The sequence below is a fragment of the Podarcis erhardii genome (genome assembly GCF_964252035.2).
Source record: "Podarcis erhardii genome assembly, chromosome: 12".
Classification (NCBI taxonomy): Eukaryota; Metazoa; Chordata; class Lepidosauria; order Squamata; family Lacertidae; genus Podarcis; species Podarcis erhardii.
Genome location: NC_138513.1, coordinates 5483760 through 5544707, shown reverse-complemented (window position 1 = coordinate 5544707; position 60948 = coordinate 5483760). Strand labels below are relative to the sequence as shown.

General features: G+C 45.8%; 3 protein-coding genes across 10 annotated transcripts; 2 read left to right on the top strand and 1 right to left on the bottom strand.

The window, feature by feature from the left end:
- Positions 1-1283: 1283 nt before the first annotated feature.
- Positions 1284-17787, bottom strand: GUK1 (guanylate kinase 1). Of its 2 annotated transcripts, none has more exons than XM_081834573.1 (8): positions 17645-17787; positions 7572-7689; positions 6642-6683; positions 5834-5930; positions 5361-5499; positions 4056-4140; positions 2896-2981; positions 1284-1466 (listed from the first exon to the last, which is right to left on the bottom strand). In XM_081834573.1, exons 2-8 carry the CDS (start codon positions 7603-7605, stop codon positions 1431-1433), a joined length of 519 nt encoding a protein of 172 aa, XP_081690699.1. In that variant the 5' UTR covers positions 7606-7689; positions 17645-17787; the 3' UTR covers positions 1284-1430. The 2 variants fall into 2 exon arrangements, with proteins under 2 accessions (XP_081690699.1, XP_081690698.1); XM_081834572.1 differs by having other exon boundaries at positions 7576-7689; positions 17645-17781.
- On the top strand, positions 15901-26024 carry MRPL55 (mitochondrial ribosomal protein L55). Of its 7 annotated transcripts, none has more exons than XM_081834602.1 (4): positions 15901-15923; positions 21150-21314; positions 24828-25029; positions 25778-26024. In XM_081834602.1, the coding sequence occupies exons 2-4, from the start codon at positions 21289-21291 to the stop codon at positions 25925-25927; spliced, it is 378 nt and encodes a 125-aa protein (XP_081690728.1). In that variant the 5' UTR covers positions 15901-15923; positions 21150-21288; the 3' UTR covers positions 25928-26024. The 7 variants fall into 7 exon arrangements, with proteins under 7 accessions (XP_081690728.1, XP_081690723.1, XP_081690729.1 ...); XM_081834597.1 differs by lacking the exon at positions 15901-15923 and adding an exon at positions 17780-17905; XM_081834603.1 differs by lacking the exon at positions 15901-15923 and adding an exon at positions 17821-17905 and having other exon boundaries at positions 21155-21314.
- Positions 26025-31160: 5136 nt separating this feature from the next.
- On the top strand, positions 31161-46133 carry LOC309326018 (multiple myeloma tumor-associated protein 2). Its single transcript, XM_081834528.1, has 9 exons — positions 31161-31255; positions 34770-34967; positions 35604-35754; positions 36178-36223; positions 37378-37460; positions 40536-40608; positions 41791-41870; positions 42984-43130; positions 45626-46133. Exons 2-9 carry the CDS (start codon positions 34874-34876, stop codon positions 45966-45968), a joined length of 1017 nt encoding a protein of 338 aa, XP_081690654.1. The 5' UTR covers positions 31161-31255; positions 34770-34873; the 3' UTR covers positions 45969-46133.
- The last annotated feature ends 14815 nt before the right edge of the window (positions 46134-60948 follow it).

The window sequence follows — 60948 nt, the reverse complement described above, 5'->3', positions numbered from 1 at the left end:
TCTTCCTTTGTGCTGCATCACCCTGGTGCTGAAACTGTCGTTTTCAATTAGCGCAAGACACTGAAAGCGTCCAAAGTTTGCTAAAAATAACTTACTTAGCTGGGGCGACTTCAAGGAGATCTTGGCACAAGAGGCGGCGTTTGATGGTGCCTGCTGATAGATCAATTAGCAGAATTTCCCTTTTAGCTCTTGTCCTGCGATGTGGAACAGCCTTCTTATGACTGACTTGTTAGACAACTCAGCGTTGTCTAAGCACAAAATTGCCTGCCCGCCCCATTAGTGACTTCCTGGATCATGCAAGGCAAAGCTTTTCTACTCTATAGTCTGTTAAGGACAAACGTAAGAACATAAACCCAGCCTGATGCACCAGGTGGCCAGTATTCTTTTTTATTATTATTATTATTATTATTATTATTATTATTATTATTATTATTATTATTATTAAAGATTTTCTTGTTTTACAGAAGTGTAATGTCTCTCGTATTTTTTCCATGTAACATTTTTACAAATCCGTTTCATTTGTTGAGACATTAGGGGGAGGAGAAAAAAAAAGGGGGGTGGAGGGAGGGAAGATGGGTGGGGGTGGGGGTGGGGCCGGGTGGCGATGTTTCTATTATGCTTAATGTATGTAGGGTTTGGTGTCAGCGTTGCTTGTGATGTTCACTTGTGTTCCTTTGGTGGTGAGAGAGGTTGGGGTTGGCCTAGGGTGTGGTTGTTTGTTTGTGACTGGCTGTGGTGATCTTTGTTTTCGTGTGTGAGTGGGGTGGGTGGGTGTTTTGGATCAGGTTAGCCATACCGATTTGTTGGTGGATTGTTGTCGTTGTCTTGTTGGGCTGTGCATGTGATAAAGGGGAGCCATACCGGGGTGAAGGAGTCTTCTACTATTTGTCCCCGTGTCCGTTTCAGTTTATTGGTTAATTTTATTAGTAGGGCTGTTTCCCATACTATTTAGTACCATTGGTCCGTGCCTACTCCTGGCAGGTCTCTCCAGTGTCTGGTTATGGTGTTTCTGGCTGCTGAAAGTCCAGTATTCTGATCTCACAGCGGCCAAACAGATGCCTCGGGGAAGCCTGCAAGCTGGACCTGAGTGAAAGAACATTCTGCTCCCTTGTGATTCCTGGCAACGGGAATTCAGGAAGCATTGATGCCTCTGACAGTGGAGGCAGAACACAGTCATTGTGGGGCACCAATCTTTGCTACTATTTTCAGAGTAGTGGTTCATGCTGCAGACTTGGAAGCTTGTCTAGATCACACACGGGAAGTATGAAAACGCACAAAGATCAGGTTTCATATTTTCTTCTTTAATAGAAAGTGCCCTAAAAGAATTCCATTATCAGGCTAAAAGGGAATGTGTGCGTGTCTGTTTCTAACACAGAAGAACAAGCAGCAAAAAGACATCGGGAATGGTCTGCAAAGGTTCCGGCGGCTATTCATGATTTCTTGGATCCCTGCGCCTTCTGGATTTCCTATGAGGAGAACGAGGAGAAATGGTTACACAGTGATTTGTATAGTTACAGATAGGTAGCCGTCTTGGTCTGCCATAGTCAAAACAAAATAAAAAAATTCCTTCCAGTAGCACCTTAAAGACCAACTAAGTTAGTTCTAGGTATGAGCTTTCGTGTGCATGCACACGAAAGCTCATACCTAGAACTAACTTAGTTGGTCTTTAAGGTGCTACTGGAAGGAATTTTTTTATAGTGATATGTATGAAACTGCCCTGGCCCTGTGATCATCTTCTGAGGCCTTTCTTCATGTGCCTCCTCCATGAGAGGTCCGGAGGGTGGCAACATGAGAACAGGGCCTTTTCTGCAGTGGCTCCTCATCTGTGGAATGCTCTCCCCAGGGAAGTTCGCATGGCACCTTCATTATACACCTTTAGGTGTCAGGTGAAAACGAAAATGTTCCTCTTCAACTAGGCCTTGGGCTGATTGACATCCAATGCCTTTTAAAAATTGTTTGGGGAGGAGCGGGACAATTGGGCTGTTCTTGTTCTTACTTTTATTGTGTATTTTGTGTTTTTCTATTGTGATTTTATGCTGCAAATTGCATACTGCCCTGAGACTTGCAGGCATAGGCAGTATGATTTATTTTAATAATAATAATAATAATAATAATAATAATAATAATAATAATAATAATACAGTGGTGCCCCGCAAGACGAATGCCTCGCAAGACGGAAAACACGCTAGACGAAAGAGTTTTCCGTTTTGGAGGTGCTTCGCAAAACAAATTTCCTATGGGCTTGCTTCGCAAGACGAAAATGTCTTGCGAGTTCCTGCGGGTTTTTCCCCCTCCCCCCCCCTTTTTCTAAGCCGATAAGCCGCTTATCCGCTAAAAGCCACTAAACTGCTAGTAGCGCTAATCCGCTAAGCCGTCAATGGGCTTGCTTCGCAAGACGAAAAAGCCGCTAGACGAAGAGAATCACGGAACGGATTCTTTTCATCTTGCGAGGCACCACTGTATTCAAATGCCTTTATCACTTTGGTCAAGGGACATAAAATAGGGAGAAGCATAAAGTACTGCAGCCATCACATGCTTCAAGCTAAAAGCAGCTGACCCTGCAGAGAAAATAGCCACTGTGAAGGAGGAGGGATGTTGGTTTGGCTGGTGAAGGGGTGGAGAACCTCACACAGGCCTTTAAAGCACGTGAGCCAGGAGCTGCAACAAGGAAACCCTTTCCAAAGGAGTAGGCAATGTTTTGTCTCTGGCAGCTAAAACAGAAGAGAATCTTGCGGCACCTTAAATACCTAAAAAACGTACAAAAGGTTTAGTGGACTATAGCTGATTTCATCAGTTGCGTGGACAACAAACAAGGAAACGGATCGTTCCATGACCCAGGATATATCTGTGCAATTCAGACAGGGAACTGTGTTTCCAGGAAGTGAAATAGCTTACCTCTGCAAGAATATTTTTCAGCTCGGTATAGGCTTCCTCCAAATCATTGTTAATGATGATCAAGTCGAAAAGCCCAGGCTCCTTACCTGGCAAATCGAAACAGATGCACAGACACACACCGTTAAACCAGAAGTTCGAAGATCAGAGACGTGCGAACCACACTCTTCTGTCTTTGCTCCCTTCCAGATGCAATAACAAGAGTGACTAAGAAAGGCCAGAATCTCAGAAGTGCCCTTTTCCCAGACACTGGGCAGTATAGATTCTGCCTCTTTGAGAATCAGAGACTGACTTCTTGCAGGCAACTCCCATGGACTGTGTCATGGAACTGACATCGGAGCCAGAAGTGGAGGCAGGGCTCCCAAGCGATGCCGGAGAAGGGCCAAGCAGGGAGAGAGGGAACTCATCGGCTGGGGAAGGAAATCAGCGTAACACCAGGGATAAAGGGGGGCGGTTGGGGGAATCAGAGAGGGGTCTCCAGGACTCTTCGCTGGAGACCAGCGGGCAGAGCACAGGTCCTCCTCTGCCCACACCCACCCTGCGCAGAAGACTTCCGCGCAGGGAAAGTAGGCGTAGACTTGGCGTCAAAGAGCTTCTGTGCTGGAAGAAGTTTAAGAAACGCCCACTGACGGATTCTGCTAGCGACTGAACAGCCACGAAGTGAAGGGCTGTCCAGTCAGGAAAGGTTTAACCAGGCTACCTAGCCAGGTGTGGTGGCAACTTACGCACGAGCAACCCCATACATTCATTACAGACTGCTTTCACCATTTGGCATTTTCCTGAGGAAAGGCACTGCTGTTGCCTAGCGAGACAATTCCAAATCACTTCTGGTGGACCTGTGTTAAGATGTTAAGTCCTTGCAAGGCATCCCCCGTTCCCCTCCAGCAGATCCCGTAAAAATGTACAGGGGAGGGAGGGATCTGGGGCACAAAAGCAGCAACTGGTGAGGTAGGCCCTATCCACCAAACACAGCTCAGCTCCACCCTTATGCCTTCATTAATCTCCCTCTTGCAATCTCTCTCTGTCGTATATGAGCGCCGCTGGTTCAGACTAAAGGCCCAATTTCCCACATTGGTCAACCACAGACGCTGATGGGAAGCACACAAACAGGACACCAGACTAGGACAACAACGCACACGCACACAAAACTCTAGTGTACTCACTAAGCTCCATGTCGATGCGAGCTGCGTTCAGCCGCTTCTGTAAACTATCCTCCGTTTCTGTCTGTCTGTCCCGTAACCGTTTTTCCTAAAGGTTTCCAGAGGGGGAGAAATGAGAAAGAAATTTATACCCTCAACATGAACAGGGTGGGTCCCATCCTTCTCGCCTCTCAGTGCTCCGTGTTGGCACAAACCCCTCTAGGTCTTAGACAGGGAAGAAACAGTGTCACGGACCCCCTGTTTAAATGCCCTACGGTGCATTTCACTGCCCCGTACAGAGCACTTTGGTCCTGCCTTCTGTTTACAGCAGCCGCCTGCCCAGTGCTTCCAGGAATCTTGCAAGCAGAGTACGGAGGCAGCAGACTACCCCATTGTTGGCTTCCAGTGTCCAGTGATCTTTAGAAGCCCACAGACAAGGAAGTCACTGTCTTAAATCAGTGACCAGTGATGGATCAGCCTGCTGTGGATTAATTTAACAGCCTAAGAAAGCTACCCAGGACAGCAGTCCTCACCACATTTTGTCTTTCTTACAGAATTCATAATAAGGTAAAGGGACCCCTGACCGTTAGGTCCAGTCGCGGACGACTCTGGGCTTGCGGTGCTCATCTCACTTTACTGGCCGAGGGAGCCAGCGTACAGCTTCTGGGTCATGTGGCCAGCATCACTAAGCCGCTTCTGGTGAACCAGAGCAGCGCACGGAAACACCGTTTACCTTCCTGCCAGAGCGGTACCTATTTATCTACATGCAGTTTGGCGTGCTTTCGAACTGCTAGCTTGTCAGGAGCTGGGACCAAGAAACGGGAGCTCACCCCGTCCCGGGGATTCGAACCACAACCTTCTGATCGGCAAGTCCTAGGCTCTGTGGTTTAGACAACAGCGCCACCCGCGTCCCTACTACAGAATTCATATTAGGATATAAAACCAGAATTCAGAGCCGGCCCTACTATTAGACTGACTGCTCTGCTTCACTTAACGTTCAATCTCATGCAGAGTTCTATGGAGTGGGTGGCAATTTAGTGACGTTTCGCCTGGCCCTAATAAAGGTACTGGCCAAAGGTGAATTTTGGAATTGTTTTGTTGTTGCTTATTTTACTATATAAAACTCTGTGCACGCAGACATTACATCACATCAGGGGTCACTACTGCAGTGCCTGCCAAATGCTGCTGGACTCCAGCTCCCATAAGCCCCAGCCAGCATTGGCAACACTAAAAGATGGTGGGAGTTGCAGTTTGGAGGGCATCCTGTTGCCAACTCCCTACCATGTATCAGTTGCACAGAACTATAGCTCACCCCCAAGCCACACTCACCAAGACTTCTATGGACGGGGCTTGGACAGAGATGTAGATGGGATTAAGGTCAGTTTTCTTGATGTTCTTCACGCCCTGCATGTCTATGTCCAAAATGCAGATCTGGTTCTGCGCTTGCACAGCCTGAATAGCGGCTTTGCTGAGAGGGAGGGAGGGAGGGAGGGAGAGAAGGTGGTTAATGCTCACAAAGTGGAGGTGCTTTTTTTATCCAAGAACAGTCTTGCAACAAAAGAGGCGGCTTTGAGGACCAGCACCTTGAGCTCGTCGGTATGTTTCAACCATCTCTAAGAGTCTCAAGGACATCTTGCTGCAACGACCAGCCTCACTTGGATCCTTTTTTGTTGTTGCAATTCATAGTTTCATGTTTTGTTTCTAGCAATTGTGGTTGCAGAAATGCAATTGAAAATAGGATAGCAAAGAAGAACGAAAGAGCGAAATCTGACAACAGCTCCTGCCCAACCCAAATCACATACCTTGTTCCGTACATGTTCCCAGAAAATTCTGCATTTTCAACGAATCCCCCAGCGTCAATTTGCTTCTGCATCTCTTCCCTGGTCACAAAATGGTAATCTGCGGGCGAGGAGGGGAGAGGAAAATGAGCTTTCTACATGCATTTGTGTTAGTGCATGCATGCCTGCCCCCAGAGACGCCACACCCCAAGCAGTGTTAGAAATTAGCCAGGCGCCTTTTGCGACTGGCATGGGTCCAATTGCGACCACATGGAGATCTCTGCGTGGCAGGTTGGCAACTGGAGAAAGCAAAACGTCACTTAGAGAAGGATCTAACATATTTGTTTTCTTCCGAATTGTTTTATTTGAGGTTTCAATGTGTTGCAAACCGTTTTGAGATTTGTTCTCTGAAATATAAAGTGGTATAGACATGAAAATCATCATCATCATCCCACGGTGAGGGGGGGGGGCAGCACTTAGACCTTCCATTGTGGCACCTGCAACCTAGGTTTAAGGTGCCATTTAGTGATTAAACTATATATCTGAGTTTCTAATACTGACCCCCCAAGTGTTCCAAAGATACACTACAAACACCTAACCGTGCATCCATAATAACCACCCCTAACTAAGCAGATTTTGCTGGACTACAACTCCCATCATCCTTTGCCATGCTGGCTGGTGCTGATGGGAGCTGGAGTCCAACAACCTCTGGTAGGCCTAAACCCATCCAGTCCCACCCCTAACTAGCCTAGAACCAGTTCTTTCGTTAGAGAAACGCTTTTGCTAATCTCCCATTTCCTGTGATGATGGTAGCTAGAACCTGGACACTGACCTTTTCCGTTCACTTCTCCGGGTCTTGGTTGCCTTGTAGTATCTGCAAGCAACAAATATTTTTAAAACGCACCATTAACACACGTTGCATGTTTTGACAAGTGGTTGGGAAACCCAAAAAGAAAGGAACGTGCTTCTCCCTCTCTGGCCCCTGCAATGATTGAAAGAGCCTTCTCTGTTTAACTGAAGGCTCTGACTTCTTTTCAAAATACAAACAGCCAGGCCAAGGGACTGATGTTGCTAGTTCCACTGCCCTACTTTGAAAAGCAGATAAACAGGCAAGAGAGCTTCAAAGGAGAAGGCAGTGGGCTCTTTTCATCGGAGATTTTTAAACAGAGGTTGGATGGCCATCTGTCAGGGATTCCTTAGCTGCAATTCCTGCTTTGGAGGGGTTAGAGAAGCTTCCGCTGAAGCACAAAGCAGTATATAAATTAGCTTTATATTAATCATAATAAGCTCTGTCTTAATTTAGGGGGCAGAGACGCGGGTGGCACTGTGGGTTAAACCACAGAGCCTAGGACTTGCCGATCAGAAGGTCGGTGGTTCGAATCTCCGCGACGGAGTGAGCTCCCATTGTTTGGTCCCAGCTCCTGCCAACCTAGCATTTCGAAAGCACGTAAAAGTGCAAGTAGATAAATAGGTACCGCTCCGGTGGGAAGGGAAACGGCGTTTCCGTGCGTTGCTCTGGTTCGCCAGACATGACTTAGTCATGCTGGCCACATGACCCGGAAGCTGTACGCCAGCTCCCTCGGTCAATAAAGCGAGATGAGCGCTGCAACCCCAGAGTCTGTCACGACTGGACCTAATGGTCAGGGGTCCCTTTACCTTTACCTAATTTAGGGGGCAAAGCTCAAGGACCTGCCAGCCTTCCTTATGACAACCCTGATGCGAACACACTGCTTCACCACCAGCCCAGCAGAAATGAACTCACTCACGGGAGACGCTGAAGCCGAAGACGTTCTCATAATCCTTCAGGAGTTTCTTCAGCAGAGTGCTTTTCCCCGCACCGGACGGCCCGCTCAGGACAACTGGCCTTGGTCCCGTCATAACTGGGGGAAAGTCGTTTCATGGTTAGAAATGCATGCTGTCTTGGGAGATTGCTTACAGATGCATAAGGAACTCCTTCTTCACACAGCCAATGAACTAGGGAACTAGGCAATGGCCACCATCTTGGATGGATTTGAAAGAGGACTGGACAAATTCCTGCTGGACAGGGCTATCAGGGGCTATCAGCCTTGATGGCTAAGCTGTCTCCATGATCGGAGGCAGCAATGCTTCTGAACATCAGCTGCTGGAAACCACAGGAGAGGACAGCGCTCATGTGCTTGTGGTTTCCTACAGGCATCTTGGTTGGCCATTGTGAGAAAAGGATGCTGAATTGGGGGGGGGGCATGGCCTGATCCTGCAGGCTCTTCTTACCTTCTTATGTATTCCTGCAGCCTCCCGAATGATTACGTAGAAACGTGGGATTATAATGCGCTCTGCGTGGGTCTACTTTTGAAGGTGACTCGGAAGCTACAACTAATCCAGAACGCAGCTGCCAGACTGGTAATTGGGAGCGGCTGCCGGGGCCATGTAACACTGAATCTACTTGGGTGTTTCCAAGCACAATTCAAAGTGTTAGTGTTGACCTTTAAAGCCCTAAATGGCCTCGGGCCTATATACCTGAAGGAGCGTCCCTACCCAGTTATTAAGCCTGGACACTGAAGTCCAGCTCTGAGGGCCTTCTGGTAGTTCCCTCACTGTGAGAAGTGAAGCTACAGGGAACCAGGCAGAGGGCCTTCTCGGTGGTGGCACCCGCCCTGTGGAATGTCCTCCCCTCAGAGATATCAAAGAGTTAAGCAACTATATACTTTTCCACGGACATCTGAAGGGAGCTCTGTTTTGAGAAGCTTTCAATGTTTGAAGCTGTATTTTTTTGGAAGCTGCTGGGGAAACCCAGTCAGATGGTTGGGGTAGAATCACCATAATCATCGTTTATTAAAGATAAGTGCATAGTAATAATAATTGATAACTTATTGTAACGTCTCACATCTCTCCATGTCTAAGTTCTTCTGCACAACAGACAGCCCTTCTAAAGAGGTACCACCTAAATCAGCTTCCCCCAACTTGGTGCTCTCTGGGTGTTTGAGCGCTACAACTCCCAACAGCTGCAGTCAGTGCAGAGGGAGGGGAAAGTAATGAAATATATTTTGAATACTGGGGAGATTTCCCCCAACCCACCCTGGCCATCTCCCTAGGAACTGCTCTGGGGAATATCCACATGTTATCCAGGCTCTGGAGAGCCCACCAGTGCCTTTGGGACCTCAGCAGCCAGTATTCCAACCCCTGCCCTCCCCTCAGATCTATTCTCATGCTTAGCAACCACCAAACTTCATATTCGGGGCAGGAGCAAAAAGCGGAGGGTGGAAGCAATGGGCGATTGAGAGGCGTGTTCTGACCAGAACAGTTAGCATCTGGTGAAACACAGCCAAGTGGAAAAGAAGCCTGAAGAAGAGGTGAGATGGTCTTGCTCTCTCACACATGCACATACAACTCCTTTTGCAAGGCAACTCTCAGTCAGGAAAATATAGGAGCTCAAGAACATAAGAGCCCGGCTTCTGCATCAGACCAAAGGCCTATCTCATCTGTCATTCTAATCTCACAGTGGCTAGCCAGATGCAGACATGATCCGCCCACAACTGGTGGTACCCAGGGGCCAAACGACTGAGCATATATAGACTGTGTTTGTGCTCTTAATTTACCATTGTACTATCCATCCATGCTCTACAGCCCTTTGCTTACCTGGTGCATTTTTAAAGGAAACACAGGTGTCCCAAGAGCTATAGCTTAGCTGATGGAGCTTAAAGTCAAAGTGCATTAGCCTGAACGATTCATCCATAAAGAATGCCCGTCCAGCGCATTCCCCATGCAAAGCCGAAGTCGGAAAGCAAAAAAACAACAACCCCACAGTGCTGCTTTCTGCCTTGCGAATGAACTGGATATTTTTATCTAGCATTTCCAAGGCTTTATTGTCACCCCCTCGCTTCACTACAAAACTCCCGTGAAACAGATTATTAGTACCATTAGCGAGATGAGCGAGCAACCCCAGAGTCGTCCACCACTGGACCTAATGGTACCTTTACATGTACAGTGCCCAAGTGAAAACTGGGATTGGGCTTTTAGCCAACCAATTTTTTAAAACTGCTGTATGAGGACATCTCTACGGTATTACAGGTATTACTACGAGCCTCATTACACTGTAAAGTCTTAACAAATTTATTACAACGCAAGCTTTCGTGGATTCAAGACCAGCATATGCCGCAATAAAATCTGTTAGTCCTTAAGGCACCACAAGACTCTGTTGCTTTTGCAACAACAGACTAGCGCAGTTACCCCTCTCTCTATATTTTTATAGCTTGCAACCTGGAAGCAGAACATGGCAGCATTAAGTAACAGGCACAATATACCGTATTTTTTGCTCTATAAGACTCACTTTTTCCCTCCTAAAAAGTAAGGGGAAATGTGTGTGCATCTTATGGAGCGAATGCAGGCTGTGCAGCTATCCGAGAAGCCAGAACAGCAAGAGGGATTGCTTTTTTCACTGCGCAGCGATCCCTCTTGCTGTTCTGGCTTCTGAGATTCAGAATATTTTTTCCCTTGTTTTCCTCCTCCAAAAACTAGGTGTGTCTTGTGGTCTGGTGCGTCTTATAGAGCGAAAAATATGGTACTCTTATAGCAGAATGGCAATTTCCTGAGCACAAAATCCAGATTGGGGCATTAGGGGGATGGGGGCTCCAAATAGAGACTGCACAGAACCAGAGTGGGACTCTGCCCTGTATCAGAGCACACCCTTTGCACGTTAACTCTCTTCCCACTGTCGCAGAGAAAGAGGTGTTAGCTGCCTTTTCACCCATTTGCTGCAGTTTAATATGCATTTAACTGCACGCAGCTGTCCTAACACTTTCAGAACAGAAAGACAAGATCCCTACAAACAACATTCAGCAAATAGAACTAAGACTTAACAGCTACCACAATATGGAATATCCGTTTTAATAGTCTTTCCCAACCTGGTGCCCTCCAGACATTTTGGACTACAACTCCCATCTGCAAGCCAGAGCTTCTCTCTATCCCATTTTACCACACCAAACATACTTTTATAGACCTCTGTTACATCCTTTCCTGGGTAATCATTCCTAATTTTAACCCACAAGCAAATGTGTTAGCAATTCCTCTTAAAGATCAAAGCTATAGGAAAGCACTCGCCTCAACCCCCATCGTCCTGGATTATTATTAATTTTTAAGAATTCTGTCTTTTAAACTTCAAATTGGCCCTTTACTCAGAAGCCAGACAAAGGTGAATGAAAGCGGATCAGATGCTATTTTTTGGGTAGCAGCTGCAGTCATCCACACCACGCCAGCACTCCCAGAGTTTTCTCACATCTTACCTTTCTGCTTTTCTGGGGTCCTCCTAAAATTCCCTGATAGGCTTTTGCTGTTCTTTTTTTTTTTTTGAGTGCCTAACAAACCGATCCTGACAACACAGGGAAAGGGCAGCGCAGGTAGAACACCTGCCTATTTGTGAGCGCCTAAAGTCTTACTAATTTCCAGGTCTTTCACCTTGAGGCAGCCAATGAGAAGCTACCGCCCCCCAAATCCCTAATCGCCTCCTGTGGTTTCCTCCACACTCCCTCCTCCTGCTATACATAGCTTAAAAGATTCAGCCACACCCTGAGCTTAACTCCGTGAAGCATACCTTCTGCTTCAAAGCAAATGCTGCCTTCGGAAAGGAGTTTTAATTGAATGCATATTTGTCAAATTACCGTATTTTGCGCCCCATAGGACGCACCTAGTTTTTTTTTGGGGGGGAATAAAGAATTTCCCCCCCCAGGTGCGCGGCTGGAAGAACCAGGTCGGAGAACAGTGGGAAGGCGCACTCCGCCTCCCCGCTGTCCCCCGAGCTTGTGGGGCTGGCGATGGGGAGAAGTGTGCTGACCCCGGGACTGCAGGCAACTCTGCGCAGCCACCGGGAGCCGGGCGGGACTTCGCGCCCCACTGCCGATGGCCGTGCAGAGCTGCACTGAGCCCGGGACTGCAGGCAGCTCTGCGCAACCCTCGGAGCCGGTCTCCTGAGGGTTGCGCAGAGCTTCCTGAAGCCTGGAGAGCGAGAGGGGTCGGTGCGCACCGACCCCTCTTGCTCTCCAGGCTTCAGCGAAAGCCTGCATTCGCCCCATAGGACGCACACACATTTCCCCTTCAGTTTTGGAGGGGAAAATGTGCGTCCTATAGGGCAAAAAATACGGTATTTATAATATTTCCACCCCACTTTTTCCATAGCTGGGGAAAGCAGCAGATGAAGAGCACAAAGCATTCACTTAAACACACACACAAACCTACAATAAACACTGCATTCATTTAGAATCACAAGTGAGAAACGGTACCCACAAGGGTGCTACTTACATACTGCTCAACTGTCCTTATTTATCAGGGACAAGACAGCCTCAATGTCCTGGGTCCCTGCCCCCCAATACACTGTCATCCCTGTTTTGGCTACTGAGGAAAGTCAGAGATGATAGAATTGACTGCAACACTTCAGCTTGAAGGTGGGAGAACTATAGTTTTAAACTCTCCTCCACATTTAAAAGCAGCAACAACGAAAACATAACCAACTCCCTGAGAAACAGAAATCTAGCACAGCAGGGAGAAAGGTTCTGTTCCAGCCCTTCGCCAGATGCACTTGCTTTCTAGGTACAGGGAGATAGAATCACGGAATCCTAGAGTTGGAAGAGACCACAAGGGCCATCGAGTCCAACCCCCTGCCAAGCAGGAAACACCATCAGAGCACTCCTGACATATGGTTGTCAAGCCTCTGCTTAAAGACCTCCAAAGAAGGAGACTCCACCACACTCCTTGGCAGCAAGGAGTGTCTCCAAAATGCAGCACAAGGCCAAAGGCAGTCTCTTGCTCTATCCTGCACCCTGTGAGGTGGAGAAGCATTCTAGAAATGCATCTGAAGATTAGTCTTAAGCACCATGCAAAACAAGCCCCAGCCCTCCTCTCCATCTTCAGGATCAGAGATAATATACAAATAAATGTGCAGTGCTGTGTTGGACACCATAGGGTGGTAGTTAGAGTGCTGGACTAGGACCTGAGAGATCAGGGTTCAAATCCCGACTTAGCTATGAAGCTCTCTGGGTGTCCTTGGGTCAGTCACTCTTTCTCAGCCTAAGATACCTCACAGGGTTGTTGTGAAGATCAAATGAAGAGAGGGAACACCTCGTGTGCCACCTTGAGCTCTTTGGAGGAATGGTGGGATATAAATGTAATTAATAATAATAGTCACCATTCCCCACCATTGTGCTGGGCATCTGAGGCCCTGTGCCCCTTAAAAGCCCTGCACAACTGAAGGATCCATCTTGAGATTTTGAAAGAAAAGAAAAGAAAGCTCAACAACTTTTTAAATATGGCAACCATCCCAATCAGATGTACAGAAGATTTTCTCCACAGCCAAAGTGGCAACCACCCTTTCCCACAGAAGCTGGACTCCAAGCATTCCGCCGCCAAGAGCTTGTCCCAAGAGGTCAAAATTTTTGCAGATAATCAGTGTAGGATGCTTCCCTGCTGCAAGTCCAAAACAATGCAGACTGGATAAATTCATCCAAACTGCTTCTAAGACCCACATTTCCACATATGTTCTAGGAAGTGACAGAGAGAAAGGGAAAATGGATGAGGAGATAGCAAGAATTTTGGATGGAGATTGCAAAATTGACCCATCCGGCTCAATACTGTCTACACTGACTGGCAGAGTTTCCGGCACGGGCCTCTTCCAGCCCCAACTGGAAAAGCTGGAAGTTGAATCTGAGACTTTCTGCATGCAAGGCAGATGTTCTACCACCAAGCTCTTGCCTTCCTCATAGATTACACTGGAAGGACAGCAAAGAAGGCAAAATATAAACATCGGAAGAGATCAACAAAGCACGTTCTGGGCATCACGCAAGCTTAGAGGAAGAAAAGACGGAGCAGCTTGGCATTGGGAGAAAAGAAGATTAGAGGGTGGTTCTCATTCTAGCCTCAAGAAAGGTTGCGTGATTAGGCACTTTTAATCACCTTGTCCTTTATTTATTTATAGCCTTGTCCTTTTTGTAAAGTGCACCTTCCCCAGAATTTCATAACGTGGGACCAAAGGGCAGCAAAAAGCACATTCGCTGGTTGAAAGGTTAAAGCCAAATGACAAGAAGAGTAAGAAACCAATGGTTATTTTGAAACTCAGTTTGCAAGAGGCCACCACTGGCCTTCTAAAGGACTTTGCTCCTCTTTGATCTTGTAACAGGAAAACAGTGCATATGAATCAGGCCTGTGAACAATTGCAGGAAGGCCTGCATCTACTGGTATATATCTATATGATTTCAGCAAGGATTTCCAACTCACAAATGCTTAACGGCAGCAGCCGGGTACACTTGCTGTGGCCTGCAGAGGGCTAAGCCAGCTGGGGAACCCTGCCAGGGGCCTGATGGACTTATGCTGCCATGCCAAGAATGCCCCATGTCTCCCAGCCAACCAGGGACTCCTGCCCCAAGCTTCAGACAAGCTCTGTACAGTCCTGGAGTGGGCACATGCGAGTAGTGGGATAGACCAGAGGCAGGAATGGGTGTGGCAGCAAGTGCATCATAGAATTGTAGAGTTGGAAGGGATTCTGAGAATCATCTAGTCCAGGCTGCCTCAGCCTTGGCCCTCCAGATGTTTTGGCCTCCAACTCCCATGATCCCTAGCTAGCAGGACCAGTGGGCAGGGATGATGGGAATTGTAGTCTCAAAACATCTGGAGGGCCAAGGTTGAGGAAGCCCCTGAAATGAAGGAATATGAAACTGTTCCATATGGGGATCAAACCTGCAACCTTGGCGTTATCAGCACAACGCTCTAACCCACTGAGTTATCCAAGCTTAGTATAATTGGCTACTTTCTACATACATTCCTCTCTATCCTCCATCTAGGAAAGATTCTTTAGATCTCCCCACACCCTGGTTTGAAGCAGTAGGTTTCTAGTCCTCATGGCTTTCTAAGGGAAGCTTGAAAAGGTGAAGGCAAAACATGGCAAAAAGGATAAATTCCATGGTTTTAAACTTACAATGCATAAGAAGGTGTCATCATACTGGCCGACAAATCCAAGGGATGCTTTTGCAATTAGATGCTCCCTACACAGCAAGCAATAATCTCTTCCTGTCACCTCACAGATAAGCCACTCAAGAACACTGCTGGACGTTTCCATAACTGGCTGCCTAAACCTAGTTATCCAAATAAAGGTGAGAAGACAAACCAAATCCTGATGAATGGAAGACAGGAGACGCTCAGTTCTTCTTTGGGAGATCTTTCGTTGGTAAAAGGTATGAAAGAAGCAAGACACAACAGGAGTCTATCCTGCTGCTCAGAAAGGACCCTAGTCATTTATTACCTGCTCAAAAACTGCAGTGGAAATGACAACCCACAGTAACACTCTGTGTGGTGCTGGACTTAGATGCCCCTGGTATGTGGATATGCAGATGCCTAGTCATTATTACTGACGCATCTGGCTAGAAATCTATCTTACTGCCTTTCTGCCAGCTTTTCCTCTTTCATCTTCAATCTCAGCCACTGGCTGAGTTACAGTGACATAATGGAATATTCACAAACATTCCAACTGTGAAGAGAGGAGGCAATAATCAGTTATGGAATGCTTCACATCTGATGTAAGTGAAGAAAAAGAAGCCTGGCTGGAGGGCTGCATGTTGGTAAGGCTTCAAGATCTTAGAAGGCTAAAAGGTCAGAAACCCCAAAGGCCAAATGGTGCAATGGGAAGATTCATAAGTCATACATGATTAATTATATCCCTGGCAGACAGAAGGGCTGAGAATGAGAGAAGCAAAGAAACTGAGAGATGAAAGCCAACTCTATATCAATTTGAAGCAAACAGCCAAATAATCAGTTCTCTAGTTATACACAAAACAGTTAAGCGTTTTAAAGTTGTGTAAAGATCAGGACAGTGAAGACTACACATTTAAGTAAATTAAGAAGTAGTGAAAACTTGTCTGTTTTCTACTTGAACTAGCTTCCAGTGGCACACAGCCAAGGCTCTAGTAATAAATTTGTTCCAGCTTACAAAAGCTGCACATGTTTATAAGCTATGAACTAGCTACTAAGGGAGCAGGTCGTGTGTATTCCCAGCAGAGGGCAGTGGTAATTGGACATTTCCTGCTTCAGTTGTTTTCGTGCAGTGCTTAATGGAGAGTTATATGGAAATAAAAGTCATCCTGCTCAAATCACCAGACATGTGAGTATTAACCACCAACGGCATGCATAAGATGCTTCACTCAGTTAAGTTTGAAATGGGCACTAAGTATTCTAAACTTCTATGAGATTTCTTGAAGATAACAGCAGATGCACAAACCTGCAGAAGTACTAATTAATATGCAGATTCACCTCTGAGGGGGGCAGGGGGGAAGGCTTTTGGTGTTGTTAGCTTTGTTATTTCCTTCCAGGATCCAGTTTATTATGAGCTACTTTGAACACATGCCAATTTTGTAGATTCTGTTACCTCCACAACCCTTAGAAGTTTCATTTTCATTATTTGTGCTATACATAGCAGAACTTCTGTTTAAGGAGAAACCAAGTACAGTTCACAATAATTCCTCTGGATATAGCACAAACTTGAAGATTAGTGACACCCAATGAAGGCAGATTGCTTCTTCTTCTTTAATTAATTGCAAAACTCTGACCAGTAACCAAGACCATTCTGAAAGCTGTCAGGGGCAGAGAGTCCATGCCTCCAGCTTCTACCCCAAGAAGTCTGTTACTTTCAATTCCTAATGCCATAAATATAAACCAATTCATCACAACTCTCCTTTGCTCCCTGAATAGTATTAGAGGTAAGGAGATGCAACGTCACGCCAAGGAGCAGATTTGACAAGGAAGTCTATCCCCTGGTCTGTTATTTCAAATATTTAAATACCACTTTCTGTTTTTAAGTGATGGTTTGCACAGGAAAATCTTGCGGCTGATTTGAACAACTCCAAAACCAGGAGTGACACTGGCTGACAGGGCAAAACGCTAGCAGGCATAGGCACCCTCACCCCTGAATCCTCTTGCTAATTGTGCGGTTTCAAACGTGCATTTTCCAATGTTTTATTTTGAAATATTTAAGATATCTTAAGTTCCCTGTTAATTATGTTGCTTCCAATGGATACTGCGCTTGACTTTCTTCAGTAACGCTTTTATTCTGGACAAAACAAAACAAATTCCTTCCAGTAGCACCTTAAAGACCAACTAAGTTAGTTCTAGGTATGAGCTTTCGTGTGCATGCACACTTCTTCAGATACACTGAAACAGAAGTCACCAGACCCTTCTATATAGTGAGAAGGTGGGGAGGGGTATTACTCAGAAGGGTGGTGGGAATGGGTGATTGGCAGATGGCTGTGATGAGCCTGTTGACGACTGCAATAGGTCTTACAGGGAAAAGCAAGGGGCTTTTATTCTGGGTTGTTTTTATTTGATGATTTAATGTCAGCTGCAAACCGCTTTGAGGTTTTTTTTTCCCCCCTTAAGAACAGAAAGCGGTGCAGAAATGAAAGGAAGGATAACAACACACGGTGGTGATAGTGCAAAGGCAGGGAGAGGAGAAGGGGGTTTCTTTGCAGCAGCCAAGTCCTTGCAGGGGCAGGAAAGCGGCGGGAGCACAAAGAGGACCGCAAGGAGGAAGGCGGGCGGGGAACACTTTAGGGGTGACACCGGGGGTGAAAAGGGATGGGGCTTCCCGACAGCGAGGCCCAGCCGCTCAAGCGACCCCGACACCAAGGAGGCTTTGAAGAGGGGAGAGGAGGCGGCTTGAGGGGCGCCGCCCGCGAAGCGCCGGGGAGCGCGGGAGCGGAGGGTGGAACCAAGGCGACGGGTCGCGGGAGCAGGAGGGGCAGCTTTCGGTGAAACACCGCGGAGGACAACGGTTGGGGCGCGTGCGGGGGGGGGAGGGGGAGGCCGAGAACCGCGCGCCGCACTCACCTGACAGCGCGCGGCAGAGGAAGCGCCGCCAGCGCATGGGGAGACGGAGCGGAGCCGTTTCCCCCGAATGGTGACTCAAGGAGGGCGGGCCGGGGCAGGGCCGGGCCCTGCCGCCGCCGCCGAGAACAAACCCCGCCCCTTTACTCGGAGCTCGCTTACGTCATCGCCGCGCCGCCGTTTCTCGATGTCGCTGGGTGATGACGCAAGAAAAGGAAGGGTTCTCAGAGCGGCGGGTCACGTGAGCGGGACTCTTCGGAGCCGGTAAGGAGGAGCAATCCATTGGGGACTGAGCAGCGGGGGGGGGTGTTAAAGTATCAATAGGTCAAACCATTCGGAAAGAGGGAGCCGTGGTTTTGGTGGGGAGAGAGGCGCGCGAAGGCAAGTCTGGGAAACAGCGAGGATCGAACCATCTGCAGGCGGAGGCGCGGGGAGAGCAGGGCTAAACCATTGTTGGACCTAATGGGGGGGGAGGGAAGCAGTTGAGATTGGGGGCGAACCATTATCGCGAAGTAGGGAGGTTCTGAGGGCCAAACCATTTGTGGAGTGGAGGGGGGGGAGGCATGGTCTTGTTTGATGTCTGACCCGATTCTGACGCCTCGTCTCCTTTTCCTGCATTCCCCCTCCAATAGTGTGCATTTATGTGTACCTGCCTATTCTATCTATTGTTGTTGTTTTTTTTTATTATAAGATATTTATTGAAGTTTTCAAAAATAATACATTGTAAAACAAAAAGAACAAAAATACAAAAACAAATAAAAGAAAAACAGATAAAATTTTCATTACTTATTTTCTCTTAACTTATTTTCCAGACCTCCTCATACCTCCCTTTCTTGTATTCCATTTCAAATTGTTAATTCCGCAAATTCTCCCCATTAGTTTTTACTTATTTCTAAACCTTATTTTTCATATCTCTTAAGCATTACAGCTGGAAACCACTTAATTTCTGTCCAACATCATTCTAACATTCATTAATTTTGCAATATTTCTGTAAATAGTCTTTAAACTTCTTCCAATCTTCTTCCGCCGACTCTTTTCCCTGGTCTCGGATTCTGCCAATCATTTCTGCCAGTCCCATGTAGTCCATCACCTTCATCTGCCATTCTTCCTGGGTGGGTAGATCTGGTGTCTTCCAATATTTTGCGATAAGTATTCTTGCTGCTGTTGTCGCGTACATAAAAAAAGTTCTATCCTTCTTTGGCACCAATTGGCCGACCATGCCCAGGAGAAAGGCCTCTGGTTTCTTCAGGAAGGTATATTTAAATACCTTTTTCATTTCATTATAGATCATCTCCCAGAAAGTCTTAATCCTTGGGCACGTCCACCAAAAGTTAAAGGATGTACCTTCAGTCTCTTTACATTTCCAACATTTGTTATCGGGCAAGTGATAAATTTTTGCAAGCTTGACTGGGGTCATGTACCACCTGTAAATCATTTTCATTAAGTTTTCTCTTAAGGCATTACATGCCGTCAATTTCATACCGGTGGTCCATAACTGTTCCCAGTCAGGAAACATAATATTATGTCCAACATCCTGTACCCATTTCTATCTATTGTACCTGCATCGCAGGGGGTTGGGCTGAATGACCCTGGGTAGGGGGGATTCCTTCCAATTCTACGATTCTGTGATTCGGGCTACAGTCACTGCAAGCAGTGGCAGCTGCATTCTCTGTCTCTGCAAATACCGCATTTTTCGCTCCATAAGACGCACCTAGTTTTTAGGAGGAAAACAAGAAAAAAAATATTCTGGACGAAACAGTGGATGTATAGTTTTTGTGGTTCATGCTGTGGCCACAGACATGTGATTTGGCGGTGAGTTTGGGGTGGCCCAATGCAGAAATCCTGAGGATCCATGTGGATCCGTGCTTTGTAACCATGTTTTTGCGCCATTGCGGACCCACGGAACAGTGGGTGCGTGATTTTTTTGGTGCAGGCTGTAGCCATGGACATGCTATGTGATCTGATGGTGAATTTGGGGTGACCCAATGCAAAAATCCTGAGGATCCATGGGCTTTTACCTCCCCCGACCCAGGCAGCCTCCTAGCCAATCAGCTGCTCAGCGGCTTTGTTTCAACACCCCCTTCCCTCTTGCTTGCCTTAGTGTCTTTTCTTTAGCTGGAGTTTTTTGCTCCTCCTTTTCTTCTAATTTCTCTCCTCATTGCTTGTTTTAGTATTCCTGTCTCCTCTCCTTGCAAGTTCGCTGTCTTTACCTCCCCCCCTCCCAGGCAGCCTCCTTTATCACTAGAGTCCCTTATCTCCCTCCCGATCACTTGCCGATCAGCTGCTCAGTGGCTTTGCTTGAACACCCCCTTCCCTCTTTCTAAAAAAAAAAAAAAAAAAAAAAAAAAAAAAAAAAAAAAAAGCACAATCTGCTTTTTGCCCCTGGGCAATTCGGTTCCAGGGACCATGCATTCACTCCATAAGACGCACAGACATTTCCCCTTACTTTTTAGGAGGGAAAAAATGTGTCTTATGTCTTATGGAGCAAAAAATACGGTACAGTGGTACCTCGGAATGCGAACGGGATCCATTCCGGAGCCCCGTTCACATCCAGAAGCAAACGTAACTAGTGATGGCACATCTGCGCACGTGTGCGTCGCTTTTCGCCGCTTCTGTGCATGCGCGTGATGTCATTTTGAGCGTCTGCACATGCGCAAGCGGCGAAACCCGGAAATAACGCACCCTGTTACTTCCGGGTGGCCGCGGAGCGCAACCCAAAAGTGTTCAACCTGAAGCATATTCAACCCGAGGTATGACCTGTATTTCCCTCCCTCGATCTAAAACGATGTCACGTAGAGGAGGGAGAAAGGTTGTTTTCTGCTGCTCCAGAGAAGCGGACACGGAGTAATGGTTCCAAACTACAAGAAAGAAGATTCCACCTAAACATTAGGAAGAACTTCCTGACAGTAAGAGCTGTTCGACAGTGGAATTTGCTGCCAAGGAGTGTGGTGGAGTCTCCTTCTTTGGAGGTCTTTAAGCAGAGGCTTGACAACCATATGTCAGGAGTGCTCTGATGGTGTTTCCTGCTTGGCAGGGGGTTGGACTCGATGGCCCTTGTGGGCTCTTCCAACTCTATGATTCTATGATTCTATGATCCAGGAGGAAAACCCCACCCAGACTTTGAAGGGGGAAGTGCTGGGCATTTGGAAGGCACCCAGGCTGTGTTTCCAAAGCACTGTGAGAAGACCAAAAGTATCTTAATTGCTAACAGCATAAGAACAGCCTTGTTGGATCAGATGCTTTTGGAACCCCTCCCTCCAAAACACGATGGTTTTGATGGGAGGCCACATGCTAGATATTTCCCCCCACCTTAAGCACACACCTGTTCTTCAGAGGTTTACTGCTGCCTGTTCTAGACTGTCTCTTTTTAGCTATCTCTGCTAAATCTGTATATTTAATAAATATTTTATATTGCCTTCCTACTTTGATTCATATTTTCATTAATTAAGCAATATATAAACTTGTCAAATAAGAATACACTTTTCTCCCTTCAGTCGTTTCCATAAAGAGCAGCTGTGGCCCCTTGGATGATGCTCCGTAAAGATTGTTGCAGTCTTTGCTCATCATAAAAGCCGAATCCTGTGCCTCGGAATCGCTGGAGATTGGCGTTTGTTTGCTAGGCTTCAGGGACTGTACATGATCTCAGAATGACGACCGTAATCCGGACTTTAAGGTATAACTGTTTATTTAGTGGGATCATTGTGCCTTGTGCTGTCCAGGATCTAGAACTGATATGGCCCTTTTCCACAGTTCTTCTTCCGTTCTTGTACATATTCCATGAAAGTACATTGCATTGTTTTTCAGCAGATCAACAGTAAGCCTGCAGTCTCATGCATGCTTCTGAATACCTTTTGCTGGAAAGTAAAAGGTAAAGGTGTCAGGAGCTCAGCCTACACTCGAGTAGGACCCTGGCAGAGACACATGCCCGACTGGCATGTTCTCTCCCTCCTGGTCAATCGTTCGGGAGCTTCAAAAGCTTTCTTCTGCCCAAGCATCACAGCGACCGATGCCAACCGATACCGGCACACTTAGGGATCCGCAGAGTTTGCGCATCATGTGTAACAGACCTCAGCAACTCAGCATTTTGGCTAATCTACTTTATTTACATATAAACGCACACGGAGCACTGCAACATGGCTCCCTCCCTCTCTAGCATCAGACAGCAAAGAGAAAAAGAACAAAGGACAATAGTCCCACTTCACGGAACACAGGAACACAAACATCCTGTCTCCATCACTTCCCACTCTGTGGAGTCAAAACATATACCGTCATGTGATAGACAACAATCCCATGACTGCAATCGTGGAGCAGGAATTCTAACAAAAGGACCCCTGGACGGTTAGGTCCAGTCAGATTTGACTATGGGGTGTGGTGCTCATCTCCACTTTCAGGTCGAGGGAGCTGGCATTTGTCCACAGACAGCTTTTCGGGGTCATGTGGCCAGCATGACTAAACTGCTTCTGGTGCAACAGGACACCATGATGAGTGCCAGAGCGCACAGAAACGCACGGAAACAGCAGGAGGGAAGTGTGTTCTTTGCACTCTAGTCCTGCTTGTGGGCTTCTGGTTGGCAGATTCTGGATTAGATGAGCCATTGGCCTTACACAGCAGGGCACTTCTTATGTTCTTATGCTTTTCTTTCTTTTTTTTTAATAAATATTTATTAAAGTTTTTAAATATAAATGCACAAATAATAAAGGATCTTACTTCTATCACAACAATTTCATCACTTCTTTGGACTCCCTCACGTCTCCCGCTCCCATTTACATCGTTAAAATTTTTTTCCAAACAAATTATCAACTTGTTTACAATCTCATGTCCACTCATTCAAATATAATCTAGCACTTCTTCCAAAAAATTTTATATTTTCTTTAGTCTCACTTATCATCAAATTTAAATCTAGTTTAGTGGTGGCCAATTTTTTATAATCTAGCATCCTTCTTAACATTCAACCAAATTACAATGTTTTTGTAGATACATCTTGAATTTCTCCCAGTCTTCCTCCATCTTCTCTTCTCCAGATCACGGATTCTGCCAGTCATCTCGGACAGTTGCATATAGTCCATCAGCTGCATCTGCCACTCTTCCAGTGTGGGTAGATCTTGAGTTTTCCAGTTTTTTGCGATGAGAATCCTTGCTGCCGTTGTTGCATACATAAAAAATGTTCGATCCTGTTCTTATGCTTTTCTTATGCTATGAACCAACCTGCATCATCTGAGGCCCTTCTTCCTGCACCTCCATGAGAAGTCCAGAGGGTGGCAACACAAGAACAGGCCTTTTCTGTGGTGGCTCCCATTTTTCGGAATGCTCTCCTCAGAGAGGCTTGCTTGGCACCTTCATTACATATCTTTAAATGCCAGGCAACAGCATTCCTCTTCTCTCAGGCCTTTGGCTAATTAATTCAGGCTTTTTGGCTAATTAGCCTTTGGCTAATTAAACAACCCATGGCCTTTAAAACTCTGTGGAGGTCTTACTGTTTTTGTTTGTTGCTACGGTATGTATTTTGGTGTTTTTATATTGTAAATCACCCAGTGTTCCTTGGATGAAGGGCTGTATAGAAATTTAGTAAATAAAATAGTAAATAGAGAGTAATTAAGCGCTGCACAGGTGTTAATCTGACTAAAACAGCAGTTCATTTGCACATGTTTGATCCCAGGATCTAGGAACCCTCTTAGGGAAAAAAGAGGCTGAGGTTTGTTTTCCTCTGTTACATCAAACAAAACGTGAGCCAGAGTGAATTCGGATAGGTATTGAACCAGCTTCAAAGCCAGGATTAAATCTTCAAAGCTGTGTCCTCTAAGAGCTTTTAATATATATGACTAGAAATTGGCTCCCTTTCTTGTTATTGAATCATCACCTTAAAATGCCAGCCAGGTGCCTGGAAAGCACATTCAATAATAATAATAATAATAATAATAATAATAATAATAATAATAATAATAATGGTTTCCCCAGCCACACTGAGCTCTGCTGTGTTAGGGCAGGTGGTTGCCCGCTGATAGAGACTACCTCAGGGCTTGGTATTAATTCACATTGTAGCTTATATATTTTTCCAGGGTACGTTTTTTAAAAAAAACAATTATTTCAGTAACCTTCATGACAGTCCCGCACAAGAGGCTGAATGAGTACAACTTGCACAAGGCCAGCTTTCAGTGGAGAGAGGAACTAAATCTTGACACAGCTGTGCCTTACCTGAAGACACCCTGCAACCCCAAATCCAAAGTCTGCTTGCATTTGTTTTGTAAGATACATATATTGTAAGATACATTCATATTGTAATCTCAGAATGGCAGTAAATGTAATTAATTAAATAAATAAAGAGGGAAGGGGGAAGAGTACAGCTTATATAAATGAGGCATCTACCCACCCACCCCTTCTGTTGTTATCATTTCATCAGTATTTGCTGGCATTATAATCTATTATAAGATTATAAGGTATCAGGAGGGTTTCTACACACCCTCCTGATACCTGGACTTGCAGTCTTAAGAGCTAGCAACGCACTGCATTTTAAAATGAAAGCTGGGACGTCAGAGATGCTGAAATCTGCGGCCGATATAAATTTCATATTCCTTATGGTGCTTGAAGTCAAGCCAAACTGCCTGTTTACTAAATCACAGTCTTTTTCTTATCAGAGTTGGGTTCTGCTCAGGTATATATATATATATATTGTTATTTCTGGTATGTATATGTGTTCTTCTTTTTTTTAAAATAATATTTATTAAAGTTTTGAAAGTTACAGAAGAAAAAAAAAGAAAAAGAATTAAACATAACAAAACCATACAATCCAAAGACAAAAATACTACATATACGTAACAAAAATAAAACAAAAACAATTAAAAAACAAAAAACAAAAACACATCCAATATTTTCAATGTTATTAACTTTCTTTTACTTGTTTCAGCGACCTCCTCACACCTCCCTTTTTTGTATTCTAGTTCGGTTAGCTATTTCAGCAAATCCTTTCCATCCTTCCCAATTTTTATCCTATAATTTATCTTAATATAATGTAACTTTACCTTTCCTCCTTTCATCCATTAACAGTCTATTTTTACTTAGTCCTTTATAATATTTCTGCTAAAGCCACATAACTTCATTCCAGCCTTAACTTCATTCCAGTTCTTAAAGGGTCTATCTGTGTGTCAATTTTTGCATGCATTTTACAAGTTCTTCTCTGAATTGGTTTCAGGGCTTTGCGGTTAGAGGCCTTTTCCGGACTCCTTCCCAGGACTTCTGGCCTCCACACATCCATCAGGCAGTCCAACTCCAACCGGACATCCATCGCTTGCGTGGCCCGGCAGAAGTATGCCCGGCTCTATCCAGTGTTGCTGGTCAGGCCTGACGGTTCTACGTTCTATATCCGTTACAAGGAGCCAAGGCAGATCCTTTCGGTTAGAGTTGCTGTTTAATATTCATTCAATTTATAATCCCACTGTTTATGAGACGGTCTCAGGGCAGGTTACACAGTGGCAAGAGAGAACATTAAATACAAGAACATTAGAAGCGGGATCAGGCCAATCGCCCATCAAGCACATTTAAAAAGTATACAACTTAATATAAAAAAACTCTAAGCATTTTACATAAAAACAATAACAAAAAATCCCGTTAAAATTCCTCAAAATTAGATAAGAGCAAAACACAACTATATATCACAAATGAAACTGAATAATGTGATAAATAAAAATTAAGAGTCAATAGAGTCCAGACACTAGACACATCTTCACACACTGCGAGAGGAGATCACTAGAGGTGTGTAAACTCTGTTCAAGGAAAACCTTTGGACCGTTGCATATGCGTCCAAGAAGCTTTTTACAACTTGAAAACCACAGGCATTGATCCTGACCATCCATGAGGGGGCTGAATTGATTGCGCACCAGGACTAGTAACTTAATAATAGAATAGTCTTTTGGTTTCTAAAGGGATTTCTCAATGTCTTTTCCACAAGCTGCAGACTTAACATTTGAAGCAGCAGGCATTAAATATTTCTCTTTCAGTAGCACCCTAAGGCGCTTGCCTCAGTAAGGGTATCCCTGCTGAATTTCTAGAGCTGGTAAAAGGAACAAGACCCTGCCTGCGGGGGGGAAATGGCGATTCTAGGGGTGTTTACAAGTTTCTATGTATGCATAATTCCGTTTCCAGATACCTGTGGACATCAACACGCTCCCTGACGCCGAAAGGAGAGCCCGCTTGCGGAAACGAGAAACCACCAAACTTAAACCCAAAGAGGAGACACGTTTCGAAGATGACTTTAAAGTGGACGATTACAGAAAGTTTTGGAAAAAGAAATGAGATCCGCCACCCGGGGTGGAAAATCAGTCACAATCAGAGACTTAATTTTACATTTTAAGTTGTAAAAATGTCCACAAATAAAGAGATGTCTTCTGTTTTCTTTGTATTCCTGTTTTATTTTCTGGGCTGGGGATCCGTAACGGGCTAAGTGTGATTATTACCGTGTCTTATCACCCAGTGGAAGTAATCTTAAGTTGATTGATTAAGGCTGGCTTCAATCCTATGCACAGTTACCTGGGAGGAAATCCCATTGATCTCGGGGCTGGCTTCTGAACAGACATGTATAGGATTTTATTTGTTTTGGGTTTTTTTAATCATTTTTATTGAATGGTTTTATATTACAAAAAACAATACAGCCATACTACCACTAAATATAATTAAGAAATAAAAATTACATACATCGATATTTAGTTTATTTGTTATTTACCGTCTTATTTCCTCCCAAACATTCCATACAACAACACACATATGTGCAGACACCCACACACCCACACCCGCACACAAAATGATAATAATGAAAGTAAATATTTTTTCCCCTTTTATCTTCCAAAATCTTTTCTTCAACTTTGACTTCCTGTCAAGTCCCTTTGCATATGTTTTATCTTACATTTGAATGTAAGATAACAAAACAATAAACCTTTCTATATAATTTTTCTAATACATTCTGAAAACATAATAAATCCTTAATTGTAGTCCACCTCCTTTTAGTTCCTTTATCACTCAAATGCTAGCATGGAGTCAAAGCTATTATTGTATTTCTGAACATATTTTTTATAAACATCCCATTTTTCCGCTAATTTTTGCTTTGAGTTTCCTCTGAGTTTACTAGTCAGTTGAGCCGTCTCCAGCAATTCCTGTAATTTGATTTGCCAATCTGTTGTTTTTGGAGCCTCGTGATCTTTCCATCCCTTGGCCACAAGTATTCGAGCCGCTGCAGTTGCATACAAAAATACCTCTCTTATATTTTTTGGGATCTCTTTATCTAAAATACTTAATAGAAATGCCTCATATACGATGAAAAATTTACGAGGATTTTATTTGTTAATGTACATTTAATGCAGGATCTGATTTCTTTCCGCAGGGCCTGTAAGACAGAGTTGTTCCGCCTGGCCTTTGGCTTGGAGCCAATTTGATTCCCTCCCTCCCTCCCTCTCTCTTTTTTTTCTTTTCCTCTTTTCCTTCTCCTCCTGTGATGAGGCTACATTTTAATATTTTAATGTTCCATTATTTTAATAAAATAAAAAAATTCCTTCCAGTAGCACCTTAAAGACCAACTGAGTTAGTTCTAGGTATGAGCTTTCGTGTGCATGCACACTTCTTCAGATACCAACATTATTTTAATGTTGTATTTTATTTTTGTTTTTAAGTTGTAATCATTCATCTTGTTTTTATTATTGCTTGTAAGCCGCTCTGAGCCCGGCCTTGGCTGGGGAGGGCGGGGTATAAATATATAATTATAATTATTATTATTATTATTATTATTATTATTATTATTATTATTATTATTTGAACAAGGGTTTTGGCTATGATTCATAAGAAAAGGTAAACACTATCATGCAAGAGGTATCTCCTCCTGTGCGGAAGAGAAAGGGGAAAGCTTATTCTCAAAGAACGTTGCTACTGCTCTTGGCTTTTGCAAATATATCCTTGAAAATCATTAGCAGTGCAATCCTGTGTATGTTTACCCAGATTATGAATTTCCACCAGGGTTATTCTTTAGTAAGCGCATTTATAACGGCAGCCTAAGATTACCCTAAAGTCTGCTGTCCAGTTAATTGGGGACATCTTAATCAAAAGGCTTTGAATCAATAAACATTAAGTTATTCCTTATTATTATTATTATTACCATTCATTTAAATGCTTCAATTTTTTCTCCCCCTCAGTATGTACAGTCACTAAAAAAAAAAAGATGGGCAGAGGGTCCTTGAATAACTTTCTCAACACCTTACCATTCTTTATGGCTGGACTTCACTTGTTGAGTTTGCCTGTAATGCATCTGTTAAAAGCACAAAACTTCTTTCCATCGAAGGAGGCGAATCTGGCAAAGAACGTAGGAAATGGTCTTGTTCTGCATGAGATCAGTGGCCCACTTTTCAGGGCTATAACAGGACCAGATACAGAGGAAGACTGGCGCTTTATGAATGGGGTGTCGGAAGAGCGGACCACTTTTTATTTTTAGGCTATGGGGGAAGGGACAAGATTTTGCTGAAATTAGGGTTTGGAGGGAAATCTAGGATGAATCATGGGAATTCTAGAGTTGGAAGGGATCCTGGCGGTCATTCTAGTCCGACCCCCTGCAATGCATGACAGATGCCCATCCAACCTCTCAGGATTCACTGATTTCATTAAGGCTCCCCCTTTCACTAACCCAAACACTGGCTCCTGTGCATTTAATAATTATACAGAATTTTTTTTAAAAAATAGGTGTGGGTAGCTTGAGCGGGAGCAACAAAACTCTTACTTAAATGCCCCTTTTCTGCTTCAGTTGGAAGATTTGCCAGCTGCTGTGCTTCCACGTGCTCTTTTGTAAAAATAAAAAATGAGAGTACTGTATTAGTTACTGCTATACACTGTTCTTTCACAGCAATGCAAACAGATCATAAAGCCTTGGGGAACTTGCAGTTTAAATTTTAACTAGCGGGAAGGAGGAAGTGCAGATGATGGAACGGGTGAGGCAGGAGATCCAGTGTTACTTCAGTGGTTTCAGAGTTGTGGCATTGGAAGGGGCACCGAGGGTCATCCAGTCCAACCCCTGCAAAGTCTCAAGACATGGTCAGCCACCAAATTTGAAACCACACCTTTCTCCATGTGGGGACGAGGGCTTATAGAATCCTAGAATCCTAGAGTTGGAAGAGACCACAAGGGCCATCGAGTCCAACCCCCTGCCAAGCAGGAAACACCATCAGAGCACTCCTGACATATGGTTGTCAAGCCTCTGCTTAAAGACCTCCAAAGAAGGAGACTCCACCACACTCCTTGGCAGCAAATTCCACTGTCAAACAGCTCTTACTGTCAGGAAGTTCTTCCTAATGTTTAGGTGGAATCTTCTTTCTTGTAGTTTGGATCCATTGCTCCGTGTCCGCTTCTCTGGAGCAGCAGAAAACAACCTTTCTCCCTCCTCTATGTGACATCCTTTTATATATTTGAACATGGCTATCATATCACCCCTTAACCTCCTCTTCTCCAGGCTAAACATGCCCAGCTCCCTTAGCCGTTCCTCATAAGGCATCGTTCCTCATAAGGCTTAGGCAAGCATCTGGCTTGTCTATAAACAAGAATGTTTCTAGCAGGCCTGATTGAAATCAATAGCAGGGAGTTCCAAAGAGCAGGCTTTCTTTCCCAAGAATGAGGGTTACCCCCCCCCCCATTTCCCCAATGCAGGGCTCCTGAGCCTCGATAAACCTGCAACAAAGGCAGACTTTGAGCCACTGAAGTTTCCCACACCATCACCACCTCCCCATGTCCAGAGGGGCTCATCTTAAGTCGTTTCGATGACTGCACTACCCATCCACAACAGGTCACAAGGTGGTTAAATTGGTCTCAACTAGGGCCAGGGCCTTTTCAGCACTGGCTCCGACGTGGTGGAACGCTCTGTCCCAAGAGACTAGGGCCCTGCGGGACTTGACATCTTTCCGCAGGGCCTGCAAGACAGAGCTGTTTGTTCCGCCTGGCCTTTGGTTTGGACTCAGTCTGACCCTTATGTTTCCTTCATGGTCTTGATTTATCAGTTATTTTAAAATGAGGCTGCATTTTAAATTGCATTTTAACCTGTATTTTAAATTGGGGTTTGTTTTTCCCCCTATTATGTTGTTGTAAACAAAAATTGCCCTTTTCCCTTATGGGGTATCCAAGAGCCCATATAGAGTCCTTACATAGGTTCCCTATTGGTAGGAGAGAATAACAGAGGCCAACCAGAGAATATTGAGAAGCAAAGCAGCTAGTAAGCCTGATCTTTATTGATCTGTTGCAACAGGGTGCTCCCCTTACAGGCAGGAGAGAGGATGAACCCAGAAAAATGGCGTGCAAGGCTTTATAAAGACTTTTGAAATTGCCACCCTGTAGATCAAGACCACCCCCAGAAACATCATACATCAATCAATCAATCAATCAATCAATCACAGAAGGGGTGTAACCTAAGACCACCCCTCAGATACATCATACCTACATCACAGAAAAGGCGGTCTAAAACAGAAATTTTGAATGTTGCTTTTCTCCTGTCCTTGTTTATCTCCTGTCTGGCAGGTTACTTGATTGGATACCCTGCTTACTTGACTGGATTTCCTGGGGAGCCTGGCCAGTCTTTTGTAACGATAAATACTTAAAACAAAATAAAAAAATTCCTTCCAGTAGCACCTTAAAGACCAACTAAGTTAGTTCTAGGTATGAGCTTTCATGTGCATGCACACTTCTTCATACACACTGTGTGCATGCACACGAAAGCTCATACCAAGAACTAACTTAGTTGGTCTTTAAGGTGCTACTGGAAGGAATTTTTTTATTTTGTTTTGACTATGGCAGACCAACACGGCTACCTATCTGTAACTGGATAAATACTTAGTTCCTGGGCCAGGTCACAGGCTCACACCCTATTCAAACACAGACATACCCTTAAGACAGGATTTGTTAAGGAAAAGACAATGGGGAGGCTTTTCCATTTTCCTTTGACCTTGCAGAGAAAACATTTGGACAGTTTGGGAATCAAAAATGGTTCCAGGTGGGTCTTTCTGTGCTGATCTATGTACATGCTTGGTTGGTACACTTATGAACATTACCATATGTCTAAGACCATAAAATTCCTATCACAATATTTTTACTGTAATTTTACTGTTGTTAGCCGCCCTGAGGGCGGGATATTATTATTATTATTATTATTATTATTATTATTATTATTATTATGCGGTTGCTAATATTTTAGTTACAGAGTGTGCATGCACACGAAAGCTCATACCAAGAACTAACTTAGTTGGTCTTTAAGGTGCTACTGGAAGGAATTTTTTCATTTTGTTTTGGCTAATATTTTAATGTTCCATTATTTTAATGTTGTATTTTATTTTTGTTTTTAAGTTGTAATCATTCATCTTGTTTTTATTATTGCTTGTAAGCCGCTCTGAGCCCGGCCTTGGCTGGGGAGGGCGGGGTATAAATAAAAAAAATATTATTATTATTATTATTATTATTATTATTATTATTATTATTATTATTAAGAGTTGGCCACCCCCCTCCCAGCAACTTGGTGCGGCCCGTATCCCCCCCCACGGGCACGAGGCGCGATGGTGTCTCCCAAAGCTTGCGGAAGTTGCTGCAGGAAGCGGGTTCTGCAGGCAGCACGTGAGTCGCAAAGTGGGGGAGGCTTTGGCTGGAGGGGGGGAGTTGCTCTGCTTGCAGAAGTGGGGGGGGGGAAGGCTGACAGTTAAGAGCAGCCTCCCCCAAGGACAGAATGGCCGGGGTGTGGAAAGGGACGGGGGGGGGCCCGTGCATTTATGTACATTTCTCTTACCTGTTACGCCCATAGCTGTCAACTTTTCCCTTTTCTTGCGAGGAATCCTATTCGGAATAAGGGAGTTACAGATAGGTAGCCGTGTTGGTCTGCCATAGTCAAAACAAAACAAATTCCTTCCAGTAGCACCTTAAAGACCAACTAAGTCAGTTCTTGGTATGAGCTTTCGTGTGCATGCACACTTCTTCAGATACACTGAAACAGAAGTCACCAGACCCTTCTATACAAAGCCATTTTTCACCTTCTCACCCCTTGCTTTTTCCTGTAAGACCTATTGCAGTCGTTAAGAGTCGTCAACAGGCTCATCACAGCTATCTGCCAATCACCCATTCCCACCACCCTTCTGAGTAATACCCCTCCCCACCTTCTCACTATATAGAAGGGTCTGGTGACTTCTGTTTCAGTGTATCTGAAGAAATGTGCATGCACACGAAAGCTCATACCAAGAACTGACTTAGTTGGTCTTTAAGGTGCTACTGGAAGGAATTTGTTTTGTTCGGAATAAGGGAGTTTCGCCTAAAAAAAAGGGAAACGTTGACAGCTATGGTTACGCCTGCGTTGCTGGAGGGTTGGGCTAGATGACCACAGGGTCCCTTCCAACTGTACTCTCTGTCTGTCTCTCTGTCTGTCTGTCCGTCTATCTATCCAGCGGTTTTTTATTCTAAAAAAATGTTTAGGGGTACTCTCATTTCGACTCAAGAAAATCACAGTTTTGTAGTTCAGATCGGGAAAAATAAATACAGGAAATGGACAAAAGTACAAGATTCACAAAATGTTTAGGGGTATGCGTACCCCCCCAGAAAAAAGCGCTTTATCTACCTATCCATGCAATCTGCCCAAAAGCAAACCTTGCTGAGTTCAGTGGGAAGGCATGCTGTTAGATTGCAATGCTATGGATACCAACTTGAGCAGGGGCCAGCAAACTTTTCCAGCAGGGGACCGGTCCACTGTCCCTCAGACGATTTGGGGGGCCGGACTATATTTTGGAAAGAAAAAAAACCCGAATTCTTATGTCCCACAAATAACCCACAGATGCATTTTAAATAAAAGGACACATTCTACTCCTGTAAAAACACGCTGATTCCCTGACTGTCTGCGGGCCGGATTTAGAAGGCAATTGGGCCGTATCTGGCCCCCGGGCCTTAGTTTGCCTACTCACGGACTTGAGAGTACTTACCTGTCAAAACTTGGCGGGACTTATTTCTGAGGAAATAAGCACAGGCTTTCCCTCATTAAGATGCTTGGGTATCTTAGATCGTAGCTTTTTAAAAATTACCCCCACCTGCCTTCTTGGCCCTGAGAAACTGTGCTTTGTCCCACTGGGTTGTCTGTGATAATTGACAAACACGGTAGAGATGGAGAAAGTGCTTTGCAAGTGAAGATGGTAAAACCTATGCATTGTTTCTTGGTGTGGAGCCCTAGTGAACACACTCCAGAACGTATGTTCTGAATAAAGATGCACAAGAGCAGGCTGACAAATTATTTTGGAAATCACACACACACACCCTGGTGCTCTCCAGATGGTTTGGGCTGCAACACCTACAAAGTTTTTTTGAAGCCTGCTGTCAGAAACAGGACACTGGGGTTTCCAAGCTGCCAGATTTGTACTAACCTGCCCAGATTGTTGTCATTTAAGTCAGGCATTGAAGTCACGTATTTGATGTTTTTTACCTTCGGAGTTGTTGCTGTATTTAATATTTGTTGTTGTTTTAAATAGACTTCAGAGAGAGTCACTCTTGCTTCTATCTGGAAAAAGAATATATCTTTGCAAGTATGAAGTACAGCTAAAGCATCTTCTTTTCATCTTAGGAAAAAGGCACTCTCTGTGCTCCTAAACACTCTACGCTTCATTTCTTAAAACAAAGCCATTTCCCTTCAGAAAGGGACTACCTGTGGCCATATTGGTTTTGCTACGAGGGCCCTTTGTAAAGGTTTGCTAAAGACACAAGATCCATCTTGCATCATTAGCTGTGGCATGTAGCTTGGCACTTTGTGACTTGTGTTGGGGGTTGTGTGGCTCTTCTAAGGCTTGGAATGCCTGTTGTGTTAATTTATCCAGAGTAAGCATGTTTTGATTATTGGCCTTCTTGGAAAAACAAACCAACCCAGTTCTTATATTGATATGTTATTTCATTTACATCATAGAACTGTAGAGTTGGAAGGCATCCCGAGGGTCCTCTAGACCAGTGTTTCCCAACCTTGGGTCTCCAGCTGTTTTTGCACTACAACTCCCATCATCCCTAGCTAGCAAGACCAGTGGTCAGGAATGATGGGAACTGTAGTCCAAAAGCAGCTGGAGACCCAGGGTTGGGAAACACTGCTCTAGACTCACCCCCTGCAATGCAGGAATCCTGGCCAAAGCCGTTTCTGGTGGGCTTAAACTACCAGCCTTCTAGTTAACAGCCATGAATGTATGCAAGGTGTCCTGAACTGTCCAAAGATGGGATATGCACACTGAAGCTATTTTTCTTCAGAGTAGTATTCAGCCAAGTGAACGGATCCCTGGCCTGAGGGGAAGGGGCACAAGAGGCTCCCTGGGTCTCTGGATCTGACCCCTGAGACCCTCCAAGGCTGCACCCCCTCACCAGATCCACTTGGCACCTTCCTTGGGCATGTGGGTCTGGCTGAAATTTGCCCTTGAACTCTGATGACACCTCTGGCTCGCATGGATGGAGGAGGGTTAAGCACATGGGAGCGAACTAACTTTGGCTGCTCCTCCCATTTTTGCCTCTGGTACGCCTAACCACTGGTATACCTGAAGGAGCATCTCCACCCCCATCGTTCTACCCGGACACTGAGGTCCAGTGCCGAGGGCCTTCTAGCGGTTCCCTCACTGCAAGAAGCCAACCAGGCAGAGGGCCTTCTCGGTGGTGGCACCCGCCCTGTGGAATGCCCTCCCACCAGATGTCAAAGAGAAAAACAACTACCAGACTTGTAGAAGACATCTGAAGGCAGACTTGTTTAGGGAAGCTTTTAATGTTTAATAGGTTATTGTATTTTAATATTCTGTTGGAAGCCGCCCAGAGTGGCTGGGGAAACTCAGCCAGATGGGCAGGGTATAAATAATATATTATTATTATTATTATTATTATTATTATTATTATTATTATTATGTGACCTCCACTTCCGAAAGATTACTTAGAAAGGAATGTGGCCTTTGGGCTGTCTCTTCCCACCCAGGCAGTATAGAAGTTTTGCAGCTTAGAATTCACATCTCCCTGGGCTCTCTCACTTAAGTCCACACAAATACAATGAGCAAAGTCACAGCCACTTTTGAGAGCACAACAGAATACTAAAACTTTAACATTTCTTAAGCCTGTTGCTTTCTCCGTTTTCCACATCCAGGTGCCTGAGGATTGGAATCTTGAGCTCCCTGAGGATTGCCGTTCTACTTTAAAAGAAAGGAAGGAAAGAAGACGTTCCGGGCTCGTTCTCTCCTGTCCTTCACCATGTTTGGCTCGTCCCGAGGGGGCGTGAGAGGAGGGCAGGACCAGTTTAACTGGGAAGATGTAAAGACCGACAAACAAAGGGAAAACTACCTAGGTAGGGAGATGACCCTCTGCTGTCTTTTGACTGCTGAAGGCTGAGTTAGCTCCAACCGTCAGCTATGTGCTGAAATGACTATGAGTCTGTTTGAGAAGTCCTGAGTTTGAATCTCGCCCTCCGTGGCCTTTGGCAGGGCATTCTGTCTCTCCCCCTCTTTCCTCCTCTGCAATGCAGAGGAAATGAAATTCAGTCCCACAATCTGAAGGGTTTTGGTGTGGCAGAGGTGCCGGGAGAGGACACTCATTGCAAAACAGCCAAAATGTGAACAGAGGCAACCTGGGTTTTGGACCTTTGCATCATCTGGAGCCAGTGTGGTGTAGTGGTTAAGAGCAGTAGTCTCGTAATCTGGTGAATCGTGTTCGCTTCCCCGCTCCTCCACATGCAGCTGCTGGGTGACCTTGGGCCAGTCACACTTCTCTGAAGTCTCTCAGCCCCACTCACCTCACAGAGTGTCTGTTGTGGAGAAGGAAGGGAAAGAAGAATGTTAGCTGCTTTGAGACTCCTTTGGGTAGTGATAAAGTGGGATATCAAATCCAAACTCTTCTCCATCTTGTTAGAGGTCTCTCAGCAGTCACGCACTCTAGTCCTGCTCTGAGTTTTGTTTTCATTTGTCTTTCTCCTTTTAATGTTCAGGGAACTCCTTGATGGCACCCGTAGGCCGGTGGCAGAAGGGGAAGGATCTCACGTGGTACGCCAAGGGAAAGAAAGGTGACGCTCCTCTCTCCCGGGAAGATGAGCTGGCTGCTGTCCGGCGGGCAGAAGAGGAGGCCATGATGGCAGCCTTGTAAGTCTTAGACACAGTCGCCTGGCTATGTTTGCTGCCCACGGCTGTAACAGCAGCTGGGTGTGACATGAACATCCCCTTACCCAGTTGAGAATCATAGAATCCTAGAGTTGGAAGAGACCACAAGGGCCATCGAGTCCAACCCCCTGCCAAGCAGGAAACACCATCAGAGCACTCCTGACATATGGTTGTCAAGCCTCTGCTTAAAGACCTCCAAAGAAGGAGACTCCACCACACTCCTTGGCAGCAAATTCCACTGTCAAACAGCTCTTACTGTTGTCCTTTCTTCTATCCCGTGATCATCAAAGCCGAGAGAATATTTTCCCATTTTATACCGATGTATATATCTATCCAAATAATTTTTACTGGTTTTCTAGTCCACCTCTGCCAGATTTTGTAACTCTCATTTGTATTTCTTTTAAGGGGTTATAAGAACGTGAAGAAGCAGCCGACAGGACTCAGCAAAGAGGTATTTTTATATATATATTTAAAATATTTGTTTGTGTGGAAAATATATATATATGTATGTGTGTGTGCATATAAACACAGTTGATCCCAAAGCTCAGAGTATACATACATGAAAACGAGGGTTGTTAACTTATTTAAGTCCTTTCGGTTAATTAGTCAATACCTAGTTAATCAGTTAATGGATTGTATTTCAATAAAAGTGCTTATTACTAAAACCTCAGTATGTTCCTTTGAAGACGATGAAGGAAGGGCATGTTACAAAATCTAGAGAGCGATAATATTTATAATTTAAAAAATAAAAATATAAAAGGAATAGTGTCTTTTGATATATCGCATCAACTTGGAAATTTGGAAAAGGAAAAAAAAGAATGATGGTGTTTACTCATTAGAATGGATGGGCTTTATTGGTGTAAGGTTTCTTTAACCAGGTGGCAGTTCTAATTAAAGCAGAGTGACTTAATGATGAGGAAACGGTCCAAGCGTCTTCTCCCTAGCTTCGCCCTCTTCCCAAAGCAGCTTAACTCCTGGCATTAAATGTCAACCTTGGCTCTCTCAGATATTTTGCAGGTCAGAAGAGGGGTTTTGGGGAGGAGTCTGCTTGAGGTTCTCCCACAGGCACTCTCCCTATAGCAGAGGTTCTCAAGCTTTTTTCTTTGGGCTGCACTTTCAGAATAAAAATTTGCTCGTGCCACACCAAATTTCTGATGAGAAACACAATGGAAAACAAAAAGAAACCGCTCCCAGCAGTTCTTGGATTTACAGCACAGAACACAACTACTTTATAATATGATCGTGGGACGTCCTTAAAACAATGCAGCTGCATAAGAGCGTGAATCATTCCCAAAATATAACTACAAACGAGCCTCTTACATACGTACCTTAAATATGCATCCAAAGTCAGTGAGAGGTGTGAGCTTGCTTTTGCCAGATAATCTAATTTATATTACGTCTAATTTGAGATTTGAAACAAACCAACTTTCATCTTATCAACGCAAAGACCTTTAGCAACTCCATGGCAGTGCGCAAATTTGTGCTCTTGCTTCATTAGTGTTTTATTTATATTATTCATTAGATTTGTAAGCCACCCTTCACCCAGAGATGCCAGGGCGTTTCACGAGGTGTCCTCTAATACCTTGTCTGCAAATATCTTTGCAGGATCTTGCCGAGGTCTGCAAACGTGATGGAGCAGAGCGTGACGAGAAGGCGGTGGATCGTGTGTTGGGCCTGGGGAGTTCGAGGTAGCTGCTGCTGCTGCTGCAATGGACTCAAGTGGCCCTCCCAAAGGACCAATTATTTGTCTGTCTTATGTGGAAGCATACTCAATAAACACACGAGACGTAACCGGCTGCGTTCTTAGATAAATAAGGTATACTATTCATAGTACAGTGGTACCTCGCAAGACGAATGCCTCGTAAGACGAAAAACTCACAAGACAAAAGAGTTTTTCGTTTTTTGAGTTGCTTTGCAAGACGGATTTCCCTATGGGCTTGCTTCGCAAGACGAAAACGTCTTGCAAGTTTGCTTCCTTTTTCTTAAAACTGTGCATTCAGGGGGTGCAGTTGCGACTTGACTTCGAGGAGCAACTCATAGCACGCGGTGTGGTAGCCTTTTTTGAGGTTTTTGAAGACTTTGGTGATTTTTGAAGCTTTTCCAAAATCCGTGCTTCGCAAGACGAAAAAAATCGCAAGACGAAAAAACTCGCAGAACGAATTGATTTCGTCTTTCGAGGTACCACTGTATCAAATTATAAATTTCAACGGAAGTAACTCATAAAGTTCAACAAACGAACAAAGCAGAAGACCCAGTGGATAGGATCGTTCTTTAGTCAGTTCATGCGTAAGGTCCATCCGTGTAATGGTTTCTATTCCATCTGTCTGTTTGTAAAGTCCAAAAAATCCACATGAAAGGTTGTTACAGTTCCACAAAATCCTTACACAGAGTCTAGACAAGGATTTCCGGAAAATTGGCCTTGTTTCGCTGTCCTGGGCTTTATCAGTACTTAAAGCTCATATGTGATATTACAGGACAGTGGATCTTATGGCATAATAGTAGCTGCTACTATTATGCCATAAGATCCACTGTCCTGTAATCCTTGTCTAGACTCTGTAAGGATTTTGTGGAACTGTAACAACCTTTCATGAGGGACGCGGGTGGCGCTGTGGGTTAAACCACAGAGCCTAGGACTTGCCAATCAGAAGGTTGGTGGTTCGAATCCCTGCGACAGGGTGAGCTCCCATTATTTGGTCCCTGCTCCTGTCCACCTAGCAGTTTGAAAGCACATCAAAGTGCAAGTAGGTACCACTCCAGTGGGAAGGTAAATGGCGTTTCTGTGCGCTGCTCTGGCTTCGCTAGAAGTGGCTTAGTCATGCTGGCCACATGACCTGGAAGCTGTACACCGGCTCTCTTGGCCAATAAAGCAAGATGAGCGCTGCAACCCCAGAGTCGGCCACAACTGGACCTAATGGTCAGGGATCCCTTTACCTTTACCTTTACCTTACAACCTTTCATGTAGATTTTTTGGACTTTACGAACAGACAGATGGAATAGACACCATTACACAGATGGACCTTATACATGAACTGACTAAAGAATGATCTGATCCACTGGGTCTTCTGCTTTGTTTGTTTGTTGAACTTTATGAGTTACTTCCGTTGAAATTTATAATCTGATACTATGAATAGTATACCTTATTTATCTAAGAACACAGCCGGTTACGTCTCGTGTGTTTATTGTGTTTGGAAGTGGCATGGCTATTCCTGCAGACTTTACGCCGTGTGCATGTCTTGTTCTGTGTACATCTCCATTAGTCTTTAAACCAGAGCTTTCCAAACTGTGTGTCGCGACACGTTAGTGTGTCAGCTGCAGTGTGTAGGTTTGTTATGCAAATGCTCCCCGCGCTTTTCCCGGGCTGGAAAGGGGCTGGTTTAACCTCTGGTTTGATAGTAAAACTGAATCACTGTGTGATGCATGCCTAAAAGGTGTGAAAAATTTGGAAAGCTCCATTTTAAACCCTTGAGGTCTCTCCCAACTCTCCAATTCTATGATTCTGTTTACAGTGGTACCTTGGTTCTCAAACTTAATCCATTCCGGAAGTCCGTTCCAAAACCAAAGTGTTCCAAAACCAAGGCGCGCTTTCCCATAGAAAGTAATGCAAAACTGATTAATCCATTCCAGACTTTTAAAAACAACCTCTAAAACAGCAATTTAACATGAATTTTACTAATTAACGAGACCATAAAATGAAAGCAATAATCAATGGACTGTACTAGTAAATAAATAATACAGTATTGTAGATGATAAAAATTTATTTATTTATTTTTTCTTACCTGCACTGATGATAGTCATTGTTTGGATGGGGGGCTTTTATCCATTTCCGCAGTCACACAATCAATCAGTTGGTAGCTAAACTGGGTTCCACACAATCACAAAAACAAATTAACCGAAAAAGCCTCAAAAACGAAAAAGCAAAATAAATAGCAAAAACAAAAGCGTCAAACTTAATCCGTTCCGGACGTCGTTTTGACTTCTGAAATGTTCAAAAACCAAGGCGCCGCTGCTGATTGGTGCAGGCAGCCAGGAAACAATAGCCGACAGCCACATTGGATGTTTGGCTTCTGAAAAATGTTAGAAAACTGGAACACTTATTTCTGGGTTTTCAGCCCCGCAAGACGAATGCCTCGCAAGATAGAAAACTCGCTAGACGAAAGAGTTTTCCGTTTTGGAGGTGCTTCGCAAAACGAATTTCCTATGGGCTTGCTTTGCAAGACGAAAATGTCTTGCAAGTTCCTGCGGGTTTTTTCCCCTTCCCCCCCTTTTTCTAAGCCGCTAAACCGCTTATCCAATAAGCCGCTAAACCGCTAATAGCGCTAATCCGCTAAGCTGTCAATAGGCTTGCTTCGCAAGACGAAAAAACCTCTAGACGAAGAGAATCGCGGAACGGATTAATTTCGTCTTGCGAGGCACCACTGTATTTATTTATTATTTATTAGACTTATTACCCTGCAGCTCCCTCTAAAGGAGCCCAGGGCAGTTACGTATAGAAGTCACAAGAGGTTTACCCCCTTTTTAGCTACTGTTGATTTCAATCTTTTGAATGCATTTAAGTAATCAGTTTTTAACTTTTATATATATATATAGAGAGAGAGAGTTTTAATGTTTTTTTAAAAAATATTTTTTGTAAACCACTTAGCAGTTTTCTTAACATTAGAGCGATATATAAATTTTGTTAAATAAATGAAATTATATTGCTTCATAGGAACCAATTAAGGAGCGAGAAACAACGATAATATCCCAGTCTTAACTTTTCCTTCCAGGTGTGACGCGAGCAGGATGATGTTTTCCAAAGAAGACAAAGAAGCTGCCAAGATGGGCCTTTCAGTCTTCACGGTAAGTTATTGACATTCCTTCTCCACCTCCGGAAAGTGAGGCAGGCCTTAAAGGTGTCAGATGCCGCTGGTCAGCACCCCAGTCTACATTTGTCTGTGTATTCCTAAAATATACCAGTTTTCCCTTTCTATTGACAAATGCCCACTGTGGTGTACAGAAGATTAAGAAATCTAAATCATGCAGCTTGAAACACATGTTTAAAGGTAAAGGTAAAGGGACCCCTGACAGTTAGGTCCAGTCGTGGCCGACTCTGGGGTTGTGGCACTCATCTCACTTTATTGGCCGAGAGAGCCAGCATACAGCTTCCGGGTCATGTGGCCAGCAGGACTAAGCCGCTTCTGGCGAACCAGAGCAGCGCACGAAAACGCCGTTCACCTTCCCGCCAGAGTGGTACCTATTGTTCTACTTGCACTTTGACGTGCTTTCGAACTGCTAGGTTGGCAGGAGCTGGGACCGAGCAACGGGAGCTCACCCTGTCGCAGGGATTCGAACCGCCGACCTTCAGATCGGCAAGTCCTAGGCTCTGTGGTTTAACCCACAGCGCCACCCGTGTCCCATAACACATGTATAGGAATTACAAAACACTGTTGTATCTGCAGGGAGATCACATTTTTTGTTCCCTTTGTCATTTGTAGATTCTCGACTACTTTTCAGGGCATATTACGCCCCACGAGGAAGTCCACAAATTCCAAAGCTAAATATAACATATGCAAACTGCCATATGTTCACAATAATGGTCATTTGCTGGGATACCCAAATAGATAGAAGTTACTGCAAACCACGGTTTCCTTCTGCACCCGAACTGGATACCATGGACTGCATCACTTCAGGCTAGTTGGGTGTCAGATTGAATGTTTGAATTCTCCCTTTTAACTTAGGAAAATGAAGCTGAGTTTGTTGGGGAGCTTGCTAAGCTGACCTCGTTTTCGCAGGCACGCCGCTTTCCTCAGTGTAGAGATTATCACACCCGAGGGAGTTTTGAAACATGCATCTCTTCCCCCTCCAGCCTGAAATTATGATATAGTCCAGCAAAAGCTTTGCTGCGTGACTTTGCAGATTGCATAAACTGAGCAGAAGGGCTCCTCCCATTGGGAAAAGCTGTTCTCTCCTCCAATAAGTATCTATCTATATCTGGCCAAGATTCCTTCATTCTTGTGACTTGTTTTCTCTCTGAAACCCCAGCACCATCGAACAGCAAGCAGTCCAGAGGCTTCGGCTACCAAAAAGAAACCGGATAAAGAAGAGGAAACGGGAGCTGCAGAGTAAGAAACCTTCCAGGCGTCCTCTTGTCTCTCGGGCCTAGGGAGATCATAGAATTGTAGAGCTGGGAGAGACCCCAAGGGCCTTCTCGGTGGTGGCACCTGTCCTGTGGAATGCCCTCCCACCAGATGTCAAAGAGAAAAACAACTACCACACTTTTAGAAGACATCTGAAGGCAGCTTGTTTAGGAGAGCTTTTAATGTTTAATAGGTTATTGTATTTTGGTGTTCTGTTGGAAGCCGCCCAGAGTGGCTGGTGAAACCCAGCCAGATGGGTGGGGTATAAATAAATTATTATTATTATTATTATTATTATTATTATTATTATTATTATTATTATTATTATTATCTAGTCCAACCCCCTGCAATGCTAGAAGGGCAGCTGTTTTTCTGAATTCAAGGAGGAGGCCCTCAAACTGGGTAGGATTCTGAGGAGAATGAAAGATGGGCTTATATCCACTGTGAAACGAGGAGGCTGAACTCCAGACCTCCCCCCTAGCATAGTAACTTTCCATGGGGTAGCTCAGTTGGTAAAGCATGAGACTCGTAATCTCATGAGTCACGAGTTCAAGTCCCACATTGGGCAAAACATTCCTCTATTGCAGGGGGGTTGGACTACAGTCATACCTCAGGTTGAAGTTGCTTCAGGTTGAGCGTTCTTGGGTTGCGCTCCGCTGTGAGCTGGAAGTAACCCAATGTGTTACTCCCGGGTTTCGCCGCTCACGCATGCGCATTCGCTCAAAATGACATCACGCACATGCGCAGAAGCAGAGAATTGCGACACGCGCAGATGCGGGTTGTGTTCGCTTCAGGATGCGAACGGGGCTCCGGAACGGATCCCGTTCGCATCCAGAGGTACCACTGTAGATGGCTCTTGAGGGCCTTCCAGCTCTACAATTCTGTGATTCATGCGCAAGGAGCTTTTGGCATGTAAATGGGTATCAAATGGGTGGTATAGTCCTATCGGGAGTGTACCATGAACTCACCAGCTTCCGAGTGAGGATTAGAGCGTGTTCCAGTTCTGGAAGCCGCTCAAATTCTGTATCTTGAGCTGGTTGGAGGGGGGGGGGGAGAGAGAGAGAGAGAGATTCTGTCTATTACTCTCTTGCCATGCAGGCCAGAGCCCAGCAAGAAACCCAAAAAGAAGAAAGAGAAGAAGAAGAAGAAGCACAAGAAAGAAAAGAAAAAAGAGAAGGAGAAGCATCGTAGGAAAAGAGAAGATTCTTCCTCCTCCGCCTCCTCTTCTCCAGACGATAGGGAGAGGTAACTCAGTGGGTCTCGTTGGCAACAGCCATGAGTCTTCCATAAACTGCTAGGTTAGGAGAAGTTGGCAACACATAGGAAGTTGCCCTTTTCTGAATCAGGTGCCTGGTCCGCCTCGCTCAGCGTTGTCTACACTGAGTGGCAGGATTTCAGGCAGGGTATCTTTGCCCAAGGGACGTGGGTGGTGCTGTGGGTTAAACCACAGTGCCTAGGACTTGCCGATCAGAAGGTCGGCGGTTTGAATCCCCGCGGCGGGGTGAGCTCCCGTTGCTCGGTCCCTGCTCCTGCCAACCTAGCAGTTCGAAAGCTCGTCAAAGTGCAAGTAGATAAATAGGTACCTCTCTGGCGGGAAGGTAAATGGTGTTTCCGTGCGCTGCTCTGGTTCGCCAGAAGCGGCTTAGTCCTGCTGGCCACATGACCCGGAAACTGTACGCTGGCTCCCTCAGCCAATAAAGCGAGATGAGCGCCACAACCCCAGAGTCGGTCACGACTGGACCTAATGGTCAGGGGTCCCTTTACCTTTACCTTATCTTTGCCCAGCCCTACCTGGAGATGCCATGGCTTGAGCAGGCGCTCTACCCACTGAGCTGCACTCTTCCCCTTTACTGAGAAATCTTGGAGGAGGAATTTGGGCCACCCCAAATGTCTAGAAAGCTACAAGGAAGATCTGGGGAGCTAGCGTGCGATAACTCTTCCTTTTTTTTGCCACTGTGTTGTCGCACTTTTATAAAAAAAACAGTGGCTGGCTCAAGGTCACCCAGCAAGCTGGTTGGCTGAGCAGGGATTCAAACCTTGGCCTCCCAGTTCCTGGCCCAACACCTTAACCACTGCACCACCCTAGCTCTTTCCTTGAAAGGTGTGTTGGTAAGCATTTTTCCATTGCAGAATTGACATGGCCCTTGGCATGAGATATTCTGCTTTAGTACAGGTTGTTAGAGCAGGAGAACATCTGGGATAACTTCCTCTTCCGAGGGAAGGGCCATAGCTCAGGGGTTGGAGCATCTGCTTTGCATGCAGAGGGTCACGGGTTCAATCCCCGGCCTCTCTAAGTAGGGCTCGGAATGTCCTCTTCCTGAAACCCTGAAGAGATCCTGCCAGTCAGTATGGGCAGTATTAAGCTACTTGACCCAGTTTTAATAATAATAATAATAATAATAATAATAATAATAATAATAATAATAATTTATTATTTATACCTGCCCATCTGGCTGAGTTTCCCCAGCCACTCTGGGCGGCTCCCAATCGAGTGTTAAAAACAATACAGCATTAAATATTAAAAATTTCCCTAAACAGGGCTGCCTTCAGATGTCTTTTAAAAATAATTATTTCCTTGACGTCTGATGGGAGGGCATTCCACAGGGCGGGTGCCACTACCGAGAAGGCCCTCTGCCTGGTTCCCTGTAACCTCACTTCTCGCAATGAGGGAACTGCCAGAAGGCCCTCAGAGCTGGACCTCAGTGTCCTGGTTGGACGATGGGGGTGGAGACGCTCCTTCAGGTATACTCGGCCAAGGCCTTTTAGGGCTTGAAAGGTCAGCACCAACACTTTGAATTGTGCTCGGAAATATACCGGGAGCCAAAGCAGATCTCTCAGGACCGGTGTTATGTGGTCCCAGCGGCCACTCCCAGTCACCAGTCTAGCTGCCGCATTCTGGATTAATTGCAGTTTCCGGGTCACCTTCAAAGGTAGCCCCACGTAGAGCGCATCGCAGTAGTCCAAGCGGGAGATAACTAGAGCATGCACCACTCTGGCAAGACAGTCTGTGGGCAGGTAGGGTCTCAGCCTGCGTACCAGGTGGAGCTGGTAGACAGCTGCCCTGGATACAGAATTAACCTGCACCTCCATGGACAGCTGTGAGTCCAAAATGATTACCAGGCTGCGCACCTGGTTCTTCAGGGGCACAGTTACCCCATTCAGGACCAGGGAGTCCTCCTGTCCCCTGTCCAATAAAAACAGTACTTCTGTCTTGTCAGGATTCAACCTCAATCTGTTAGCCGCCATCCATCCCCCAATCACCTCCAGGCGCTCACACAGGACCTTCACCGCCTTCACTGGTTCTGATTTAAAAGAGAGGTAGAGCTGGGTATCACCCGCATACTGATGAACACCCAGCCCGAACCCCCTGATGATCTCTCCCAGCAGCTTCATATAGATATTAAAAAGCATGGGGGAGAGGACAGAACCCTGAGGCACCCCACAAGTGAGAGCCCAGGGGTCTGAACACTCATCCCCCACCACCACTTTCTGAACACGGCCCAGGAGGAAGGAGCGGTACCACTGTATGACAGTGCCCCCAGTTTAAGGCAGCTTCCTGTTTTTCTTGCAACCTAGGAAGCAGAGGTGCATGCTTTTAATTCAAATAGCACCTGCAAGCACGCTGCTTGCAAACTGAAGTTTTTCTTCCTCTCCCTCTCTTGCTTCTGACCCTTTCTGTGCTTCCCTGGGAACTGCTGGGTGTCCTGATGATCTGACCCGGCTCTCCTCTGTGCTTGCAGAAAGAGACGACCCGCCTCGCCTCCCGAGCGCCATCCATCATCCTCCCGGCAGGCTGGAGCCAGCCGCCGTGACAGCTATTCATCACCCGCCCAGGAAGAACAGAAACCACCCAGCAGGTGGCGCCGCAGCCCAGCGTCCTCTACCAGCATCAAGGAAGGGACCCCCGGCAGCCGACCAGCCACAAACACACAGGCCCCCAGTCGCGGAAGGAGGGAGTGTCGAAGTGGCAGCCGGTCCCCGTCTCCTAGGGGCAAAAGCACCGGGCCCCACAAGCGGCGGAGGAGCAGGTCCCCCACATCTCGGGGAGCCAAGAGGAGGCACGACACGGATTCCGACAACTGAGCCTTCATCTGAAACCAAAGAGGCTGTGGCCTTTGTTTTTGGCCCCCTCTCCTCGGCTGCTAACTGGATCAAAGTCACGGCTATTGCAAATGTCCCAAAGGTCCTTCTGGAGTCTAGCAGGAAGTCAGGAAGCCGCCCCCACCAAATAAATGTTTGTACCTTAAATGGCTTTGTGAGAAACACACCTCAGAGTTTAGGCAGCTGCCTAAACTTTGAAAAAAGTAGCGCAGTTGAATTGATAACTCTTCCAACAAGGGTTTTAAAACGCTAGGAGTGAAACTTTTGAGTTGCGCAGAACTCTTTTGAGGGCATTGTTTTTTCGAAAGGGGGGCGATAAATGTCCAGAGCAGCTCATGTGTGCCCATAGGAGAAATGTAAAAAGCAGACATTATATTGATGTGTTACACGCACATACACTCAGTCCAAAACAACAACAACTGTCAGGAGGGTTGTGTGGGGTAGATCAGAATGCTTTATCAAAGAAGAAGAGTTAATAAGTACATCTCGGAGGCTGTACTGCTGCAAAAACACCCCTCTCGAGTTCATGAAGCCTAGTTTGCAGTGTTTTTATTATGTTGGAAGCAGACCAGAGTGGCTGGGGCAGCCCAGTAAGAAGGGCAGGGTATAAATAATAAAATTATTATTATTATTAGTAGTAGTAGTATATGACATAAAAAAGTAGGATTCTATGCCACCCAGGTTCCTTTTTGTTGATGCATATGGATCGCTTCCTTATGCATCAGCAACAAAGAATCTTGTGCTGGCTTGAAGACTAAATGCATTTATTGTGGCTGAAACCTTTGTCAGGCGTATGAAATGGCCCCCTCTCGGCATGTAGGCTATGTACCTGCATCTGAAAAAGGCACACCTACTACTGCGATCCCTCTGGCCCACGAGCCCCCAATACGCCACACAATCAAGGTGTTAACGACAGATCCACATCCTGCCTTTAAAGTGCATGCGATGCGCATTTAAAGCGCATGTCTTCCCGCCAAAGAATCCTGGGAACTACAGTGGTGCCCCGCAAGATGAATGCCTCGCAAGACGAAAAACCTGCTAGGCGAAAGGGTTTTCCGTTTTTCGAGGTGCTTCGCAAGACGAATTTCCCTATGGGCTTGCTTCGCAAGATGAAAACGTTTTGCGAGTCTTGCGATTTTTTTCCGCTTCCCCCCTTTTTCTAAGCCGCTTTGCCGCTAAGCCACTAATAGCGCTAAGCCGCTAATAGGGTTGCTTCGCAAGACGAACAAACCGCCAGACAAAGAGACTCGCGGAACGGATTCTTTTCGTCTTGCGAGGCACCACTGTAGCTTGTTAAGGATGCTGGGAACTGTAGCAGCTCTGTTAGTGGGGGAACTACGATTCCCAGGAGTCGAGGGGGAAAGACATGTACAGTAGTTATTTATAATAAAAACAAATAGACATGTACAGTACTTTAAATGTGCATTGGGTGTCCTTTGAATGTTTGGTGTGGATCTGCAATTAGTCTTTAAAGGAGCAGGTAGTCCTTCGTTTTGCTGCAGGAGGGTTACTCGGTTACCTGCCCCAGCCCAAAGCGTGTTGTCTCCTTTCACTTACGCGGCAAAGTACTCTAAAGAGGGTCTTGCCTAATGTTCGTTCCCTAAGGTTTGCAAAAGATCACTGGATCGCCACCTCCTGCAGCCATGCTTGTATTGGGGCTGAGCCACCCTCCCACACTGCCGTCATGACCGCATAACCTGGGCAGAGCTGGGGCGCTAGCAAGGTGGGCACCATGCATGTGCCAGGGGATTCACCTCTGCCAGTCCAGCCCTCACCTTGGTGTAACCACACAGCCTTGCCATTCTCTCCTGCCAGCAACGAGATGGCAGGGATTGGGAGAGGGCTGCTCTGTGGCTTTGCCCCAACACTAGCCGGGTCTCAACACACACAACACACATCTAGAACTGGCTGCTTACATTTCTCTCTGCCAAGAGGAGAAGGGACTGGACCATTTTCTTGGCGTTTGTAAAACCGGTTTCTTAAAATCGCCCTGCCGTGCCACCAGCTGTTTGTATCTTGCCATTGCTGTTCTTTCTATCTCTACAGTATTTTTAGGTTTATATAATGTTCTGCCAAGTATTGTAAAATGAATGAAACCATTTTTTAAAGAGAGAGGAAGACAGTTGCCTGTAACGCCCGGACTTCTTTCCAGCTTCTCAAAACCTCGTTTTACTTGGTGAAATTAATTTATTCCGTTGCTTTGTGTCCCGGATGACCTCTGTCCCCCACTAAGCTTTGCTCACCTGGGTATCCAGGATGTAGTAAGCAGTGTGTGTCTCCCTGCAAGTGTCTCGTATTCCTCCTTTGGAGTTGCAGTGCACTAAAAATGTGAAAAAGCAGGGAGGGGGCGGCTGCTTGCTGCCTTTTGCAGGTAGCGAGTGGGTAGCCATGTGATCTCTCACGCTATTGCCGCTTGCACAGGGCAAGAAGAAGAAGAGTTTGGATTTGATATCCCGCTTTATCATTATCCTAAGGAGTCTCAAAGCGGCTAACATTCTCCTTTCCCTTCCTCCCCCACAACAAACACTCTGTGAGGTGAGTGGGGCTGAGAGACTTCAGAGAAGTGTGACTGGCCCAAGGTCACCCAGCAGCTGCATGTGGAGGAGCGGGGAAGTGAACCCGGTTCACCAGATTACGAGTCTATCGCTCTTAACCACTACACCACACTGCTTTCCCCCTCGCTGTGGCTGTTGGAGAGCAGTAGTCGGGGAGGGGCAATCTCAGGCCAGAGTCCAGCCAGGCCTCTTTGGCCCTTGGAAATCTCTCTAGGCCGCACACCCCACAAATGCCTGCTTCACTCTTTGAGGGTCTTTGCCTTGCTGGAATGTTTCCTTGGGCTCTGGTTCCTGCACTGTGGGGCCTGGACTAGATGGGCTTGGCAGTCTCTTCCAACTCTATGATTCTGTTCTACGCCTCATGCTAGTCTTGATGGAGACTTTTCGGGACACTTGCCTCAAAGCAGGCTCAGGGTTTTTTGTCTTTGTTATTACAGTGGTACCTCTGGTTAACTTAATTCGTTCTGGAGGTCCGTTCTTAACCTGAAACTGTTCTTAACCTGAAGCACTACTTTAGCTAATGGGGCCTCCCGCCGCCACCGCATGATTTCTGTTCTCATCCTGAAGCAAAGTTCTTAACCCGAGGTACTATTTTTGGGTTAGCAGAGTCTGTAACCTGAAGCGTCTGTAACCCGAGGTACCACTGTATTTGAAGCTTAGATTTAAAAAGAAGAAGAAGATTGCAGCCTTCTGAAGAAAAGTAAAAAGAAAAACATTTCTCTGCCATTATTGCCTCTGGTTCTGCTTGCTACTGGTATGTGCGGCTGCTCAGAAGGAAACATGGTCCTTGGGCACAAAAAATATCCTCATCTCTGTGGTAAAGGAAAGGTACCCTGACCATTAGGTCCAGTCATGACCGACTTTGGGGTTGCGGTGCTCATCTCGCTTTATTGGCCGAGGGAGCCGGCGTACAGCTTCCGGGTCATGTGGCCAGCATGACTAAGCCGCTTCTGGTGATCCAGAGCAGTGCACGGAAACACCGTTTACCTTCCCGCTGGAGCGGTACCTATTTATCTACTTGCACTTTGACGTGCTTTCAAACTGCTAGGTTGGCAGGAGCTGGGACCGAGCAACGGGAGCTCACACCGCCGTGGGGATTTGAACCACCGACCTTCTGATTGGCAAGTCCTAGGCTCAGTGGTTTAGACCACAGCGCCACCCGCGTCCCGTAGGAGTAGTAGTGGACTGCAGCTCCCATCAGACCCAGCCAGCGTGGAAATCAGCCAGAGATGCTGGGAGTTGCAAACCAACTAAATTTGGAGGGGCCTCACATTGGCTAACCCTGAGTTAGATTTTCCAGGTAGGAAGTTGTGACTTCAAACTACATTGAGGCTGCTGCCCTTTAACTGCTTAAGATAAAGGTAAAGGGACCCCTGACCATTAGGTCCAGTCGTGACCGACTCTGGGGTTGCGGCGCTCATCTCGCTTTATTGGCCGAGGGAGCCGGCGTGCAGCTTCCGGGTCATGTGGCCAGCAGGACTAAGCCGCTTCTGGCGAACCAAAGCAGCACACAGAAACACCGTTTTCTTTCCCGCCAGAGTGGTACCTTTTTATCTACTTGCACTTTGAGGTGCTTTCAAACTGTTAGGTTGACAGGAGCAGGGACCGAGCAATGGGAGCTCACCCCGTCACGGGGAATCGAACCGCCGACCTCCTGATTGGCAAGTCCTAGGCTCTGGGGTTTAACCCACGGAACCACCTGTGTCCCTATTGCCTGCTTAAATCCTATTGAGCTCAGTAGACTTGTATAGGATTGTACTGGCAACCTCCTTGTGAGCCCCGGCCACACCCTGCATTTTGAAGCACTCTCGCGCCACTTTGGCACTCGTGGATTTCCCCAAAGAATTGTGGGAAGTGGTTTGTTGAGGGTGATGGGAAGTGTAGCTCTATAAGGCGTCTCATAACAACTCTCAGCACTGCAGTTCTCATCAGGATTCTTTGCGGGGAAGCCGTTAACCTTAAACTTTTCCCAACTCGGCACAGAGCCTGGGAAAAGGTGAGGTGGGTGGTGGGAACAACTTGAAAAGGACAAGATATATTTACTGGGAAGGTCCGTATAGTTCAAGCTATGGTTATCCCAGTAGTGATGTATGGAAGTGAGAGCTGGACCATGAAGAAGGCTGATCGCCGAAGAATTTGTGCTTTTGAATTCTGGTGCTGGAGGAGACTCTTGAGAGTCCCATGGACTTCAAGAAGATCAAACCTCTCCATTCTGAAGGAAATCAACCCTGAGTGCTCACTGGAAGGACAGATCCTGAAGCTGAGACTCCAATACTTTGGCCACCTCATGAGAAGAGAAGACTCCCTGGAAAAGACCCTGATGCTGGGAAAGATGGAGGGCACAAGGAGAAGGGGACGACAGAGGACGAGATGGTGGGACAGTGTTCTTGAAGCTACCAGCATGAGTTTGACCAAACTGCGGGAGGCAGTGGAAGACAGGAATGCCTGGCATGCTCTGGTCCAGGGGGTCACGAAGAGTCGGACACGACTAAACAACTAAACAACAACAGCATATTTACTGGGGCAGGGTGGTGGATGGATAGAAATAGCCCTGCTTTTTGAGCCTCCATGAAATTGGTACCTATTTTCATTGCTCAGTCTTGGGTACCTTTTGCAGTTTAGTTAGGATGCACTTTTGAGGAAGAGAATGTATTTTTTTAAAAATGAACTGCCCAATTACTTTACAAGGGGATGCTTGCAGGGCTGTAAATGCATGGAATGAGCTTCTCTCTTAAAAACATATTTCTTTGGCTTCACTCAGGGTGTGTTTGGGGCCCTGAGTTTCCTGAGACAGGAAATGGGGGCAGGTGGAAAAACCCTCTTGAAGGACAAACAATAGCTCAATAAACTCTAACCCTGCATAACAAAAGCGGGGTGAAGGGAGGATCCCTCTCACCTATGTGTTAAGTAGCGGGGTCACCAGTGGGAAACAAGCTTTATGGGCCCTGCCTGGGGGTTATAAGCCCCTGGGCAGAGAGAGAAAGAGAAGCCGAGCCTTTAGCTGCGGGAAAAGAAACGGCCACTGTGAAATCACAGCCCTTGTAAAAGTGCAAAAACGGAAGCAGCACACACATTTTGGAAGTTGGGCGATGAGGGCTGAGCTGAGATCACAGAACTGGAGAGTTGGGAGGGAACCCAAAGGTCATCTAGCCCAACCCCTGCAATGCAGGAATCTCAGTGTCGATTTCTGCTTTCTAGTCTAACCAGAGCAGGTAGATTCAGGTAGGTAGCCGTGTTGGTCTGACGCAGTCGAAATTAATAGAAAATTAAAAAATTGTCCAGTAGCACCTTAGATACCAACTAAATTTGTTCTGGGTACAGTGGACGCTCGCGTTGTGAACGTGATCCGTGCGGGATGCACGTTCACAACCTGCAGCATTCGCAACCCGCAGTGGCGCATCTGTGCATGTGCGGGTTGCAATTCAGCACTTCTGCGCACGCGCAAAGCGCAATTTAGCACTTCTGCGCATGTGTGACCGCCGAAACCCGGAAGTAACTCGTTCCAGTACTTCCGGGTTTCGGTGGGTCTGTAACCCGAAAAACGCAACCTGAGGTATGACTGTATAAGCTTTCATGTGCATGCACACTTCTTCAGGCACATGAAAGCTTATACCCAGAACAAACCTAGTTGGTCTCTAAGGTGCTACTGGACAATTTTTTATTTTTTTATTTATTCAGAGCAGGGTTGTTCACAATCATTTCAGAGTTTGCGTAGTTGCGAAGTGAATTGACTTCTGCAATTGAGAGTTAGGCAGCTCAGTGTTCTTCAGATGCTGCTCGACTCACAGTCCCTGACCGTCGGCCACGCTCTCTGGGGCCGATGGCAGCTGGAGTCCAGTGATATCAGCAGGGTCCAAATTTCCCCATCCCTGGTCTAGAGGTGTACTAGCTGGAAAGCAGCCTCCTGCATAGTGGCGTGGCGTGGGGGGTGCAGGGGGGGCCGGCCGAACCGGGCGCGGCATCTGGGGGGGGGTGCGCTCACCGCCTCCGGAGTCGCCGAAGAGCCTCGGGCGCAGGCTGTAGCAGAGCCCCATGTCTCGCGGAACCGACGAGCTGTGCGCGCGTCCGGGCTGAAGGCGTCCGGCAGGCAGCGGCTCTCAGTGCTCGCCGCGGTCCCCGCGCGTCAGGGCCACGGAGGGTGCGCCAGGCAGCCTCTCCTCACAGCCCCACTGCCGCCGCTGCTGCTGCAGCTGCTGGGTCATGTTGCATTTTCCTCGCCTCTCTGCCCTCCTCCTCCTCCGGGCAAGCGGCGTTGTTTGGGCGGCAGCGCCAGCGGCAACTCGCCTCAGATCACCTGACACGGACCTGCCGCCGCCGCCGTGGCTACCTTACCGTAAATACCGCAGCCCAGGCAGCAGCAAGAAGAAGCTGGCAGTGGCGGCAGGTTAGGGGTTAGGGGCGCAAATTACTTGCCTTGCCCCGGGTGCTGACAACCCACGCTACGCTGCTGCTCCTGCATCCCTAAGTCTTTGGATGTTTGGGATTGCCAACTCCCACCAGCCCCAACCAGCATTATATCGTTGAGCGTTCTCGTTACGTCACAGGGAAAGGGCTGTGGACCAGTGGTAGAGTAACTGCTTTGTATGCTGAAGGTCGCAGGTTCAATCCACAGCCTCTCCATATAGAGCTGAGAATGTCCCCTGCTGGAAATCTTGGGAGGGCTGTTGCCAGTCAGTGTTGGCAATACTAAGCTAGATGGAGCAGTCCTTCCTTGGCGGTTTCTAAGCAGAGGTTGGATGGCCGTCTGTCATGGATTCTTTAGCTGAGATTCCTGCATTGCAGGGGGTTGGACTAGATGACCCTCGGGGTCCCTTCCAACTCTATAATTCTATGATCAAATTTGCAGATTCTATCCTGATCAAATTTGCAGATGACACCAAACTGGGAGGGGTGGCCAACACCCCAGAGGACAGGATCACACTTCAAAACGACCTTGACAGATTAGAGAACTGGGCCAAAACAAACAAGATGAATTTCAACAGGGAGAAATGTAAAGTATTGCACTTGGTATTGTCCCTTCAAAAAGGGGAAAAGAGAGGACCCAAATAATTACCGCCCAGTCAGTCTGACATCAATACCAGGGAAGATTCTGGAGCAGATCATTAAGCAAACAGTCTGTGAGCACCTAGAAAGGAATGCTGTGATCACCAATAGTCAGCATGGATTTCTGAAAAATAAGTCATGTCAGACTAACCTGATCTTGTTTTTTGACAGAATTACAAGCCTGGTAGATGAAGGGAATGCAGTGGATGTAGCCTGCCTTGATTTCAGCAAGGCATTTGACAAGGTGCCCCATGATATTCTTGTAAAGAAGCTGGTAAAATGCGGTCTTGACTATGCTACCACTCAGTGGATTTGTAACTGGCTGACTGACCGAACCCAAAGGGTGCTCATCAATGGTTCCTCTTCATCCTGGAGAAGAGTGACTAGTGGGGTGCCACAGGGTTCTGTCTTGGGCCCGGTCTTATTCAACATCTTTATCAACGACTTGGATGATGGACTCAAGGGCATTCTGATCAAATTTGCAGATGACACCAAACTGGGAGGGGTGGCTAACACCCCAGAGGCCAGGATCACACTTCAAAACGACCTTGACAGATTAGAGAACTGGGCCAAAACAAACAAGATGAATTTTAACAGGGAGAAATGTAAAGTATTGCACTTGGGCAAAAAAAATGAGAGGCACAAATACAAGATGGGTGACACCTGGCTTGAGAGCAGTACATGTGAAAAGGATCTAGGAGTCTTGGTTGACCACAAACTTGACATGAGCCAACAGTGTGACGCGGCAGCTAAAAAAGCCAATGCAATTCTGGGCTGCATCAATAGGAGTATAGCATCTAAATCAAGGGAAGTAATAGTACCACTGTATTCTGCTCTGGTCAGACCTCACCTGGAGTACTGTGTCCAGTTCTGGGCACCACAGTTCAAGAAGGACACTGACAAACTGGAACGTGTCCAGAGGAGGGCAACCAAAATGGTCAAAGGCCTGGAAACGATGCCTTATGAGGAACGGCTAAGGGAGCTGGGCATGTTTAGCCTGGAGAAGAGGAGGTTAAGGGGTGATATGATAGCCATGTTCAAATATATAAAAGGATGTCACATAGAGGAGGGAGAAAGGTTGTTTTCTGCTGCTCCAGAGAAGCGGACACGGAGCAATGGCTCCAAACTACAAGAAAGAAGATTCCACCTAAACATTAGGAAGAACTTCCTGACAGTAAGAGCTGTTCGACAGTGGAATTTGCTGCCAAGGAGTGTGGTGGAGTCTCCTTCTTTGGAGGTCTTTAAGCAGAGGCTTGACAACCATATGTCAGGAGTGCTCTGATGGTGTTTCCTGCTTGGCAGGGGGTTGGACTCGATGGCCCTTGTGGTCTCTCCCAACTCTATGATTCTATGATTCTATGATTTGATGAGTCAGTATAAGGAAACTTCCTACCGTTCCTATATCACAACAACCCAAAAAAATCAATTTCCTCATTAATCATCACCATCAATCTTTATTACGGTCCAGAGACCCAACAAATCGTTACAAAGCAATGCACAGTTCAGACAGCCTACCTCCGGGTTAAACAAGCATTTTGTTCAGACTTAAAGTTTAGGGATCACTGGTTCTTGCAACCACCGATGAAAACTTCGCCACTGCTAATGTTCTAGCGTTTGTCTGGTCTTCCAATAGGAACCTGACATAGTGAGCCTCTGATTTTCCCGGGAAAGGTACCAGCAAGGGTAATATCAGTTCAGCCCTGGCTTGCTCGTATTTCACACAGTGCAGCAAAATATGTTTTATAGAATCGATGCATTAAAGAATTAACCTGTTTCCCCTGCTTCTTCCACTATAATAATAATAATAATAATAATAATAATAATAATAATAATAATAATAATTTATTTATACCCCTCCCATCTGGCTGGGTTTCCCCAGCCACTCTGGGCGGCTTCCAATAAAACATTAAAATACTACTAATCACTTTAACAGCTTTCCAAAGTTTCTTTGGTTGCAGAGAGTCCTCAAGAGAAGGCAAATTTGTCTTTTTCTATTTTGTTCCAATGCTCCTCCAACGCGCTTCATCTCTGCCTAACCTGCTGCAGATCTCCAGGCTAAACAATATATTGAACTGATGAACACTTGTTGGGGACTGAAACCGGGAAAGGGATGGGTGGAGTTTGGGAATCCAAAGGGTATATAACTATAACTTGCTTTGTTGTTATTTTGTTTTGCTATCTGTATGGAATTGGGGAAAGCTGTGGAAGGGAAATTTCGGTCGACTTTAGGGAATATGTTTAAGATTGAGTAACAATGTATTAATGCCCATGTTTAAATTTGGATAAGTTAAAATTGGTTTTTAAAATGGTTTAAATTAAATGAAAATAAGGTAATAAGGATTTGCTGAATTAATGATTCAAATTGGAATACAAGAAGGGGAGGTGAGAGGAGGTCTGAGAATCAAGTTAAATGAAAATAAGTAATTGAAATTTTATGTGATTCTTTTTTTAATTGTTTTTTTTAAGTTTTGGATTTTTGTATTTCTGTTGTTTTTTGTTTAAATTTGTTTTTGTGGTTTTTTTTGAAAATGCTACTAAATATTCATTAAAAAAAACCAACAACAAGAGAAGGCAAATTTGTCTTTTTCCAATGCTCCTCCAACGCGCTTCATCTCTGCCTAACCTGCTGCAGATCGCCACGCTGTGGTTTATGATACTTGAACCATTCCTTCCCACTGATGACTTCTTTGGCTGGTGTAAGCAAGCTTGCAGAAAACATTATTGTACTGCTACGCTGATAGGTTTGAGCAAAGCATTCTGGCCTCCACTCAGTTTACAAGAAGTAATGATGACATCATTTAACTCTCCCTTCCTCCCTCCCACCCACCCACCCAACCACAACGCCATCCCATTCTCAGTTCATGCATAAATCAATGCCGAGATACTTTATGCAGCTCAAAGGTCAGGAAGTGATTCTGACGGGTCTCTGTTCGGACAAAGACCTCAGCTCCGAAGGGTGAGAGTCCCTGCAGCCCTTGAGCTTGTGAGTGATGGGTTCACAAGCCCACCTTCCCAGCCCCCAGCCCCCACTCCATTGTTGGAGGTTGAAAGGAAGCTATACACTGTCAGAAAACCAGACCCACTTCCTTGGGGCACATCGGGGCTAGGAGTTCACAGAACTGCTTTGGAGAGAATTGAGACGGGTGACACACACACACACACACACACACACTCCCTGCCAGTTTGTCCTGTCATCTCATCCGCAACTTGCGACATTTGCAACAGTCCTGATCACAAAATGTGTATGTATATATTTTCCTGGTGGACATATGGGCTGTCTGCTATGCTCATCCCATTCAGAGTAGACCCACTGGAATTCACAAACCTGCCTAGGTTAGTAATGATCATTTCAATGGGTCTGCTTCTCCTTTAAGATCTGCATCAACATGTGTTGGGTGCAGCTTAATGTACTGGTGTGACCTGCAAAACAAAGGCAGAGTTATCCAGCTTGGTGTCCTAGCCAGCCAGCCATATCCTTTTGCGAGATGCTATGTTCCACTCCTTCTCCCACCTGGTTTTCCATTTCCCCTCCACTAAGCATGCTCGGTCCTCGCTGAGTTACAGTGGTGCCTCGCAAGACGAAAAGAATCCGTTCCGCGAGTCTCTTCGTCTAGCGGTTTTTTTGTCTTGCGAAGCAAGCCCATTGACGGCTTAGCAGATTAGTGCTATTAGCGGTTTAGCAGCTTTTAGCAGCTTTTAGCGGCTTTTACCGGCTTAGCGGATCAGCTGATAAGCGGCTTAGCGGCTTAGAAAAATGGGGGGGAAAGGAAAAAACCCCGCAGGAACTCGCAAGACATTTTCGTCTTGCAAAGCAAGCCCATAGGGAAATTCGTTTTGCGAAGCGCCTCCAAAACGGAAAACCCTTTCGTCTAGCGGGTTTTCCGTCTTGCGAGGCGTTCCTCTTGCGGGGCACCACTGTATTTCGGGGGTTCCCCACACACCCCAGAGTTTGCCCCCTAACATTAGGGAAAGCATTAGGACCTTAGGATGCTCCCAGCCCAGACTACAACTCCCATCGGCACTGGCCAGCATGAGCTGGTGGGAGTTGTAGTCCAAAGCAGGCGGAGGACCCCAGGTTATGGAAGACTGGCCCAGGCTATTGTTGGCTTTGTCAACCTTTGCTCTGCTTATGAGTATTATTATTATTATTATTATTATTATTATTATTATTATTATTAAATTTGTATACCGCCCTATATCCTCGGGTCCCAGGACGGTTCATAAGATAAAATCACAATATAAAAACACAAAATGCATAATCAAAAACAACCCAATAATGTCCCCCATTTTAAAAGGGCATTGGATGTCAATCAGCCAAAGGCCTGGTAAAAGAGGAACGTTTTTGCCTGGTGCCTAAAGGTGTATAATGAAGGCGCCAGGCGAACTTCCCTGGGGAGAGCATCCCACAAACAGGGAGCCACTGCAGAGAAGGCCCCGCTCTCATGTTGCCATGCTCCAGACTTCCCATCATCCCTGGCTGTTATGTATGCTGGCTAGCGATGTTGGGAGTTGTAGCCCAAAAAAATCTGGAAGGCACCAGGTTAGGGAAAACTGCAATACAGAATGATAGAGGCAGGGCCGTCACCACTAACAGCTGGCTTCTTTTGGTTCCCATCCACAAGAAAAACTTGTGAGAGTCCAGTCTTGCATGGCAGGCAGTGCGAGCGATTCTGAGTTAGATGGAACAATTGTCTGACTCCGTATATGGGCTCCTCCAGAGTGGTGTTTTTTTGGATGGTTGTATTCTGCAAAGTGTCGCTGATGCAACAGTGGCAGATTTAAACTGGACCATCCACACACCATTCTATGGCATTAGTTGCTTTGTGATGCTTCCCCAGTGTTACTACTGTACAGTGGCGTAGCGTGGGTTGTCAGCACCCGGGGCAAGGCAAGTAATTTGCGCCCCCTAACCTGTGGATTTGCGCCCCCTAACCCGTGGATTTGCGCCCCCTAACCCGTGGATTTGCGCCCCCTAACCCTAACCCCCAGATGTTGCGCCCGGTGTGGCCGCCCCCCCCTGCACCCCCCACGCTACGCCACTGCTACTGTACATTATTGCCACCTGGAGGGCTACTCTTGTGCTATATCAAAACAAAAGCAGAGCACAAAACTAAATAAACATGGAACATTTGTGGAATAAAAAGTTACAGGCTTCTGGCAGGAAGCTATGGGCCATAGCACTGATTGGAAACAAAGCAATATGTTGCATACCCTCCAACACTTCTCCAATGAAAATAGGGATGGGGTATTCCAGGATTAAATCAGAAACTGAGACGCCTTCTGTAAAACCAGGGCTGTCCCTAGAAAATAGGAACACTTGGAGGGTCTGTATGCCAGCCCCAAAACAGCTACAGACACAATGAATACTGGAAGTGGGACTGTAGAGTAACTGCCCCAAGACCATCATAAGTAGGCTCCTCTTCTTCTTTGGCGATCTATCAAAGCCGAGAAAGATTGTCTTCCATAAACACGGTTTTAACAATGAGTCCGTAAGTGACTGTGGAGGCCAATTCTGGATCCACACGTCCTTCCACGGTGTGGACATTGGTTCCCTGGTGCGAGTTGATCACAGTGTGGATTTGCTAAGCATGCCTTCCTCTTAGCACATTTGTCCCTTGCGTCCTGAGTTCGGGTGTCTTCAAAGCCCACGACACCTTTGGTAAAGGCTGTTCTCCAACTGGAGCGCTCGCAGGCCAGTGTTTCCCAGTTGTCAGTGTTCATACTACATTTTTTTAGATTTGCCTTGAGACAGTCTTTCAACCTCTTTTGTTGATGACCAGCATTACGCTTTCCATTTTTAAGTTCGGAATAGAGTAATTGCTTTGGAAGACGATCATCAGGCATCCACACAACATGACCAGTCCAACAAAGTTGATGTTGAAGAATCCTTGCTTCCACACTGGTGATCTTTGCTTCTTTCAGTACACTGGTATTAGTTTGCCTGTCTTCCCAAGTGATGTGTAAAAAACTTTTGGAGACACAGTTGATGGAGTCTTTTGAGGAGTTGGAGATGGCGTTTATAAGTGGTCCATGTTTCACAAGAATACAGTAAGGTTGGTAGTACAATAGCTTTGTAAACAAGCATTTTGATTTCCCTGTGAATGTCCCGGTCCTCAAACACGCTGCATTTCTGTTGGGAGAAAGCTGCACTCGCAGAGCTCAGGCGATGCTGGATTTCGGCCTTACACTGAGTCAGACCACTGGTCTACCTAGCTTAGTATTGTCTACACTGACTGGAAGCAGTTCTCCAGGGTTACAGGTGAGGGACATGCTAAGAATTGAATCTGGGACCTTCGGCTAGAGAGGTGGTATAATGATATAACCCAGTAAGAAGTAATGCGCAATAGGTGTCCTATCCTTCTGCTGTCTCTTTAAATAGCTGTCTGAAGGTAGGGGAGTTGCATTAATGTTAGGGGAACAGGGAGCCCCAATAGCCATGGGCAAAGTCTCTTCCATGCTCCGTCCTGCCTTGAACGGCAGCCAGATGGCTTAATTTGGAGTGTCTCCCAAGCTCCGACAACCCCTAATTATCTTCATTTCCTTTTCTCTCGCTCTAGCCCAACAGGTCACTCTTCAGGCAGAGAGGATTAACCTGTGATCATACATCATTACTGCGTGAAGAAAATCCACCCTTTGCCTTTTTTTCCTTCTTCCAGTTGGCACCAACCATTCAGTGGGTCAGGCTACAGTTATGTGTATACATAGGGCTGTCACTTATTTTTATTTTTAGGGAGAACATAGGAAGGTGCCTCAACTAATAGCATGGAATGATTTTTTTTTCTGGGGAGGGGGAAGAGGGACTCTGCCAATATCACGATGCCATTATACAAACATTTGGCGTGACTGCATTTGGAACACTGCAGGATATTGCAGAGCCGGAAGAAGTTCAGAAAATGGCAAGCAAAATGAACAAGGGCCATGCAGCAACTCTCCTATGAGGAACAGTTGCAATATCTTTAGCTGAGATTCTTGAATTGTGGGGGTTGGACTAGATGACCCCTGGGGTCCCTTCCAATTCTACCATTCTATGATTCTATGATCTGGGTTTATTAGTGGTATGGAAAAAATGTGTGTATACGTAATGGAGGTATATAAAATTAAGGATGGGTAAAGAGGATAGGAAATTAAAAGACGCCTGGTTCTTGGGAGAAAAGCAATGACAAACCTAGACAGCATATTAAAAAGCAGAGACATCACCTTGCCAACAAAGGTCCGAATAGTTAAAGCTCTGGTTTTCCCAGTAGTGATGTATGGAAGTGAGAGCTGGACCATAAAGAAGGCTGATCGCCGAAGAATTGATGCTTTTGAATTCTGGTGCTGGAGGAGACTCTTGAGAGTCCCATGGACTGCAAGAAGATCAAATC

Bases quoted from the DNA above. Each gene is read 5' to 3' on its own strand.
- GUK1 (XM_081834572.1), bottom strand. From the start codon at position 17,681: ATGCGCTGGCGGCGCTTCCTCTGCCGCGCGCTGTCAG. The intron at 7,690-17,644 runs GTGAGTGCGGCG...ACTTTCCCCCAG, and splicing joins CCTCTGCCGCGCGCTGTCAG to TTATGACGGGACCAAGGCCA. The intron at 5,931-6,641 runs GTCAGTGTCCAG...CCTCGCCCGCAG, and splicing joins CGGAGAAGTGAACGGAAAAG to ATTACCATTTTGTGACCAGG.
- MRPL55 (XM_081834602.1), top strand. From the start codon at position 21,289: ATGACGACCGTAATCCGGACTTTAAG. The intron at 21,315-24,827 runs GTATAACTGTTT...AATTGGTTTCAG, and splicing joins ACCGTAATCCGGACTTTAAG to GGCTTTGCGGTTAGAGGCCT. The intron at 25,030-25,777 runs GTTAGAGTTGCT...TTCCGTTTCCAG, and splicing joins AGCCAAGGCAGATCCTTTCG to ATACCTGTGGACATCAACAC.
- LOC309326018 (XM_081834528.1), top strand. From the start codon at position 34,874: ATGTTTGGCTCGTCCCGAGGGGGCGTGAGAGGAGGGCAGGACCAGTTT. The intron at 35,755-36,177 runs GTAAGTCTTAGA...ATTTCTTTTAAG, and splicing joins GAGGCCATGATGGCAGCCTT to GGGTTATAAGAACGTGAAGA. The intron at 36,224-37,377 runs GTATTTTTATAT...ATATCTTTGCAG, and splicing joins CGACAGGACTCAGCAAAGAG to GATCTTGCCGAGGTCTGCAA.